At 38.6% G+C, this 72,089-nt stretch overlaps 1 protein-coding gene and 1 long non-coding RNA gene across 2 annotated transcripts; both read right to left on the bottom strand.

Annotated features, from left to right (window-relative positions):
* Positions 1 to 23,046: 23,046 nt before the first annotated feature.
* LOC144371219 (vomeronasal type-1 receptor 90-like) lies at positions 23,047 to 23,964 on the bottom strand. Its single transcript, XM_078033641.1, has one exon. It carries the CDS (start codon positions 23,962 to 23,964, stop codon positions 23,047 to 23,049), a length of 918 nt encoding a protein of 305 aa, XP_077889767.1.
* Positions 23,965 to 35,338: 11,374 nt separating this feature from the next.
* On the bottom strand, positions 35,339 to 41,483 carry LOC144371479 (uncharacterized). Its single transcript, XR_013431460.1, has 2 exons — positions 41,129 to 41,483; positions 35,339 to 38,130 (listed from the first exon to the last, which is right to left on the bottom strand). It is a non-coding gene; the product is annotated as an uncharacterized LOC144371479 (long non-coding RNA).
* Between the last annotated feature and the right edge of the window lie 30,606 nt (positions 41,484 to 72,089).

Raw genomic sequence — 72,089 nt, 5'->3', positions numbered from 1 at the left:
TCTCACTGGATTGCTAGACTATCCATGTAGTTTTAATGTACATTTCTCTAATTGCTAGAGATGTTGATTATCTTTCCATGTTTGCTGACCATTGGTATTTCTTCTCCTGTGAAGTGCCTGTTCAGTTGCCTTGCCCATTTGTTTGGTGTCAAATAGATGAGTTCTTTGCATATCCTGGAGATGAATGTGTCTATTTGAGGGGCAGATGGCAAAGACATTCTCCCATCCTATTGGCTCTCTTTTTACATTCTTGTTTTTTAAAAAATATTTATTTTTAGTTGTACAAAACACCTTTATTTTGTTATTTATTTTTATGTGGTGCTGAGGATTGAACCCAGGGCTTCACATGTGCTAGACGAGTGCTCTACCACTGAGCCACAACCACAGCCCAATATTCTTGATTGTTTCCCATTTATTGATTCTTGATTTTCCTTTTGCTCTTTAGGGATCTTGCTAATGGAGTCTGTTTCTATACCAACATGATATTGAGTTTGGCCTATATTTTCTTCCAGTGGACACAGGGTTTCTGGTCTAATACGTAGGTCCTTGGTCATTTTGAGTTGAGTTTTATGCAGGGTGAGGAGGCATAGAGGTTAAATTTGATTGACTACATATGGATGGCCAGTATTCCCAGCACCATATTTTTTTGAAGAGTTGATCCTGGAGAATTCCTGAACAATGAAAAAAAAATGGCTTATTTTTTTTTTTGCTTCCTTTGCTATCATAATAATGGGTATTTTGTTATTTTTATTGACCTAAAACAGAAGTGAAATCCTGGGGCTGAGCTTAAAAATCCCAGAAGACATATAACCCCAACCACATGGTCAATGTGAGAGTGGACCAAGAAGATGGTCTCCAATTTTAGAGAGAGGACCCCCCCCCCAGAGCCACTTTGAATCCATGGGAGGAGCCAGGAACCACCCGTCCCAGAGTAAAAGTGTTATAATATATGACGTGGGTTAGACCTAACTTGAATATGGGATTTAAAAAAGGAGATAATGCTTGTGGGCTACATGATTGAGAGCCTTCAGATCCCTCACACAGATGTGTCCAGGAATTTAAGAGAAAAGTTGTGAGTTCGATTCTCCCCAGGTTGCTCCTATCTACCAGAGACTAAAGTAAAAGTAAGAGTCAGGCAACATGTTCCCCTGGGGGAAGCTACAGTTCTGGGATCTCCAGTGGGATCTTGTCACCTTCTTGCAGAAGCTAAAATTAAAGACCTAGAGAGAGGTGAGTTAAAGACGTCTTTTCCTTAAAACAGTGCAGGATCCATTAAGGTCCCCTGACTCCCCATGCGATTTGCCCAGGTAAGTGCCTTTCTCTTCCTGAGATGCAGCACCAGTGTGTGAGTGAGCTTCTGTTATTGTAATGAACAATCAGAATAACCAAATTATATGATAGGTTCTAACATAGCTTTAAGTTATGCATCCAGCTCTACACACTCAACAGCTTAGAGGACTGTTTAGAATTCAGAGGAAAGTTTTGTTCTTACTAGATTTTGCCCATTAATTTGGTGATTCATGAAACTTTGTTAATTTTTTAATAAGAAAAAAAACATTTTAAATAAATCATTTTAGGTTTCTATCCATTTTTCAGACTACAGGGAGTTTGATTTGCTTCTCTGTTAGTTTTCAAAGTGCATAATAATAAGGGTCCTGGTTATTTTCTGCTTCAGTATTATGAATCCATATTCCTATTCTCCCAGGAAGAGATAAATGTTAACCCCAGAATTTTTTTAAACACACTGGTTTTTCCTTCTCTTTTTTCAAAAACTCAATCCAAAATACTTTAAGCATTTTCTTCTAATACTGAGATAGTGAGAAATAATAGCATACACCAAAATACATTTTTAATTGATCAGAAAGAAATGATATGGTTTATTTTTTGCAAATATGATACTTATAAAGAAAGTTTATTTTCACGTTTTAGAGAAATAGCAAATAGCATTTTCTTATGCTGATGTATGTTGTCTCCGTTTTGATCTCACAAAAATAAACCAATGGTGCTCTGGCTGCCCGAAGGTTTTGAACTAGAGCAGGGACTAGGGGTGCCGTTGCTTAATATCACAACCAAGGGACAGTAGTGACCACCCTTTCCTGGCTTCCAAAGGTCCCATGGTCTCCTCCCTCCAGGTCATCAAGGAGACAGGATATGATAGTGGAGAGGTGATGGTGAACTTGATCTGTGTGATAACAACAAATGACATCTGCCTTTTCATGTATGGAATGCACATCAGGAAATAAGGATGCAAATCACAGTATTTACAGGTCGGTGTCCATGGGGCACCTGATAAAGCAGCTATGACCCCTCCCTCCCTCCAGTCCGTGTCTCTCCACATCAAGGCCCTAGAAGCCCAAGGTGCTGTGGGTCTGCTTTCCTCACCGCTGAGTGGGGTGCACTAACTTCAGGATTGTTCCCTAGTCTCTGGCCCCTGGGTGATGACATGTATCTCTGTGTTGTCCACGACTTAGACAGGGGCAGAATGTGAAATATTTAAGTGATGGCTCCTTGGTAGGGCAGGAAAGGACTAGATTTCCATTCTTTTTTTTTTCTCCACTTAGGTTTCTCCTCTAAACTGCCCTCTTAGAATTTCCTTGTCCTTTATCACTGGACCCTCCCTCACTGGGACCTGTCCCTAAACTTCTTTTCCAAAGTATTCTCTTTGGCTTTAGGTCATGGTATTCAGAACCTCCAGTCTGAGGAGAGCTTGTTTTCACCAGGGTTTTTAAGCCATGTCCTGGGGCTGGGCCCATCAAGGCTTCCAGGAGCTGCTGCAGCACCTCCCTCCCCAGAGCTGAGAAAGGGGTCTGGGATCATCCTGGTGCTGGACAGGCTTCTGTCTGCACCCTGATCACATGGTCAAACTAGTCTTGGCAGGTGTGAGTGGGGTGAGGCACAGCCAGGAGGGGACAGGCTCAGAGGATTTCTTTTAACTTGCTTTTATAAAATGTCCACATTTTTCAGGATGTTTTCTAACAAAACTGATAAATTAGCACAGAAGTAGCAACATTGCATTCTTTATAAAACATCTACCTGTGAACCATGGAGAGCCCTGAGGGTCTCACTGATACACACGTGTGTGACCTGCAAAGTGTGCAGACAGCTAGCTGCTTCTCTGCCTGCTGTCTCATGGGGCTGCAAAGAGCTAATGCCTGTGGGGGACCTGTGACAGCATCTGACTCTGCCATGTCCCATGATCAGCACTTTACTAAAATGATAAGACTTTCCAGCTGTAACCAGGAAATTTCTTCTATAGAAAAAAGAGTATTTTTTCAGTTGTTTTCAGGCCATGCTCCCCAGAAGACCCAGTTCTCTACCTGGGTTTGCAAGTCCATGGGCCCTCCTTGCTCCAATCCTCCCTCCCATGACAATGCATGCAGGGTGGCCATCCCCCCCCTGGCAGGGCTGAAACCAGAATCATGTGCCCTCCATTCACAGATATATCAGGTAGCCTGTTTCTCCTGTTTTTTTTTTCCAATGTTCTCCATTTTATTTTCTAATCTGCATTTAACTGAATTGAAGACAAACCTGTATTTCATAAAATGATAGAAGGAAATCATCATTATTTCATTTTCTGTAATTTTTTAAAGGCCTCTTCAAGTTTTTAATATCCAGTTTACGTTGCTGTAGAGGTGTTTTGGGGTCAAAATATGAGTGTACATCTTACAACTCACTTCAAGTGTGCACACAGGAATAGGCATCATCTATCCATAGCTACCTGTAGCTCTGTACCTACTAATAACCATATGTGACTCTTCAAATGTGGAGACTCCTAGACAATTATATTACCATTTTTCTTTTTGTTTTTTTTAAGCAGTACAAGGGAAGGAATCTTTTTTACCTGAATGTGTGAGTGAAGAAATAAACAAAACATTTCTTACTAAATAAATCATTTGGAAGAGATTACATTTTTCTAATGTCATGAATTAATTTCCACTATTTACAATGACACTTCTGCAAAGATTTCAAAGCAATCATTTAACTAGGCTAAAACATTTAAATTGTCTGGAATCCTGGTTGTTTTTTCTCACACTTTGTAACTGATGTTATCAAATTATAATTTTCTAGGTAGAAGTGGGAGTGATTGCTAGTCTTACCCACTTGTTTTTTAGATGATAGAATGTGGGGATATGTTGATCACCTTATTGTAAAAGTTACATGCTTCATAGCTATAAAGCAGAATTAAGATGGAAATAAAGAAAATACCTTTATTCTATAGGTAGCTATACCATGAGTTTTTCACCATCAAATTTTCTATTACACTATTTTCTCTCTGTCCTCTGGAGAAATATCATTGCTTACTAAAAGAAGATAAGAAATTTTGTTCTCTTATGTAAACTCCATTATCAGAGTGAGTTTGGATTCCTTTCTTTTAATTAAAACACTAAAAGCTATGACCCCCCAAATACTTGAATTTTCCTGGTGTGTTGGTGCATTGCGTGCCTGTTACCCCAGCAGCTTGGGAAGGTGATGGAGGAGATTTGCAGATTCAAGGCCAGCCTAATAAACTTAGTGAGGACCTGTCTCAAAATAAAAATAAGGGGCTGGGGTTGTGGCTCAGCGGTAGAACACTTGCCTAGCACATTCAAAGTCCTGGGTTCTGTCCTTAGCACCACATAAAAATTTTTAAAAAATAAAGATATTGTGTCCAACTACAACTAAAAAAATAAATCTTAAGAAAATAAAATAGTTAGGGATGTGGCTCAGTGGTTAAGCACCTTTGGGTTTAATTCCTGGTTAAAACACACACACACATAAACATACACACACACACACACACACACACACACACAACACACACACACTTAAATCATGATTACTTTTCCCCATTTCTCTATATGCCTAAAAGTGGGCAGAAAAGAAATTTTGGAATTAAATCCTGCTAAAAATGGATGGTTCTGCCCACTTAGATATTTTTTTCTGGCATAATCAAATATATATAAAATAACATCAGTGGTTATGTAAACCTGGGTTCAATATCTGGTACCAAATATATATATATATATATATATATATATATATATATATATATATATATATATATATATGTATGTATGTATATATATATATAAACAAATTCAAGAAGTCTGCATTCAGAGCTAACATTTTTTATATTTTGTCTCTAAACTGTGATGAGCAATCCAGAACAGAGAACACTAAAAATATAGAACTGTATGGGGCTTCATCCAGCATCCACACTCTTTCCTTGAGAGATCTATGTGGACATTCCAGCCATCTGACCCACTTGAACTCACTTTGGGTGCTACTTACTGAGCTTTTTTATCAGGTTGCTGCACATGCCAAGACAAATTAATCAGGGCCTTACCAATGGAGATAAACAGAAAAGATGTTATGCTTGCATACTGAGAGTTTGCAAAGGGTGCATTGAAAAAGTGCCCACATACTTTTAGGTGGGCCGACTTGGTGGTTGGGGAGGTTGAAGCTGGTAACCACTGTGATGATGAGAATTTTATCTTTATTTGATCCTCAGACATGGACTCTATATGTCTTTTCACCAGAAAAAAAAGAAAATGACCAAGAGCAGCACCCTTTCCATTTTTCTTGCAGTAAGAAATGTCTTTTCTTCCCAAATTGTCTTTGGGGTCACAGCCAATGTCTTCTTCCTCCTCTTCCACATCCTCACGTTCCTTGTTCAGTGCAGGACCAGGCCCATGGACGTGCCCATCTCTCACGTGGCCCTGATTCATCTGCTGATGCTCATAATCAGAGTGTTCCTGGATATAGACATTTTGGGGGTTCAGGATATTTGGAACGATATCTCACGTTAAAGCCACCATCTACCTGTACAGGCTGATGATGAGCCTGTCAGTCAGCACCACCTGCCTGCTGAGTGTCTTTCAGGCCACCACCCTCAGCCCCAGAAGCTCCTTTCTGGCCAAGTTCAAGCACACGTCCCCACAGCACAGTTTGGTACTTTCTCACTCTCTGGGTGTTCAACTTGTTCATTAATATTTGTATTTTAGTCTCTATTGGAGGCCCCTCCAATAACACATAAGATATTTGGATTTCCACTGAATCCTGCAGAGTTTCCCCCACGGGTCACCACTTCAGGATCTTATTTTCCCTGGTAGAAATACTCCAGGATGTCCTCCTTCTCAGGCTCATGGCCCTCTCAATTGGGTACATGCTGGCTCACCTGTGGAGGCATAAGAGGCAGTGCCAGCACCTCCACAGCACCAGGAGAATTGCACAAGCCTCCCAAGAGCAGAAGGCCACTAGGACCATCCTGCTCCTAATGGGTTTCTTTGTGGTCACGTACTTTGTGGACTGCATGATCTCCTCCTCTTATGGAAAAATGCAGAAGAAGGATCCTGTGTGCCTTGTGGTCCAGATGCTGGTGGGCAATGGCTATGCCACCGTCAGTGCTGTGATGCTCATTAGTACCAAAAAACGAACAATCCAGTTCTTCCAATCCACACTGGGGAAAACGAGGACATGTTTACACAGGGTCAGATAACCCCCTCACAGTGTCATCCCATTTTATTTTCTCCTGAGTTTCCAAAAATTAGTTGATGTTGGAAAAAAAATTAAATGAGTATGAGGGAGATGAATCTTTTGTTTTTCTTTGTAAGATCTCTATCACACCAGGTGAGGTGATGCACACCTGTCATGCCACCAACTCAGGAGGCTGAGGCAGGAAGATCTCAAGTTGAAGGCTAGCCTCAGCAACTGTGTGAGTCCCTGAGCATCTTAGTGAGGCCCTGTGTCCAAATTAAAAAAAAATACAAAGTTCTGGGGATGTGGCTCAGAGGTCACATGCACCTGAGTTCAATTCCTAGTTGCAAAAAAGTGTTAAATGATATATGGGCTGTTTTCTTACTGAACTTGCCTAAAGAAGATACCTTTTATTGTCCATAAGTAGACCATGACTGTTAACCCTTTGCTGGAAAACTGTATTTTGGAAGAATAATTTTGTTTAGTCTTAGGAAAAGAAATATCTTTCCTAAGTACAACTCTCTTGAGGTGTCTGAGGAAATAGGTGTTTTATGATTTTTTTTTAAATTTGAGCAACAAACATCAATAAGAATAATGAAATCCCCTCTGTGTTAACTCCAGGTTTTTTCCTAATATACCTATAACATTATTTCTCCATGTATTTTTTTCTGATTTCATTATTTAACTTTTTCAATGTTATTTTATTTTAATCTGAATGCTAAACCAATAGAGTGTTGGAAAAAAGGTGTCAGTATGTGATCAGGAATCAAAGTGCAGGAAAGAGCCCAGATGTCTTGGAAACACACAAATCTAATCCATATTCCCATCTAATTTTTATTGGCCTTGCATCCTTGAAGTAGTGGCCTAGTTCTTTCAGCCTCAGTGTAAAATAATGACTGTATCTGTTTTAGGGTTATCATGTGAATGAGAACAAAAAATAGCACTCCTTTGGCATCATGTGTCCTGAGATTGGAAAGATGCAAAAAATATTACTAGCATGTCCCCCGACCAAAGATGGCATATAATTGATAAATCATGTGTCATTGAAAAAGCAAGAGTAGCAGCTCACCTCTGTGTACACAAACATCCTGTATTAACTCTTAATTTTCATAGTGATGCTCTGAATGCAGTAGTATTACGATCACCCAGTTTAGAGTGAAGAAAATCAAACCCAGATAAACTAGTCAGTAGATTGCAGAGAAAATACATGAGGAAAGACAGGATGTGAACTCTCAAGCCCAGGATTCCAGTCCTGAATCTAACCAATGGTCCGTCTTCCTTACTAGACCAATGATATGCATAGGAAAGTGGCACACAGGGGTCACAGCCAATGATACAGACAACCTGGGACTAAAAGGCCCACCCTTTTTCTGCATTCTTTCAGCCCAGAAACAGCTGGATGGCAGGTGGCTATGGGTTGACCTGAACCAAAGAAGTCAGGCCGCTTGATTGAACCCTAGGAGGCCACTGTGAAAGCTGTTCTATGGTGGAATTTTCAACCCCTGCAGGGGACCCAAGCCATCACCTTTTTTCTGGAGCAGCATATGGAGGATTCCAAATGCACTTCTGGGGGTGCGGTGGGGGGACTCTCAAGGGCATTGGTTGCAAAGGTAGGAAGCTGCTTGTTCTCCTGACCCTTGAAAAGTCTACTTGAACAAGAGGAAGAAGGTTAGGCATGGGGTGAATTTTTTGCCTCCCTTGGTGTAAATTATTAATACTCTGTAGCAGAAAATATTCAAATATTGTCTTTTTTTGCTTCTGAGATGGAGTCTCATTCCATTGCAGGGACTAGTCTTGAACTTCCTGTGCTCAAAAGATCCTCCTGCCTCTGCCTCCTGAATCGCTAGAACAACAGCTGCACAATGTGGTGCCCAGATGAAATATTACAGAAGATAAAATTAGTACTGAGGCTATGACTTTTCCTGTCCCCTCAAGCAGTTCATGGTCAACTAAATCCATTCTCTTTAACATCATCAGGATATGGGAGAAACTGTTGTTCCCTGTTAGGAAAGAGAGTGGATATGTCTGCGTTTGAATCTTGTGTGACCTGTAGGGTCATTTACAAAAGGGACCAGAAAAGATTATTAAGGAAAAACAGCCACCGTGTCTTGCAGTCAGTGTTGGAAATCCTGGGGTTTCACCATAATGATTTTAGCAAACAGACAAATAATCAAAAACACACACAGTTCAAGTCTTCCCGTGCAGGAGGTCAGGAAGGTTTGTAGGTCTCAGATTGGCTCAGAACAGACTTGGGACTGATGGAACTTTTTGTGATATTTATCAGGCCCTCCCAGATCAAAACACTTGCTTCATAACCTACCAGTTTCACTTGACTGTTGGAAGGACGAACATAATATCCATTTTTAGTAACAATAAGAAATGATTGTCTTATCTTTTAAAAGTCCATATATGGCTGTGTTTTGGTTATACTCTCCCACCAGGTGTCTAAGACCAAGTTGGTCAAAGTTGATATTTTTCCTATCTATGCCAGAGTCTGCTGAGATCTTCACAGATTACTCCTGGGAACTGCTGACCCCAGCCCTGCAGCTGTGCCCAGGGGCCCCTCACCCTCCTCTGACTTCCCCTTCCCCTGCCCCTTTTCAGCATCTTCTGAGCTGCATTTCCATGTGGGCAACCTTTATAGCCTTCATACATGAGGCAGGATAGGCAGGGTGTTTTCTAAAAAATAATTTCTATACACCATTAGAAAAAAATTTCTTTTCCAAAATGTGATTATCGGGCAAATATGACAACTTTGTTCTTTCACTCACTCAACATTTTTTGGTCTGCTCCCATGACAAGTGTCAAATGACACTAGAAAGATTTTCCATGAGGGCACATGTGTTTTATGGGTCACAGAAGATCACAGGCACAGAGCCCCATTTTTCTTTGGCATATTTATACATAAAAATTGCATCAGGACTGGGGACATAGCTCAGTTGTAGAGTGCTTGCCTCACATGCACAAGGTCCTGGGTTCAATCCCCAGCACCACACACAAAATTACATATATCTGATCTCATATCCTTGCTTTATTTAAGTTAAATAGATACTGAGGAGCCTTTAAAAATCAACTTATATAACACACTTAGTATCATTTCTGTATGAAATTGTAAAATAAAAATGTAAACGATAGTTCCAAAAGTGTGTCCTTTTCTGCAATTTCTGTAAAATGGAGATTTTGGAGGACATGCACTTCAAGGATTGTTGCTGGCCCTGGCCTTGAGGACAACATGTCTGACATATTTATACACCTGGACATTGTTTTTGGTACTCTTCTATGTGTACATCATCATCAATTTTTTTTTTAAAGCAAGAAAATAAAAACTGTTTGCACATCAATCACAACCTGGATTAGCAAGGCATGTAGACAGTCTCTGTATTTTCATTGAGAAATTCACTCACTCGCCAGGTTGTTATTGACACATATAACAACTTACACTTGTTTTCCTAATAATTTTCTGGTTTAATATCCTTTGTATATTTTTGTATATGCTTTATTCTTTCCTTTCTCTCTTATTGATTATGATTGAGGTTTGTTGGCTTTCTAGAAGGATTAAATTTGATTCTTCCCATTTTTATAACAGTGCAATAATGAGTTACAAAACTTCATGTGCATTTAACTACGTTTGCTAACATGTATAATTGTAGGGGGAGGGACTGAGAATAGGATTTGAGCTTTTCAAAAACCCATTTTCAAACCACTGGAAGGAATCAGCTCTAATATTTTAAGCTCACCACATGACATTGTGTGGCACATTAAAAATTTATCCACTGGGCTGTGGTTGTGGCTCAGCAGTCAAGCACTTGCCTGGCATGGCTGTGGTGCTGGGTTTGATCCACATAAAAAATAAATAAATAAATAAAATAAAAAATATACATATTTCCAAGTATAACTAAAAAATTTTAAGAAAACAGAAATTTATCACTCACTTTTTAATTTAAGAAAATATATTTTCCACCACTGGGTAAAGATGACAAAGTTCCCCCATCCCCATGTCCTGGGGTTGGTGGAATATCATTCTGTTTTTTGTGACTATCAATTTGGGAACTCCAACTTCAACGTCCTTTAAGTACTTTTTATACAATATTGGTTCTTTTGTGACTGAGTTGCTTCACCAAGTAGAGTACCTTGAAGGCTCAGCTATGTGGCATTCTGTGCCAGAATTTTCTTTCATTTTAAGTGTTTATAGCCCAGTGTCTGAATAACATATTGTTTATGTATTCTTATGATTCTGGGTGTTGGGTTCTTTCTACATTTGATTATTTAAAACATGGTTTTATGAGCAATTCTGTGGAAATGACTGTCTGACTCTCTGCATGTACTGTGTGTGTGTGTGTGTGTGTGTGTGTGTGTGTGTGAATGTGCATGTGCACATGTGCACACATGCATGCTCTATGATGTAGTGTTTCATGGAAGCAAATGTTTACATGTCTAGTTTGAAAAAAATGTAGATAACTGAGGCAATACAATTATTGAAAAGCATTGGGACTATTGTACCTAAAAATAGTTTTGAATAGCCCAAGTTATTAAAAGTTGCATTCACCTCAGAGTCCCCACTGGAGGATTCAATGAGAAACATAAAACCCTGGTAATATCTCACAGATAAAGATGGCTTGATTTTCTTTTATGTATTTACCACTTACGTATTCAAATATATGGCTCTAACAGAAGAACTCTATATTGTATTTTAAAAAAAAACAGTATATACACTGAGCTATGGTGCATCATCCCAAAGAAATCACATTTTCTTATTTTAACAGAACTGCATCCATCACTGGTTACTAAAATATTTTCTATGTTCTTCCACATATATCTCAAAATACTAATTATATGTTTTTCAGTAGAAATAAACACCAAAGGACTGAATGAGGCATAGCTATGTGCCATGAAGATCTGGATACAGTAAAATATTTGATCACCCTTCAGTGTGATTCTTGCATAGGAGACAACGCTGTCCAAGATGGACATGACCATGAAGCAACTCATGAGCAGCAGGATTGTCTGTGTGACCCTCAGTTAAGGGGATGACACTGGAGACAGGCTGGTGCTGTGGAGACACCGGGACTGCTTCTTGTGCCTGCACAGGAGAGCCACCATATATCCATTGGAGAGAGCCATTGTTCCTATAATGGAGCCTTTCCTTAAGGTAAGCAGGATAGACAAGCTGTGCCAGAGGAAGAAGGTCATGGGGATAAAGGAGCAGGATTCTGTGACGTACATAAAGTTGTCTGAGGTCTAATTAGGGGTAGCAGCAATGGAAATGAAGAGGTGACTATTGAAGAATGAGTAGATGACTCACAGGAAGAGAAGGAAATACAGGTTGTGACTTGAGGATTTATGTTTGAACTTTGCCAAGCAGGAGCTCCTGGGGCTGAGGGTGATGGCTTGGAGGACACTCAGCAGGCAGGTGGCACAGATGGAGAAGCCCCTCATCAACCTATACAGGTAGATGAGAAATTTTCACATCAGGTCATCCTATCTACTCCTCTGAGGTGTAAAAATGTCCACAGCTATGAAGCCCTTCATGAGCAGCATTATCAGGTAAATTAGGGCCAGGAGGCCAATGAACAGGTCTGTGGGCTTAGGAATGTGCCCAGTAATGTGCAACAAGATGTGGACAAGGAGAAGAAGGACGTTGGCCATGACCCAAACGCCAGTCACGCTGTACATGGTGTTTCTTATGTGAATATTACTGTACAGTCTGTTGGCTTTGTTCATCTTATTGGGCAAAGAATTCTGTGAACACCTTCAAAAAAAGACAAGAAAATGTTGTTTTTGCAAATATGACCTTCATCAATCCCAATGGACAACCTTGCAATCAGGAAAATAAAGAGGATTCATCAAAACATGCCTTTATTCCACATGATGAGTGAATTCTGGTGCTGGGCACAGTGATGCCTGCCTAAACTCACAGTAACTGTGTTCCTGGGTACTTGTGAGGTTGAGGCAGGAGGATCACAATAATGATGCTACCATGGGCGACTTAGTGAGACCCTCTATCAAAATACACAAGGAAAAAGACTGGGTGTAATTGGTGCAGGTGCACTTACCCACCGAGCAATCTCCAGCACATAATAAAGCAAACCAACAAACCCCCTTAATCTGTCTCACACGACCCAAAACCCATGCCCATGCTCTCCCTTGTCCTCACATCTCCCAGTCTCGGCTGGGTTATATGTGCCCCTGGGGCCTCCACAATGTTATACATAATGATACTTATGTTTTCTTGTATATTGATAATTGCCAGCTGGGTTCAGTGTCACACTCCTGAAATCCCAGCTACTTAGAAGGCTGAGGTAGGAGAATTGGAAGTTCAAAGTTTGCCTCAGCAACTTAGGAAGGCCCTAAGTAACTTAGCACAACCCTATCTCTAAATGAAAAGGAAAAAGAGGTGTGTGGTGGTGTATCTCACTGTTCAGCACCCCTGGGGTCAATCCCTAGTCAAAAAAAATTTCATTTATCTTAGAACATTTTTTTCTGCTATAATCTCATGTGTGAGATTTTCTGGTGAAGACAGAGTCACACTTGATTTTCATGTACCCCATCTTGTTGGTCAGGTTCATAATTGTAGCTCTACACTTTTGGGTGAATTGGAGTGTGGCTGATTATAGGAAAGAGGAAATGAGCCCCTCCTAAGCAAAGAGTATCACAGATCCAATATGCACAGTGTTACTGTATGTCTACACCATGTTAATTTTGGCTTATTTTTTGCCACACCAAATATTTACAGTATATAAACAAGAAAGTGTTTGGGTGAAGTCTGCAGTCAGAATGGTAAGTGTGTGTATATGAGCTGCCATTTACAATAGCATTAGCTTAAGTACTCTGTGATGCTGAGGTCCAGTCATCATAGTTATCAACATAAATAGGCAATTTATGTATACACTGGAGGTATTTTGGTATAAAAAATATAGTATGTGTATCAACATTGGAAGTATCTGTGGTACAAAATGAATTCTCTAAAAATGTTGTCTTCTATTTTTATGATCATACATTTTTTAATGCATGTGGCTTAGAAGAAACAATTCAGTTTTTTTTTTAACAGAGAAGCTGTGTTGCTGCCTGAAAAGAGAGGAGAGAAAAATTCTGCTGAGCCTGGTATGCACATGGCTGTAATCCTAGCACTTGGAAGGCTGAGGCAGGAGGATCCTGAGTTCTAAGCCAGTTTTCAGCAAATCATCAATAAAATATTAAATATTTCTCTAAACAAAATATGTATCTAAACAAAATATTAAAAAAACAGTACTTGGGAAGAAGCTCAGTGGTTAAGCATTCCTGAGTTCACTGTCTGGTACAAAAAAATTAGAAATTACCAATATAGTAGCACATTTTCACAGTCTCTTTCAGAGAACTGTTTTGAAATTATAGGTCTGTTCCTGGAATCCTCTGATGTGACTTTACATGTTACTTTTTTATCCTCAATCCGGAATAACTAGCCTCAGGTAGAATATTCCAGAAGTATTACCAATAGCATGGTCCATTTCTAAGTCTTTTCCCAAGATTTAAAATCAGAGTAATAACTAGAACTACAAGAAAAATAGAGTTGTTGTTCCTTTTCAAGGTTTTGATTAAATGACAAGTATCCAGCCCAATCTTGAAAGATGGTTTCCCAGATATTATCTGGATTACAAATTAAAGGTGACATTTCTCCAGACTCAAGAGTCCCAAGCCTGAAATTTATGCTGAAAAATTTGTTGAGTGATCTGTTGGGATAATATTATTTTGTAGAGTTGTGTATTTAATTAAATATCACTCATGTGAGATATACAGTATTGTAAGATATTTCTGCCACGTAATAAAAAAGTGTTATCTGAAAATCAAACATATAAGGGTAATATGTTTTATGGCTACTGGTTTAATAATGTCAGATTCTAAGAGGAAGAAAAATGTTAATCACTTGCAAACATTAGAACCCATTGAAGAATTCAGACCTGAAGCAGGTATTTAGTTCAAACTTTTGGAGTACAGATTTCCTGATACAAAAATTTATAACATTGTTTGAAAAAATGTTCCTGTAATAAGACTCATAGACTTTGTATACAAAATGGTAATAAATTCCTGGTTAAGTAAATTTTACTGCCATATTTCTATTGATTTGTACAATTCTTTATATAAATTATTGCTTTGTTTTCATATTCTTTTTTTCTCAATAAAGAAAAGCCAAAATGAAAAACCAGAGATGATCAAGGAGAAAAAAAAATTCAGATTTTATAAAGTCATGATCGAGTAATGTGACAAATTTCTCCATTCATTTATTCACCTATTTGAGTTGGTTGCACAGTAATCCCAGAAACACAAAGTAAAATATCAAAGTTACACATATCTCTAATCTCTTTTTTTTTCATTGTAGTTGGACACAATATCTTTATTTTATTTATTTATTTTTATGTGGTGCTGAGGATCGAACCCAGGGCCTTGCACATGCTAGGTGAGTTCTTTACCGCTGAGCCACAACCCCAGCCCCACATATCTAATCTTTATTGTTCACAAAAATTATGATTTGAGACCTGTATTTACTGGTAATAATATAAGCATGTTATCGTGTGTAAGATAAAAGGTCCAGTGATAACTTTCAAAGAATAATCCTTATTGGTTTGTTTATTTTGTCATCAGGAATTGAACCGAGGGGTGCTTCACCATTGAGCAATATCCTGATTTTTCTTTAATTTTCTATTTTTGAGACATGGTCTTTCTAAGTTATTTAGGGCCTCACTAAGTTGCTGATGGTGGCCTTGAACTTGCCTCAGGCTCAAAAACTGCTAGGTCAAAGAATAACCTTAAATAGATAAAAATTATCATTGAAGAGCTACCATTGTAAAATAACTTTAGCTCATGTAATTTCTGTGAAATACCATTTATTTTTCATTGAGTTGAAATCATTCTAAAAACCTGCAGTGACACAGCATTCTATTTCATGTCTGTATGAAACTGTAACCACAAATTCCACAGTAACATACAATGATACTGTGTCAATAAACATTAAAATAAAGAATATTAAGTAAACCAAGAAATTCAGCTAGTGAATAAATAAGAATAAAAGCATGAACTGTAGAAATACTTTTCATTACTGAGTTCTTCAAGGAGTACAGTTTAATAACCTACAAAATCAGGGCACTGAATGGGGTTGGCTGCAGAGTTACTTTAGAAACGGTAATCTTGTAAACCTAAACGTTTTAGGACAGGCTGGGGTATAAAGATGGTATGAATTGGCATTACTATTCAGAAAATCATAGCTCCAGTGGAACTTTAAAAATGACTAAAATGTTTTTTGTTTTTTTGTTTTTTTCCTGGAGGTGAAATTCCTTCATAGCATTACGAAAAATGAACCTTCTTTTGAGTGCAGATCAAGAAAATTGGCAATGATATCATGTCATCAAAAGCACCCCCTTAGCTTCTTAGCTTCCTCAAAGTAGAGCCAGGCTAGACGGGAGTGCCCTAGTCACACTCTAAATTCCAAATCACACACACTCATCACTACCAGTGAGCTGTGCATGTCAATAACCTCAGATGGACTTTATCTCAATATTATGCTATAAGTGACTATTTTAAAAATGTATTTAGCTGCACCTGTGCTGATGAGTCATTTCAGTGGAAAAACAGTGTGGTGAGCATGCTCCCTTTATGAAAACAGAAATTATCTAGCATGTCCCCTTATACCTGTGTCTCATCAGGCTCTCACCTGGCTAGTACAGTACAGTCCCGGAGATCAGGGGACACGGCAGGGTCAGCCACCAGCAGAATGCTTTCAAGTTGATAGTGAAGGCTGGAGACCCCTCAGAGGAGGACAACCCAGCCAAGTCTTCTTTATTAGATGGATCAGGGTCTGAACAAATAAGAAATTGTTATAATTTCTCAGTTGCCAAAATTTCATACTAAACCTGCGATACATGATGTCATAAAATAGGTCCCCAAACTAGTAAAGAGGGTTCAGGATGCTGCACCTGAACTTGGGGTCTGGGGGGAATGGGAGCATGGAAAGGAAGGAGAAAAGCTCTTTGTACCCTGCAACATGATCTTGGACATTTTGGTGGACAGATTCCAGCATGAAAAAGGGACCAGTATCTCTTTTCTGAAACCTGAAGTGGTCATGCCTACCTTTTAGGGTGCAGATAAGGTGTAAATAACAGGATTCATAACTGTCACTTAGCACTCCATGTCCACCCCCCCCACACACACACATACAGGAGAGAGCAGAACTTGGTTTGTCATTGTCACCTAGGTGATATTTTTTAACCATAGCTCAAGTTTACCATCATTATCATCTCTATCATTTTCTTCTAGAAATAGTTTTAAAATTTGATCTCTTGGAAAGTAAGACTGAGCTTACTTCAGGCAAGTGACTCAGGAAATATGGATAAAGTGGGCTGCATGATGTATTTTTTTTGGCCCAACTTGAGCTGGGAGAGTAAGAAGATCATTATGAAGAAACAGCTGGTGTGTTGGGGGGAGACAAAGCCCTCATCAGCAAGGTGACAGTGCTGTGTTCAGGCATTCTCTGAAATAAATGACACACAGTGTGCAGTCCTAAAAAACCTGGGATACAGTTGAGCAAATTAATGGAAATTCTATTTATGAGAACAGGGTAAGAGTCTTACAAAATGCTTGGTGAATTGAAAGATTTGTCACCATAGCTTGTGTTGAGAATCTTGACATTACCCAAATTTTAAAATAAATCTTCAGAAATTTTAGGAGAAGAAGAGAGTGTTTATATATATATATTAACAAATGAGGACTGAGCAGAGCCCCGCCAATCTGGTAATCCCAGGAAAATCCTCCAAATCCCAAAATCTAAATTTAAGAACAGAGATATTCTTTTCCCAAGTTCTAGGAATTTGTATTGCTGGGTGTTTTGTAGCCACAAATGGGGAAAAAAACCCACCATCTTTACTTTTTAAATATTTAATGTACTTGCAAACTCAACATCCTGCACCTGTAATTTGAAATTTCCTAAGTGGCTGAGCACAGGGCCAGGGCCCATAATATATATTGTGGCAGGAAATGTTTCATGAGAATTTCCTAGGATACACTTGGCAGTAATGTGGGGTAACCCTCTACCAGATGAGGTTTTAAACATAGGAGATTTTTTTATAAAGACTTTAAAACACAGAACAATAAATTAATTGTTTAATTTTTGCTAATATTTTTTAGATTAATTGTTCTAAAACATGAAAACAATTAAACAGAACACAGAAGTCACTTATATCAACAGTATTTTTTGAGCTGTAATAATGACAGAAACAGGACCTATGTGTATTTATCAAAAAATATAAAATTAAAACATGTCAACTACCTGATCAAACACGTTGAATAAGTAATGTTTAAAATTGGAACATAACATTTCATAGGGAGCTTGCATATTAACAGAGCTAGTCAGTAACTATAGTCTTGTTCATGAAAACCTAAAACTTATTGATGTCCCTATGCAAAAATCGGAGACATCTTTTATCAGTCTGTAAAGTCATGAGTAGACTGGGAAGGAAATGTTCTCATTTTGCTATACAGGGCACGTCCTCTCACCTGAGAGGTACTCATAAAGGCTCAGGTCTCTTGTGCAGATACCAACAACCTCACCAAGAAGCCCAAACTTTCTCCTCCCATAGCCTTCCTAGGACCCCCCTCTGCCTACTGGTTCTGCATCTTACCCAGATGGAGGTAATGGGAAGACTCAGTTCACCTGAGAAGAACCTGGGATGGTTTAGGGAAGAGAGGCCTTTAACACATATCTCTTCAGGGCCTTAATTTTTGTGTCTATAAGAAAGTGACAATGTCTCACTGGAGAGCATCAAACCATCAGGACTCCAATAGGACATTTCATCTGCCCCTCCATGTGACTTTATGCTCAGGTGAATAAAAGCTCTCTAGGGAGAACTGGGCTCCCAACTTTTCTCTTAAGTAAATTGACATGTGTATTGGGGGGTCACAGATATCCCAATTATTCAGAAAGTATCAACTTCTTACATTGTGACATGGGCCAAATTTGTCTAAAATCACCTAACATTTTTTTAGGGCACTTACTGGTCTGAGATCTTCCTGGCAACCCTGTGAGTTGCCAATGGCTGGGTGTCTCAGCTACCATAGATGATGTGCATCTTCTCCCTCAGCCCCTTCTTACTGGGAGGACCTGGTTTCTGGGGAGTGTTGGCTCTGCTCTCCATTTTTCAAAGTTTGAGGATCTGGGTTCAAGGTGTGAGTGCAAATTAAATTTGAATTGAAATGTGTTGAAGTAAATATCAAGAGTGCAGGTGAAGCTGCAGTGGGGGTAAAGGTATTCACAGGCAGGTGAGGCTGGGTGAAGTGACGCTTGTTTCACTTATTCAAATGAAATTGAGCTTCATTTCTTTTATTGACTTAACCAACAAAATCACTTGGAAGTGGCTTCTTTGGAAGTACAATATTTTCTTAACCATTACTTTCCTCAAGTACAATTTTATTCCTTCCAATTTATTTTTTTTCTAATTTATAGTGATCATTAATAAAACTTTTATGAATGCTTGTGTACATTTGAGGGGTAAAGCACAGATTGTGATTGTTGGATCATGTGTGTGACTCTCTGTGAAGGATAAGATATTGCAATGCTCTTTTCAAATAGCCTGTATCATTTGGCATCTGATAAAATGATACAGGCTATTTGAAAATAGCATTGCAATATCTTCATTAAACCTAGTATTCCTGGTTAAATAAGAAAGAAATTGGCATTATTAATCACTCTTTTTCCTGATGTAAAAGACTTTAATGAGTTCATATTTCATGGTATGAACTGTTATCAAGGTTAGTGATTTTCCAGGTTCTGCTTAAATCTGGTATTTTGTCCTAATTTAAAACATTTCATTCAGATAGTTACCCTAAAAAAATTATTTAAGACAATACTGAGATAGATGGGGTGCCCAGACTGAACTCACACCAGAACTTCAATTACTTCTTCATCCAAAAGTTGGAGTGATGGGGGACTTCAGAGGTTCATCATCAAATGACTGTTTGGGATAGGTTTTTATTTATGTTTTATTTTTGGTATCAGCCATTGAACTCAGTATTCTTAACCATTGAGCCACATCCCCACCCATTTTTATATTTTACTCAGAGACACCATCTTACTGATTTGCTTAGGGCCACACTGAGTTGCTGAACTTGATTCTGATCTCGAAATCTTTCTATGTCAGCCTTCCTAGCAAGCAGGATTACAGGCATGCACCACCACAACCAGGTGGTTTGGCACAGTTTTGCTGAAACGTTTTAGATTTGTTGGAAAAAAATATTTTGACACTTTGAAAGTCATTTTACTTTTCTTTGTAAATTCAGAGGATGTTTTTCTCCCAATTGGCTAAAAGTGATTGAAATGTTTTATGGTGATTAAATACACAAAGACCAAATTTCTCATTTAACAATGTTTAAGAGTTCAGTCAGCAGCATTAAGCACATTCAATTTTGTGGATATGTATAATCTCCACCATGTCCAGAAATTTTTCTTCTCCCTAAATGATCTCTATATCCATCAAATAACAATTCCCCTACTGAATCCCCTCCTCAGCTACTGGAAAATGTCATTCTATATTCTGTCTCTATAGATTCCATTACCCAAAGTTCCACATTCTATGTGTGGATTTATACAATGATGATTGTTTTTTTTTTTTTAAGAGAGAGGGGGGGTGAAAGAGAGAGAGAGAGAGAGAGAGAGAGAGAGAGAGAGAGAGAGAGAGAGAGAGAGAGAGGATTTTCAATATTTATTTTTCAGCTTTCAGTGGACACAACATCTTTATTTTACTTTATGTGGTGCTAAGGATTGAACCCAGCACCCTGCACATGCCAGGGGAGTGTGTTACTGCTTGAGCCACATCCCCAGCCCAATGATGATTCTTTTTAGAGTGACATTTTATTGGATATAATGTCTTCAACTTTCCTATGGTACCCTATGGTATATCCAGACCACATTTTTATACATTCCTATGCATGTGGATTTCAGATTGTTTGCACCATTGCCTGTTATAAATAATGGTACCAGGAACAAAGGTGTCCAAGTGACAGTTTTGAGTCCTTGCCTATATTATTTGTTATATTCATAAAAGCACAATTGATAACTCAGATGGCAGTTTATGATGAGAGATGTTTACAAGTTATTAGGCATCAGAGAGACTACAGAGATGATTTACTTATTAAAAGCTACTCCAGTTTCATATATTTATAAATATAGGGACTAATGCAGATAATAAAATTGAGATTTACCTCTCATGGGTCGATCTCACATTTTCAGTCAGAAATACAATGTACTGCAAACCACAGTAAAATTCTTCTGTAATTCCAGCAGATCAGGAAACGGAATCAGGAGGATCATGTGTTTAGGAAGCATCAACCAAAGCGAGGTGCTAAGCAACTCAGTGAAACCCTGTCTCTAAATTAAACACAAGATAGGGCTGAGGATGTGACTCAGTGTTTGATTGTTCCTGATTCAATCATCAGTAGCTCTCCCACCCCCCCAAAATATACTGACTGTCGTTTATCTCAAGGGTGTATGAAAAATATCTAGCATGTATTTCTCATTCACAAGTTTCAAAGTAATCATATAAAAGTCCCCCTTTGTCTATTCATTCAAGACAGAAAGCAGACACACTATGACATGATGAATGCTTGCCCAGTCATGTGGTGGCTCATTATAAAAATTCATCCACCATGCAATGATCCAACATTTACTCTCCTTCCCCCATAAGAATTTCACGAAGTTAAGGCTGTGTTTTTTAGTACAGATAAAAACCAAAGTGCTAGTTTTGGCATACCCATTGACCTCCATCATCTGGATAAAACAATAAACAGGGTCATTTTTCCACATGGTTCTTGAGGAGGAGAAAACACAGTCCAAAGAGTACATAAGCACAAAAATTTCCAGGAACAGCAGGATGGCCCTCTGTTTTGGGGAGGCTTTTGGAGACAGGCTGGTGTGGTAAATGTGCCAGCACTGCCTCTTAGGTCCATACAAGAGGGTCACCATGTAACCACTGGAGAGAGCCATGAGCCCTATAAAGAAGACATCCTATAATGTAGTGCATTTGGATAACAAATGCCTGAGGAAGTAGCTCATAGGTAATTTAGTGCAGGAGTCACTGAGGAATATAAGAGTGTGTGTGAGGTCACAGTGGTGTGGTCAACAGTAGAGATTGAGAAGTGGGCACTAAAGGACATACAGAAGACCCACAGGAAAAGAAGGGATTTCAGGTTTCCAGTAGGGATTTAGGCTTGAACTTTGCCAAACAGGAGCTTGAGAAAAATAATGTATGTCCTAATCATATGGACCATGTCACATTCTGTCACTTTGATCCAAAGTTCAAATTAGCCCATTCCTTACTCCACATGTTTTGATGCCTGAGATTCCGAGATGTTGGGAATTCTAGGTGGGCACCACCATCCTGGGCTACTTGCAATTTTCTTTATAATTTCAGAGAAAGTTTTCTTCACCCCTGATTATTAGGTAGTTGACACATTTTATTATTATTTAAGTACACAAAAGATGATATTTATTATTTACCATTATTAAGAATACTTGTCAGTGTCCTTAATCAAATTCAGGTGTGGGTGCATGGATTCTCTCTACCATCTCCCCAGTTTTTCTTATTCCTAAAATATCTCTGGATTCATTAAATAAAAATTCCTCAGGGCACACCTTCCTCAGCTGCACAAAAACGCCATACTACTACATTCTGTGTTTATGAATTATACGACCCAAACTTCTATCTTTTACAGGTATATTTTATACAAATGTTGATTCTTTTGTGAGTTACAGTCACTTGACCGAATGATTTCAAGATTCATCCATGGCTTCTTATATATCAGCATCACCTTCATATTTAATGCTATGTTTAGTATTTAATGCAATATTCCATCTTTGCATATTATACTACTGAAGATTCCATCCTGCTGTGTGTAGATGTATACAGCTTTGATTCTTATGCCTATGCAAGAGGGTCACCATGTACCCTCTTGACATAATAAATTCAAGAATCATCTATGGCTTCCTGTGCATCAGAATCTTTCTCCTATTTACTGTTGAGTGGAACTCCATGATATATCTAGACCATATCTTCATACATTCATATGCTTGGGCATATGAGACTGTCTCTATCATTGACTATTATAAATATTATATCCTGAGCAATGGTGTTTAAATAATAGTTGTTGTCCTTATATCCAGTTTTTTTGTTGTTATATTCATAAAAGTTCAATGGATAGATGAGATGACAGTTTAGGATAAGGGATGTTTACACTCTATTAGGTATAAAGAAGATTTCTGAGACTCTTGGTTTTTTTAAAACCGCTGCAATATCTCATATACATATAAATATAAGCACTGATTCAGAAAAAAGTGATATTTACTATCTAGGGTTCCTTTCACACATCAATCAGAAATATAAAGCTACTAGCTTCGTTCGAGCCATATGGACAATAATCTGTCATTTTTTTCTCACTTTCATGCTTCAATGTAATCATTTTTAAAAACCACTTTATGCATTGATCCAACATAGAGAGCAAACTAACCATGCCATGATGTGTTGATGCACGGCAATGTGGTGGCTCAGGTTGAGAACTGACGAATCATGCAATGATTCAATGTTGACTGTCCTTCCCCCACGAACATTTCAAACAGGTAATGTTGTGTCTTGCAATGAAGATAATAACCAAAGGACTGATGGTGGCATAGCCATTGGACACCATGATCTGGACAAAACGGCACACAGGGTCATTGTTCCACATGGTTCTTGAGGAGGAGACAATGCAGTCCAAACAGTACATGAGCACAAAAATTTCCATGAGCAGCAGGATGGCCCTGGTTGCCCTCTGTTCTGGGGAGGCTTTTGGAGACAGGCTGGTGCTGTGAAGGTGCTGGCACTGCCTCTTGTGCCTGTGCAAGAGGGTCACCATGTACCCACTAGAGAGGGCCATGAGCCCTATAAGGAAGACATCCCGTAATGCACCCAGGACGGTAAACAAATGCCTGAGGAAGTAGCTCATGGGTAAAATAGTGCAAGAGTCACTGAGGAATATAAGGCTCTGTGAGGTCACAGTGGAGTTGTCAACAGCAGAGATTGAGAAGTGGGCACTGAAGGACATATAGAAGACCCACAGGAAAAGAAGGGACTTCAGGCTGTCCTGTGGGGACTTAGGCTTGAACTTTGCCAAGCAGGAGCTTCTGGGGCTGAGGGTGATGGCCTGCAGGACACTCAGCAGGCAGGTGGCAGAAATGGACAGGCCCCTCATCAACCTGTACAAGTAAGCAACTGATTTACATGTGACATCATCCAAAAGCCCCACCTGAGATGTAAAAGTGTCTGCAGCTATGAACCCCATGGTTAGCAGCATCAGGAGGTGGGTTAGGGCCAAGAGACTGATGATCCAGTCCGTGTTTTTGAGCCTCTTGTCACACAGGAACTTGATGACATGGAACAGAAAGAGGATGATGTTGGCCAAAATCCCAATTCCAACTTCAGAGTAAAAGGTGCTTCTTAAGTTAATAACACCATGCATCATGTGGTTTTTTGTCATCTTTGGGGGTAAGGAATCATGGAGTACATGTCTTAGGAGAAAAGTAAGAAATTGCATTATCACAAATATTAAATTTAATATTTCTCAGCCAACACTGGTACCAGGAGGAAAAGATGTTGGCCCATCCCAATGACCCTTTTCCCCTCTAACTGAAGCTTTGCTGACTCACCCTGGAAACCATTCTTTCCTCTCTCTCTTCCCATCATTTCCCAATCATGGCTGGATTACATTTTATGCAAAGTACAAAGTGATTGCCTGTGCATTAAAAATGATCACATCTGTCATATATTTCTCATTCACAAGCTCCAATGTTATAGAAAATTTTTCCCTGATGCAACCTTGAATTTTTCTTGGTGATATCTGACTAAAAGGGTGAACTACGTGTCTTTCCTGTAGTAAGGACTATGTACTTTTGGTTCAATTGAAATGATAGAGGTTTAATTAGAAAAAAAAACCCTCCTAAGCAAAGAGCCTCAATGTCTTAGGCCATGCATATTAATGTTAGTTTCCTGTTACCTTTATTCTGGTTTGTTCATGAACACATGTAATTTTGTTCATATATTCACAGAGAAAATTCTAAGTATTGCAACCTCTAAAGTTAGGTGGCTTGAATATACCTATATAATCATCCACTTAAAGGATAAGTATTCAACTTTGAGAAGCCCATGAACCTGGGCTCTGGACTAATCTATAAGCTGAACAAAACTTCATCATGTCTGTACCCGAGATATTGTGCATAAAACAGGATAGACCACGTTTTCCATACAGGGAAGGATTGCTGTGCAGAAGGATCTTTTTGGAATTCTTCAAATTTTTAGACTTCTACAGATCCTCACTCATAGAAATCTTTTAATAGTTGATCATCTCTAGAACCAACTCAGAGAGGCTAAAAAATTACCTGAATTACATTGTGTTGAGAATCTCTGTTCAGAGAAAACTGAGTGGATTTTAGGACGATTTGATTCCCCTTCACAGCTACCTATGTAAATTATTTTTGTTATTAAATCACAATTTGACCTATGTGAACCAAGACCAGTATCAAATACCAGCAGAAACACATTTCAATATTTATCTACTTAAACATGGGAAGCCAGGCATGGTGGCACACTCCTGTAATCCAGCAGTTTGGGAGGCTGAGGTTACAGGATTGCAAATTCAGTGCCAGACTAAGCAATTGTGATGCACTCAGCAACTTAGTGAAACCCTGCCTATAAATAAAACACAAAATAGGGCTGGGGATGGAGCTTGCTTGGTCAGTGTCCCCTAGTTCAAGCCCTAGTACCAAATCAAATCCAAACAAAACAAAACCACACAACAACAAAAAAACCACCTTAAATATGTGGGATTATTGTGATAAACAGAACCATAATTAAAATAGATACATATTCACTCCACTTGAGGAATTTATTACAGTGTAAGTATCCAACCTAAATTTTAAATATGTCTTTTTGGAGTTCAAGTTTTCCGTCTTCTTTCAAGAATGCAATGGCATTTCTCCCGACTCAAGGGTTCCACATATAAAATTGATACTTGGGTTTATTATATGATGCCTCCATACTAGATACATTTTCTACTGCTGAAATACATCTCCAGCTCTTATTCTAGAGAATTTTGAAATGATTTTCTGGCAGAATGTTTTCCTGGAAACAAATATATTTAATTAAATTCAAATATCTCCTATAAGTAATCATTAAGATTTAATTTGTGTTTTCACATAATAAAACCTGAAAACAAAGGCTAAATTACTTCATGAGCCAATGGATGTGAAAGGCACTAAGGAAATTCCAGCTACTCAGGAGGAAGGGACAGGAGTCTGTCAAGTTCAAGGCCAGCTAGTAAATTAGTAAGACCCTGTCTCAAAATAATAAATTAAAATTTGGGTAGGGATGTACCTCAATGGTAAGGAGCCCTGGGTTCAGTCCTTGGTACAAAAACCAAAAGTGCCAAGAAAAGCTGACATGTTAAAGATATGTGAACATTGGGTACCACGAGAGAATTCAGTGTGTAAGTACAGGTATTTTTTAAACATTGAAATGCAGATTTTTTTTTAAAAAATTTAACCTTTAGCTGACATAATATCTGGACTTATGGAGTCTCATATTAGAAGTCAATACTTGTATACATTGCTTGCTGAACACATGGGGAAATTAACATTTTGATTTTCTCACATTGTATAATTTCTAAGTGTGAAGAGTCTCAAAACTCTTATTTGGTCACATGTAATCACCTGATGCAGACTCTGGTGACCACATTGAGCTATAGACATGAGAACTGCTGACTGAAGCCCTGCAGCTATGTCCACATACCCCTCACCCCTCCTCTGAATCCTCCTTTCCCTGCCCCTTCCCAGATTCTGCTGAGCTGCAGTACTATGTGGGCAACATGTTTACATTCCCTACATGAGTGAGAACAGGCAGTAATTGACTGAAAAGAAAATTCTATAAACCATTAAGGAAAAAAAAAGTTATTTTGAAATGTAGTGAACAGTAAAATGACAATTTCATTTTTTATTTTGGGATTATAGGCATGCACAACTGTGCCCAGCTTCTGTCCAAAGTTTAGATCACATACTGATTTATTAGTTTATCATATGCATCAGACACATATACCTTATTCACTTAAATATTGTAAAATATGTAAGTATTCTAGAGGTAAGTATAAAGCTATGTCTGTATTAATATCTCCTTTATATTATAAAGCATTCTGGTGATCAGGAGCCCTTCATAATACAAACTAAAATAAATCATCAGGCATGTCCTCTCCCAGCCATAAGTCCTGCCACTTAGCACAGAAGAGTCTAGAGCCTCAGGGACAAGATGAGAACTTCCTACCTGCCTGCAGTGTGTTCAAGGGGCCTCCTCAACTAAGGATCTTAACACAGTGATGGTACTTGGAAACATACTGTTCAAAGCAAAAACAATCATTTTTTTTTAACAAGAGAAATCAAACTATCCTAAGAAATACTGGACAGTCCACAAAGGGGGACATAAATCACAGGAAAAATAACATTAGTTGGGTATGGTGGTGCACATTTTTAATCCCCACAGCTTTAGAGACTGAGGCAAGAGAATTGCATTATTGAGATTATCCTCAGCAACTTAGTGAGGACCTAAGCCTAATAGCAAGACTCTGTCTCTAAATAAAATGTTAAAAAGACTAGGGATATGGCTCAGTGGTTAACTAACCCTGGGTTTAAACGTTGGTACCAGAATAATAATAATAATAATAATAATAATAATAATAATAATAATAATAATAATACAATGATAATTATGATAATAATAACAGCAGCAAAGAAGTATAATTTGTTTTGTCTTTTCCATGTACTTAAACCTCCCCCTGCTTTCATCTCCTACTGTATGTTAAATAAAGATGAACAATTGAGTTCTGGGAGGGGGACTGGTCCTGCTTCATGTGAGTTTGGGACTGAGGGGAAATTGAGAAGCAAGCTGTACTTTGCATCACAGTGCTAGCTGGGAAACTATGCAGAGCACTAGGGAGAATGCGCTTGCATATCAGTGAAGGCACAACCACTACCAGCCACGTGCTATGCTGGGTAAAAAGCCTCTGTGAAATGTACAAGCTACAGGAATATGAAGGAGAAAATCCTGTAGAATATTTTGGTAAATTAATGATGGCGATTCCTATAAAATCTGGTTGATGATCATTTATTGTTTTCATACATTGGAATGATTTCAGTAAACCTCAGGGTTCCCATCTGCAACCAAACAATAACAATAGCTTGAAATCTGTCTTCAGATTAAGTATAAGGAGAGTTACTTTTCTAACAGCAACAAGAAACTCCAAAGGAGCTTCATCACAGACACTAAGCTGTCCTTACTGGGAAACCCATCATACCTGCAGGAGGATCTATTTCCCTGATTAGGTTAATAATGACCTAAGTAAAGTTCAATTTGCTTAAAGAGGAAGAAAATATGATGGGTTCACATTTGTTCTGTAACTGAATTTGCATGAAAATATGAACTTAAAAAATAAATGTGAGCCCAGACACCTGAAGAGAATGAGGATCAATTTTTCCAAATATTCTCCCTAACAAAATGCCTATCAGACACAACCATTATGAGGGGAATGGGAAGGAGGATTTTAAAATGAATAATAAAAAAAGATTAGATAAATGGACCATATATTCTTCCTGATCAACTATTGAAAATTATACTCCCAGACCTTTGTGGGGAAAGGAAAAAGAAACCACTATCAGGTTCAATTGTCTTTTCATATGAAGATGACACACGAACACTGCCCTCTCACTCGGAATTGGCTACTAGGCAGAACACACAATGTGGAGAAGCACCATTCATTTTTAATTTGTGAGATAAAATGTAGGATAAGGAAGATTTCATGAGAAATTACAACACATGGTTGTGGTAATATAGGTCACCCCTGTTACTTTTGAGTTTATACAAAATCACTTTTATAATTTCTCAATATTTAGAATGTCATACATCAATGAGCATTCCATTTTTTTTTCAGGAAGATGAGAGAAGCAACGCTGAGCATACTTAATAAAGAGAATACAGGGAACATGATTACTTCTCTGACTATTTGTATAGGACTAAATAACATAGAAAACAGTAGCTAGCACAGAAGGCATAGGCAATTGTTCAGAGAAAATTAAATAGAAACCTGAAATAGTGGAATTTTCTTATGGAAAACAAGGAGTGATTTTCTAAGTCTCAAAACTAAAGAAATGACACATCCTAGGAAGATTTCCTTAATTGCATCTCACAGAGCAAAGAGTCTGGCTGAGCGCCGTGGTTAATGCTGCATGGCTCTCCTAAAGCTACCAAAACCCTCACTAGGAGACCCAGTTTGCCCCTTCCTCCCTCATGCTAGAAGCCCATGTACTCACTGCCTACATCCGGGGAAACAGAGAAGAGCTTGGCTGGATGGATGCCGGCCACTTGGTGCACCTGAGAATAACCTGAACTCTTTTAAGGAAAGGGTGAGCTCATCTCTCTGTAGCCTGTCATTTGAGTGTCTATAGTTAGATAACAGGATCCCTCTGGGGAGCACAGGATGAATGAATCCCCAGTGAAACATTTCACTTGCCCCTTGATTGGATTCTGTCCTGGATAACAGCCATCTGGGGAGATGGATGCTCAAAATTTCCTCTAAGTTCCTTGGACAAAAAAAAATATGTCTGAGATCCAAATTGTTTACTGAACCTTTTCTCTGGTGGCTTTTAAAATCCTATCTTTATTCGGTATGCTAGGCAATTGCACGATAGTGTGTCTCCGTGTGGTTCTTCTGTAATTTTGTACATTTGGTGTGTCTTTAAGTTTCTTGTATTTGATTTTCCAGTTTGTTCTTCATGTTTGGGAAATATGATATTATTTTATTGGAGAGATTGTGCATTCCTTTGATTTGTATATCTGTGCTATCCTCTATGCCAATAATTCTTAGATTTGATCTTTTCATGATGTCCCATGATTTTGAAGATTCTATTCATGGTTTCTTACCATCTTTCTCATGTGGTCAACTATATTTTCAATATTATATATGTTCTCAGGGCTGGGGTTGTGGCTTAATGGTAAAGTACTTGCCTAGCCCAGGTTAGGCCCTGGATTCCATCCTCAGCACTACACAAAAATAAATAAGTAAAATAAAGGTATTGTATTTAACTACAACTAAAAAGTAAATATATAAAAAAAGATTATATATATATTGTCTACATTGTCTGAGGTTCAGTCTTATAGGTGACGTGTTCTGTTGGTGATAGTATCTATTGATTTTTTTATTTGGTTTATTGTTTCCTTCATTTCAAGAAAATTTTTTGCATCCCTATCTCTTGAAAGAAACTTTTACTACCTGTATTTTCTCTCTTATCTCTTTGTTGGTGTGATCCATTGTTGCCTATATTTGTTCTCTTCTATTATTCTTTGCTTCACAGATCATTTTAATTATGTATATTTGAAACTTCTTCTCTGACATTTCATCTACAGTAATGTGAATGAATTCTGTTATTTTACCATCTTGGTTTGTCTATGGCACTTTATTTCCTTATTTTTTTTCATGTTGACTTTTTGTCTCCCTGTCTAGCAGTGGGGAATCCAAGGTATTAAAGTTTGTATAATACAGTCTTCAAGTGTCCCTGCAGGTCCCCAATACCACACTTTTAAGGAGGAGATCCATGTTTACAGCACCCAATGCAAACAATATTCAGCCTTAAACCAAATAGCTTTTGTTTAGACAATTACAGTTATGTAACAATAAACAGAAAAGATGTGTTCAATTAATGTCTACTAAATATATATATATATATATATATATATATATATATATATATATATATTTGCATAAGAATTTATAGTTTCTGATGGTGGGCAAAGCGGGTGATGTTTGATGTGGGGTTCATGAGGTAGGAGCTGAGAACATAGAGTTATTAGATCATAGGAAAAACAAAGAGGAATCAAGAGAAGTATGCTAGCATGGATACCTCCAGTGTAACCAGACCTGCAGGGACCTTGGTGATAGTCTTGCAGGTCTGATTTGTGTGTAGTAGTTTTATATCCTGCTAATTTGCTGCATTAGTTTGAGTTCTGGGAGCTGTTGAGTGAAGTTTTTATGGGTCTTTAAAATGTGGAATGATGTCATCAGAAAATATGGGTAGTTTTAGCTTTTATTATTCTACTTAGATTTCTTTAGATTCTTTCTTGCTTTTCTTTTTCTTTTTTTAAAATTTCTCCATTCATGACAATGATGAATAATGTCTCAGGTTTCCAAAAGAATGGACTCTGCCTGAGCTTCAAGTATGTTTCATCGGACTTCTATTACCTCAATCTCAACCTCCAGATGTACCATTGTTTTTCCATATTTTTATTTTGCACTTTCAAGTGATGCACAGTTCGAATTCTGAAATTTTCAGCATGGAAACCATAAAGAACATGAGCAGAAATGTCAGAAAACCAGGTGATACACTTGAGAATAGAATCAAGAGGAGGGTGTCAATCATACATTGTAGAGAGAGGACCCTTAGAGACATTGGAGGCACTAATAATTATTACTCCCAGAATTCAGGCATCACACCATGAGGAATGGATACAAAGTTAGAGTAGTTGTGTTTTCTAAATGATGGCTACACATTATTTTTATCAAGGGAACTTAGACTCTAATATTGAGCACCACTCTCTCCAGCTGGCTTATTATCCAGATCAGAATCAAATTAAGAGACAAGGGAAATGTTCCACTGTGGACTTCGTAGTCCTGTGCCCTCAAGTGGGATCTGAGTGTCTTTTCTAAATCTACAGGTCTTCTAGGTCATCTCTCTACAGCCTCTAATTTTAGTGTCTCTAGTAAGGTTTTCTAGTTATTTTTCAGGTTTTGGTGAACACAACATCTTTATTTTTTATAATTTTTATAATTTTTATTTTTATTTATCAAATCCAGCACCCTCTGCATGCCAGGTGAGGACTTGAGGCACATCCCCAGCCCCTCCTGATTTTTTTTTAAATACTGAGTGTTTCTCCCCCCATCTTCCTGAACAAATAAATCTATTATTGATATGTGACTTCTAAATTTTGAGAAATTTAGATCCAACATGGCGGCGGGCACAGAGAGATCAAGTCTCTCACCTCTTCAGCTGTGTGGGCATAGGGAGTCGTAAACAGTCTAAATGCTGTTTGCTCAGGATCACTAGGCAATGCTGAGCTGAGGTGGATCTGGGGCAAACAGTCTGGGCCTCTCAGAACACACACTGAGCCCGGATCGGCTGAATTCAAGCTCCCGTTCACCTGCTTTCCACAGACAAACAGCTGTAACTCAGCACTAATCCATCCGGCTTAAACAACTGGTCAGCCCTTCTGATCCTACAGTGGTAAATGCCAACCAAGCCTTCATAGGTAGTGGCCACAGGTTTGAAACGGGGCTTGGGAGAGACAGTAAGAACCCACCCATTGCATCGGTCACCCGGCAAAGGGAAACGAACTGTCACCATTTGCATGAGATACCACCATGGCAGAGAACTGACGTCACCAGACTGCGGTGGAGGAGATAACTTCATTGAAACCTGCGGCTACAGGTGTGTAATCCTCTAGCCTTCCATCTCCACACATCAAGGAAACCTTAAGGGCCCCTCCCAGCTCTCCTGTAAGAGACCCTCCCAGCGCTCCCATGAGCTCCATAGCCAGACCGAGGGAATCAGAAGTGGCGCGGGATGGGTGGCGCGGGACTCGCGGCGCAGAACTGCCGGCTACTGCTCCCACCAGTGCTAACAACGCTCCCACCAGTGCTGACAACTGAGGTCTCTTGCACCAGGTACCAAGGGCATGGCTACCAGAAGTCAAGTAAAATTCGCTGAGGATTCTCAGCCTCAAGCTCTACAAACTTAGGGTCTGAGGGAATGGCAAACAGGGAGAGTGTGCCCAGTCGTTCATGAAAACAGGGCTCACGGGAGCAGCCAGACCTGGCGTGTAGCCAGTATTGTGGTGAGCATCACCGGTGAGAGGCGCCTGGCTAGAGGAAAAGTGGGGAAGTGACTAGACACAAGAGGAGGCCCTAGGCACTCAGGATTGGAGACTTTCCCAGTGTGGGAGGAGGAGCTGCTGCACAGTGATTGGTTCCCGCGTATTGACAGGAGAAGCTTGGCCTGGTGGGAACAGCTTCACCTACTGAAAGAGAAGTTAATCAAACTCTAAGACTGCATTTATTACTTTTTCTATTTTTTTTAATTTGTTTTTTTTCTCTTTTCATTTTCATTTTTCTTTCTTGTTGTTTTTAAAATTTTTATTATTTTTTAAATTTTTTTCTTCTAATTTTAATTTTAATTTTTATTATTATTATTTCTTAATTTTTTTTCTTTCCTATTTTTTTATTCTTTTTTTCTTTTCATTTCTTTTCAAGTATATTACTCACCCTTCCTTGAATTCTACCTGCTTACTCTCATTCTCTTTAGTGACTTCTTCTTTTCCCTTGAAATACCTTTCCTCCTAAGCATCAAATAAATTTATAGGAGTAAACAGTAACTCAGCAGTCAAACAGAACAAGAAGTAATATGAGCAGCATGAAAAAGCAAGAAAGAAAAGGAGTACAAACAATGCAGGACAGCCTATAGATTCAGGAGGACTTAGAGTCATCAGAAAAATGGTCATATAAAGAACTCAAGGAACACCTTAGGCAGATGGAATGAAACCTTAAAGAGGATATGAGACAGCAAATTCAAACAGTGAAAGAACACACTGAAAACGAATTACATAAACTAATAAAAGAAGAAGTTAAGCATCTTTATCAGGAGATAGAGATTACAAAAAAAATCAAACAATAATTCTAGAAATGAAGGAAACTATAAACCAAATTAAAAACTCAAATGGGAGCATCACTAACAGAGTGGAGCAAGTAGAAGCCAGAACGTCAGATAATGAAGACAAAATATATCATCTTGAAAAGAATCTAGCCAACTCAGAAAGGCAGGTAAAAAAATCACGAGAAAAACATACCAGAGATATGGGATAACATAAAAAAAACAACAAACTTAAGAATCATTGGGATAGAGGAAGGTATAGAGATTCAAACCAAGAGAATAAATAACCTGCTGAATGAAATAATTACAGAAAACTTTCCAGAAATAAAAAAAAAAACGGATATACAAATTGTAGATGCATACAGGACACCGAGCATACAAAATCACAGTAGACCAACGCCAAGACACATAGTTATGAAGATATCCAATATACAGAACAAAGAGAAAATATTGAAAGCTACAAGAGAAAGGAGGCAGATTACATTCAGGGGTAAACCAATAAGGTTAACAACAGATTTTTCATCACAGATGCTGAAAGCAAGAAGGTCATGAAACAATGTATTTCAAACACTGAAAGAAAATGGATGCCAACCAAGAATTCTGTATCCAGCAAAATTAAGCTTCAGGTATGACAACAAAATACAAATCTTTCATTATAAACAAAAGTTAAAAGAATTTTCAGCCAGGAAACCAGCATTGCAAAGCATCTTGAGCAAAACACTACACAAGGAAGATATAAAAAACAATAACCCAAACCATCAGTGGGAAGTGCCTCAGTAAATACAGAGGGTGGGGGGGGGGAAAGAAAATCGTGGAGAAACAAACTAAATTTAAAAAAAAAGATAAATAATCAAACATGGCTGGAAGTATAAACCATATATCAATAGTAACTCTAAGTGTTAATGGCTTAAACTCTCCAATAAAGCGACATAGGCTGGTATCATGGATTAAAAAAAAAACAAATCCAAAAATATGCTGCATCCAGGAGACACATCTGATTGGAAAAGACATACAAAGGCTGAAGGTGAATGGATGGGAAAAAAATATACCACGCACATGGTCCTCGTAAGCAAGCAGGGGTGGCCATCCTCATATCGAATAAAATTGACTTAAAGACTAAGTTAATCAAAAGGGATAAGGAAGGACATTATACACTGTTCAAAGGAACCATTTACCAACAAGACATAACAATTATCAATATTTATGTACCAAATAATGGTGCTGGGACGTTCATAGAAAAATTCTTCTCAAGTACAAGAATCAAATAAACCACAACACAATAATTATGGGTAACTTCAGCACACCTCTTTCACCACTGGACAGATCCTCCAAACAAAAGTTGAATAAAGAAACTACAGAATTCAATACCACAATCAATAACCTAGACTTAACTGACATATATAGAATATATCAACCATCATCAAATGGATATACTTTTTTCTCAGCAGCACATGGATCCTTCTCAAAAATAGACCATATATTATGCCATAGGGCAACCCTAAGTAAATATAAAGGGGTGGAGATAATACCATGCATTTTATCTGATCATAATGGAATGAAACTGGAAATCAATGATAAAAGAAGGAAGAAAAAATCCTACATCACATGGAAAATGAACAATATTTTACTGAATGATCAATGGGTTACAGAAGACATAAAGGAGGAAATGAAAAAATTCTTAGAGATAAATGAAAATACAGAAACATCATATCAGAATCTATGGGACACAATGAAAGCAGTTTTAAGAGGGAAATTCATCGCCTGGAGTTCATTCCTAGAAAAAAGAAAAAAAAAAAACAATAAATGAGCTCACACTTCATCTCAAAGCCCTAGAAAAGGAAGAGCAAAACAACAGCAAATGTAGCAGAAGGCAAGAAATAATTCAAATCGGAGTGGAAATCAATAAAATTGAAACAAAAGAAACTATTGAAAAAATTGACAAAACTAACACACCTAAATCAAAGGCATTCCTGTATATTAGCGACAAATCTTCTGAAATGGAAATCAGAAAAACCACCTTATTCACAATATCTTCATGAAATAAAATAAAATAAAATATGTCGCGACCCCCTTGCCCGCAAGGAAGACGCGACTCAGGAATCTTCTTTCAGCAGTTTATTCAGGCCCTTGATATTCTTCTAATGATTCTTCTACTACCCGGAATAATAATTGGATGCCCCTCCCAGCCTTAATAAAGCACCTCGAACCCCAATGCAAAGCTGCCATGTGTACCCTTCTCACAGGGTGCCAGAAAATGACACGCCAACTTTCTCTGATAAGGAGCTGGGAACACGCCAACTCTCTTTGATATGGAGTTGTCCTTCACAGACCACAACGGAGCCAGCGCCATCATGTAATGGCGACCACAGTCCGCAGGAACGGCTCACCACAGCTCCCCCTTTTTGTTTCACTAAGACAATACAGGCGAGAGTAGAGGTCCTATCCCACTGTGCAAAAGTGGCTGCATAGTATGGGCCAGCCCCAGGGGGTGCCTTCCCCAGACCTGACACCATATCAGCCGACGCCTTTTTTCGTGGGGCGGGGCGGAGACACGTCAAACCCGCATGCAATAGGACATGCTCCCCTTGAGGTCCCTCTTCTCAATGGATCACTCAAGTGCAGTGCCTTGCCTCGCATCCTGTATCGTGACGATGGTGAGTAAGAGGGAATAGCTGAGGTCGAACTGTGGCCATGCAGAGGTACAACTACAAACAAGTTGGCAGCACCCTGAAAGAAAGGCACGGACTTTAAAGTGATAGATAAAGACCAGTGTGGAAACCCTTCTGCGTGCAATGGCAACAAGACCCGCAGAGTGCAAGGGCTTTCCAGCACTAAGAGAAAGACAAAAGAAGGACATGTCGTACCCAGTGCAATGTTATAATAACTTGGGGTGCAACGACCATGTCAAAGGCACTAGTGTAGAAACCCATCTGCGTGCAATGGTAGCAAGACCAGCAGAGTGCAAGGGCTTTCTGACACTAAGAGAATAACGAGGAAAGACATGTCAATCCCAGTGCAATGTTATAATAACTTGGGGTGCAATGACCATGTCAAAAGTTTAGTGCTTAAGATGCGCAAGCCAGACCTGTGGCGAGTTGCCAGTTTCTAAAGCAGCAAGAGCTTGTATGATCATAGCCTTATCTTGAGCACTACGAGCCTTAAGGCGACAGAGAAACCACAAACGGAGGAACATACCAAAGCAACACAGTGCACCAAAAATGCCTACTCCCACCCACTCTTTAAAAAAGGAAAAAGCAGAAGATATCCAATTGGTGAATTGACCCAGAGTCACGGGATCGACACGGGTACTATTCAAGACAGCTATCTGGGTTAGTTGAGACTGGATCATGTCTTCTGCTTCCATGGACCAATTCCCGGCCAGATATCCACCAATGATGTGGGAAGCATTCCTGGAATCATTAAATCTGACAGAGGTTATACATAAATGTGCACGTTGGTCAATGCAGCCTAAAAGTACTAGGTCAGCCAATTTTTCTACCTGAGCTTGAAGAAAATCTATTCTTTGGTTGGTAGCTAAGATCCCCGACAAAATATGTTGATTAATCGCATTTTGTGATTCAAGTATAGTGGACGTTTGTTGAACAACTTGATTAATAGTGGCAGCAGTTTGTACTTGACTGGCCATGGCTACTCCGGCCGTAACTGCTGCAGCAGCAGATGCCGCCACGGCTGTCACTATGGCTGCTGTGATTCCAAAATCTCTGCGGACTCTAAGTAGCTCTACAATAGGAAATTTATCTGGATCCGCAGTGACTGGGATTGGGACAAAAGTTGGAATTTTCATAATTACTGCTACAGTCCAAGAACCATTCCAACACTCAGATAAGAAACAGGTAATAATAGAACAATCCAGCATCCCCGATGAGGTGTGATTAGCTAAAAGGAACAGGAACGGGGATTGGATACAGACCATTGCAGGAGGCAATGTGGCATAACGTAACAGAGAGTTGAACGAAACAGATGTAAGCCTATTACCTCGTTCACTCTCCTTAGTAGTGCCAGAAACATTAGCCAGCCAACTTTTGGCTCCTAGTAATTGAGCCAATGCGGAAATATCGGCTGAAGCCCCCTTCTCATTGGAAATGAGCCATTGAAACCAGGACCAACCTGTTCCTGTAGAGGAGTTGGCATTGTTGTTAAAGTTATAAACATATCTCTTTAGAGGGGGGGAAAAGGAGAAACCTTTAGCAACTTGATGTTTCTCCCAAGAATGATCCTGACAAGGCGTAAATGTCGGGGGAAAACCAAAATTAGGGGTACAGTAAGGAGAGGCCTTGAAATGAGTGGCATAGCAAGTACTATTAGAAGAAGGAGGCATTGGGATCAATACCTCGGAGATAATAGCTAAAGTAGTTATGTTTAAAACAGAGCTAGTTGCAGGGGTCCCTGAGCCTGATTGCTTCCCTGAAACTACTTGGCTCAATACAGCACTGAGAATACTCCCTGAGACTCGACTGGACCGCAATGGGTCCTCCCAGTTAGTCAAATTTTTGGTCTTAAGGCTAATACAATTAGTGTTCCCAAGGCTGAAACAAAAAACTCCTGTGAGATTAACTTGAGACTGATTAAAAATATTTTCCATGTCCCCTCTAGGAGAGGTACAAGGAGCAGACATCTCACATGAGGTAGAAAAAAGAGTGGGGAGGACACTAGAATTACTATGAACTGGCATTGGCATTGGCCATGCCCGTGCCACTGCCCACCACTGCATTGGTGCCATCTGTACCGTTGGCACCAGCATCAGAGCCAGAGCACTCATCAGAATGAAGCTCCTCATCATGGGGCTGTTGTGGCACCTCCTGCTGCTGGTTAGTAGATCTCGAGACTCTTCTTGTCAGGCGTTCAGGGATCCACAGCGGCTCCGTGCGATCCTGGGGAAAAACACATATAGATCCTCGTGCCCATGTCAGCACGGGGTCAGGGCCGTTCCATTGGCCCGTAAGAACATCCTTCCACTTAACATAGCCAGTCACAGAGGGCTGAGGGGACACATGTCTATCAGCCGCAGAGCGGCCATGAATATCCAAATTCAAAAAATTAATGGTAAAAAGAGCTAAGGACAGGCGTTCTTTAGGAGTGTGGTCAACTCCTATTCCCCCTTTTTGTTTTTCTAAGGTTTCTTTTAAGGTGCGGTGGGCACGTTCAACAATGCCTTGCCCTTGAGGATTGTAAGGCAACCCATGAGCAAGTTGTACTCCCATAGTAGAACAAAAGGATGTAAACTGTCTGTCCGTATAAGCAGGTCCATTATCAGTCTTAAGGGATGCAGGTGCACCCCATGCTGCCCATGCCTCTAAGCAATGAGTAATAACATTACGTGCCTTTTCTCCCGATAAAGCAGAAGCATGAATAATTCCAGAGTATGTGTCAATAGAAACATGTACATATTTGAGGTTACCAAAGTCAGGCACGTGAGTTACGTCCATTTGCCAGACAACCAATGGCTTCAATCCTCGTGGGTTTACACCATAAGTAGGAGGATGAAGAAATGTGACACAATGGGGACATTGTAATACTATCTGACGAGCATCTGCTCTGGAGATGGAAAAACGTCTACGCAGTGTCATAGCATTGACATGAAAGTTGTGGTGAAACAATTTAGCTTCTTCTAAGGAGGAGGCCAAGCATACCAGCTGGCTTCTAGTTGCCGAGTCAGCACAGGCATTACCCTGTGATAACGGGCCAGGAAGAGAGGTGTGAGCCCGAATGTGCATTGGATACAAAGGGGCAGTATGGCTACGGATAAGCTGTTGAAGCTGATTAAAGTAAGCAGATACATTATGGGTGTCACTAATAGCTCCTACAGCCTCAAGAATTTTGAGCGCCTGCACCACATAGATGGAGTCCGAAATGAGATTGAAAGGAAAAGAACACTGTTTAAAAACTTCAATGACAATTTGTAGTTCTACCCATTGTGGATTTCCAGGAGCAAATTGATGCTGGACAGGGGGAGAGTCATTAATCACATAAGCTCCCATTCCAGACTTAGAGCCATCAGTAAAAATGTTAACAGCCCCTGGAATTGGAGTGGGTGAAGTTACTTTAGGGAAAATGATGGGATGCTCTTTAACAAAATGGAGTAATGGATGAGAAGGGTAATGATTATCAATATCCCCTTGAAACGAGCAACATAGAATAGCCCAGTTGTCTAGAGTAGCACACAAAACATTAAGTTGAACTTTAGAATAGGGTATGATAAGAGAAGAAGGTGCTTGTCCAAAAAATTGAATGCTCTGTTGAATCCCTCTAAGTGCTAACGCTGCAACAGCATCAGGATAGTATTCTAAAGATTTTCCTGGGGATACATGTGGGTGGATCCATAGTAAAGGCCCATCTTGCCACAGTACTCCAGTAGGCTGCCGCATAGTGGCAAGCACACATAACTGGAAAGGTTTATCACTCTGGAGCCTGCATAGAGTAGCATGTTGTATAGCTTCTTCTACTTTTATAAGGGCCGCTCTGGCCTCCTTAGTGAGGGTACGAGGGGAAGTAAGATCTGGATCACCCTTAAGAATAGCATACAAAGGCTGGAGCACGATATTAGGAATATGTAAATAACCTCTTATCCAATTAATATCTCCCAACAGTTTTTGAAAATCATTTAAAGTTTGGAGATCTTGAGTTCTTATAGTAACTTTTTGTGGTTTTAACATGTCATATCCAATCGTCGCTCCCAAATACTGAATAGAATCCCCTGTTTGAACCTTCTCAGGTGCAATATGTAATCCATACTGAGCTAACAACTTCACCAAGTCTTTATAGGCCTCATAAACTGACTGTTGTAATTTGGCTGCCAATAATACATCATCCATATAATGAATAATCTTAATGGAAGGATATTGTTGTCTGAGAGGTGCGAGTGCCTTCCCTACATACATCTGGCAAATCGTAGGACTGTTAGACATTCCCTGTGGTAAAACGACCCACTCAAACCTTTGATCTGGTTCCTCGTGATTACACAAGGGAAGGGTGAAGGCAAAACGCTGTGAGTCTTTAGGATGCAAAGGAATAGAAAAGAAACAGTCTTTAATGTCAATAGCAATGATATGCCAGCCCTGAGGAACAGAGGAAAGCAGAGGCAGCCTGAAACACCCCCGCCATACGGAGGCGGATCGGGAGGCCGCCCGTTCTTGAGCCCTTGCTTATCTCTGTTCCCTGTACCTAAACTCCCTAGCTGCCGGGACAGCGTTCTTATCTCCTCCTCCTCAGCGTCTTCTGCCTCTGACCCACTTTCGCATGGGGGCGTGCGCAGCACACTGAGATCTGGATACAGTCTCCTCCCGTTCTCCACGCCCCGCACACTCCCCTCTTCCTGAGACACTTCACTCTCTGTTGTTTCTGATTTTTCCTCATGTAATTGTTCTAAAACCTCCTGCCCTTTAACAAGCGCTTCTTGGCATCTGCCATCCGTAAGACAACTACGGACCATCTTCCAGAGGGGTATCACCCCGCCCTCTAGCATGCCCTGCTCACGAGCAAAGTCAAGGTCTTTGCCTAATTTATCCCAGCTGGGTGTAGTGAGGCTGCCTGAAAATGCAAACCACGGTGCAGCTGTATCCACCCTCTGTAAAAATTTCTCCAAGGTACTGCGTTTCACCTCCAGTCCCTTGGAACGTAAAAAGCCATCGAGGGCTAGAAGGAGTGGACTTGAAGTCACAGCACCCATAACGCAACACAAGAAAACACAGAAATCGAAAGTGAAAGTACACAAAACAAAACGAACATACACAGAAAACAAAAACGAAAATACAGAGTGCAATTGCTATGAGATGTAACGCCCTCTCTTTTTACAGAGGAGCAGGTACCTTTTAATGCTCCCTCTTTATGTATAGAGGAGCCTCCGCTTTTTAACAGCGGGTCCCACCTTACCTGGGACTTACCGGCGCGCCTCCCTGACTGCTGAAAGTTCTGGTTCCTGGGTGTTTCTTTGTTTCTTTTCTCCCGGGTCTCGGCACCACTTGTCACGACCCCCTTGCCCGCAAGGAAGACGCGACTCAGGAATCTTCTTTCAGCAGTTTATTCAGGCCCTTGATATTCTTCTAATGATTCTTCTACTACCCGGAATAATAATTGGATGCCCCTCCCAGCCTTAATAAAGCACCTCGAACCCCAATGCAAAGCTGCCATGTGTACCCTTCTCACAGGGTGCCAGAAAATGACACGCCAACTTTCTCTGATAAGGAGCTGGGAACACGCCAACTCTCTTTGATATGGAGTTGTCCTTCACAGACCACAACGGAGCCAGCGCCATCATGTAATGGCGACCACAGTCCGCAGGAACGGCTCACCACAGCAAAATACTTTGGAATCAACCTAACAAAAGAGGTGAAAGATTTATACAATGAAAACTACAGAACCCTAAAGAGAGAAGTAGAGGAGGATCTTAGAAGATGGAAAAATATACCTTGTTCATGGATAGGCGGAACTAACATCATCAAAATGGTGATATTACCAAAAGTTCTCTATAGGTTTAATGCAATGCCAATCAAATCCCAACGGCATTTCTTGTAGAAATAGATAAAGCAATCATGAAATTCATATGGAAAAATAAAAGACCCAGAATAGCAAAAGCAATTCTAAGCAGGAAGTGTGAATCAGGCGGTATAGCGATACAAGATTTCAAACTATATTACAGAGCAATAGTAACAAAAACAGCATGGTACTGGTACCAAAACAGGTGGGTGGACGAATGGTATAGAATAGAGGACACAGAGACTAATCCACAAAGTTACAACTATCTTATATTTTTAAAGGGGCTAAAAGCATGCAATAGAGAAAAGATAGTATCTTCAACAAATGGTGTTGGGAAAATTGGAAATCCATATGCATCAAAATGAAACTGAATCCCTTTCTCTCGCCATGCACAAAAGTTAACTCAAAATGGATCAAAGAGCTTGATATCAAATCAGAGACTTTATGTCTGATAAAAGAAAAACTTGTCTTCGATCTACATATTGTGGGGTCAGGCTCCAAATTTTTTAATAGGACACTCATAGCAAAACAGTTAATAACAAGAATCAACAAATGGGACTTACTCAAACTAAAAAGCTTTTTCTCAGCAAGAGGAAAAATAATAGATGTAAATAGGGAGTCTGCATCATGGGAACAAATTTTTACTCCTCACACTTTAGATAGAGCCCTAATATCCAGAGTATACAAAGAACTCAAAAAACTGACAATAATACAACAAATAGCCCAATCAACAAATGAGCCAAGGACCTGAACTGACACTTTTCAGAGGAGGAAATACAATCAATCAGCAAGTACATGAAAAAATGCTCACCATCTCTAGCAGTCAGAGAAATGCAAATCAAAACCACCCTAAGATACCATCTTATTCCAGTAAGATTGGCAGCCACTTTGAAGTCAAACAACAAGTGCTGGCGAGCATGTGGAGAAAAGGGTACACTTGTACATTGCTGGTGGGACTGAAAATTGGTGCAGCCAATTTGGAAAGCAGTATGGAGATTCCTGGGAAAGCTGGGAATGGAACCACCATTTGACCCAGCTATTGCCCTTCTCGGACTATTCCCTGAAGACCTTGAAAGAGCATACTACAGGGATACCGCAACATCGATGTTCATAGCAGCACAATTCACAATAGCTAGATGGTGGAACCAACCTAGATGCCCTTCAATAGATAAATAAATTTAAAAATGTGGCATTTAAACACAATGGAATATTATGAAGCACTAAAAATGACAAAATCATAGAATTTACAGGGAAATGGATGGCACTAGAGCAGATTTTGCTTAGTGAAGCTAGCCAATCCCTAAAACAACAAATACCAAATGTCTTCTTTGATATAATGAGAGCAACTATGAACAGAGCAGGGAGGAAGAGAAGGAAGAAAAGATTAACATTAAACAGAGACATGAGATGGGAGAAAAAGGGAGAGAAAAGGGAAATTGCATGGAAATGAAGGGAGATCCTCATTGCTATACAAAATTATATATAAGAGGTTATTAGGGGAATGGGAAAACAAACAAGGAGAGAAATGAATTACAGTAGATGGGGTAGAAAGAGAAGATGTGAGAGAAGGGGAGGGGGGATAGTAGGGGATAGGAAAGGTAGAAAAATACAACAGTTACTAATAGGGCATTATGTAAAATTTTGGATGTGTAACCGATGTGATTCTGTAATCTGCATTTGGGGTAAAAATTGGGAGTTCATAACCCATTTCAATCTAATGTATGAAATATGATATGTCAAGAGCTTTGTAATGTTGTGAACAACCAATAAAAAAAACTTAGAAAATTAAATCTTGAGACATTAAAAACTAATTTGACACATTCCATAAGGTACGAGGGTGAATTTACATTGCTGCAAGCATCTATTTTATGTTCTCATAAAACCTTTCTTGTCCTACATTTAACAATTTGAAAATTAATGATGCCCCTCCAAACCCATTACCAAATTTTCTGGAAGAAGCCTGTGATCCTGATATCACCTTCACATGAAATATTAAAAAGATAAGTGATCTTGATTTTAGATACATTTTCCTTGCTCCAAAAGACCCTTGTTCATAATTTGCAATCACTGCGTAGAAAGAATATTTATGTTCACTATTTTTTTCTTTTAATTATTCATTTAATAATTCACTTTGCCAATTTCCTAATAATGAACATGTCTGAAAGGCATTCTGTCCTGTGTGGATGACAATGAAATAAATCACATGGATATGATATGGAAATAAATAGAGGTTTATAAAGAGCTGCATTTACAGAGAATAGATTCAATCAGAGGATGTTGCACATGTGTATGAAGATGTTACACTGAACCTCATCACTGCACATGGTGAAAACACGTTAGCAAAATAGTTTAACAGCACATGAAACTGAATAAATTATTTGTGTTGTATTACACAAATGAGGGCAAAAGAGGCAAACTTAATCTCTCTACAAAAACAAACAACCTCAATAATAAACAATAAGAGAGAAAGAAAGAGAAAAAACACATACCAAAATATACAAAGGATGAAAAACCAGAAAAATAATTAGGACAACAAATGTAATTTCTTATCCATACCAATAATTCCTCAATGAAAACACAGACTGTAACTACTGTCTAATAGACTGTCGTCTATACATTGCTAATCCCAATTAGGATTGATTTGCAAACAGTTTTTATTTTCTTGCTTTTAAAAAAATTTGATGATATAGTACATATAGAAAAGTACCAAAAAAAGTATACAGGCATATGAATAGGTCAGACAAGTTTTTATTGAGGCAGGGCTTGCGACAATATTCAAAGCCCTGATCTCCATTTTACAGGAAAGGAATAAAATAACACAAATTAAGAAAGATGGTGGCAAATGGAGTGCATCACCCCCGTGTACCACATTACTGCATGGCTGAATGATGAGTTAGAATGGCCAAAAGCTATCTTGTTAGGAATTTTCAGCAAAATTGGGGTGCACTGAAACCTACAGGAAGAATTTCCATCGCATGAGGATTGGTTACTGGGGCTCAACCATGAGTGATTTGTTTGCACTGAGATTCAAGCTGTTTATTTAGTGGCTTGCCTCGTTGCTAGAGACTGTGGCGTGCTCTGGGAAACGGCATCCATACAAATGGCTAGCTACCAACGCAGAGAAACGGCACTGTTGATTCTGTGGGTTCCTGCCAGTTGTGCCCTCACTGTGCTTAGTGCTGAATTTTGGGTTTGAGACGGGGAAAGAAATCGGTCTATTTCAGTCCTCCACACTGGTCAGACCACCGAGGAAGCCAGCAGTCAGCATCTTGAAGAGCTGATGTCACCATCGCCAGTTTTCAACTGATCACAGCTCATTTAGCAATAGAACAGGTCTGTGACATTTAGACTATCTCCCATACAGTGGGGAAATCACATAAAATATCTCCCCAGCTTTCTGCGGGCCTGATTAACAGAGTGAGCCTGAGTAGAGGTGTGGGGGAAAGGTAAAGGCACCTGACCTCCAACTCCTCCCTCCCACCAGTGGTGAAAACAAAACCTGTTTTGCCAGCTCTAGGAGGAGGGGCTAGTGGAGGGAATCAAAACAATAAGGTTCCGGTTCCCAAAAGCCGTGCTCCAGGTCCAGAAAACTGCAGGAACAGAGTGAAGTTTGAACTGCAAAGAGGTATTACACTGGGAAAGGCCTGGCTGACAGGAGGAGCCAGGGGACTAGAAACCAGGAATAAACCTAAGCTAACAGATTTTGAGAGACACAAGTGGGGGAAGGAGGGAGTGTCCTCACACGGATTGTTTCCTACAGCTGGAGGGCAAATTCTTGGCCTGGAAGTCACAGCACCACCTACTGGAAGTGAAGAAAATAGAAGCCTTACAATGTCCCTTTTTTCTTTTAATTTTTTTTTAATTTTTTAATTTTATTTTTTTCTTTTCTACAATTATACTATTATATTTTAAATGTAATTTTTATTTTACTTCATTTTATTATTATTTTTATTATCATTTCCTATTCTTTTCTATTCGTTTCTCTTTTTTTCCTCTCTCTCTCTCTCTTTCTTGGTTTGCTTTCTTACCTTTTCTCCATCTTTCCTCTTAAGCATGACCACCCAGATTATGTACAACCTACTAAATGCAAATAGATGAATACTACAAATTGGTACATAGTCCGCCTAAGCCCTTAACTACCCCCAAGTACATCTGTCTATTCTCTTGTTAATATCTGCCTGCATTTGAGCAACCCCCCAAAGAAGCTAACAGATACTAACCTCCATATCATCAAAGCGTCTGACCTCAACATAAAATCCTAAGTTCAGACCTCAATTCTACACATGCCATCAAATTCTGTAGGCCTCTAATGAAACTAATGAATTTACCTTAAATCACAATTAAATTCAACATGTCTAAACATTGTCTCCCAACACAAAGAAGATATATTAAAACTATAAAAACCAAAACAAATTTAAAGAAGAAAAGAGAAACACAGCAGTCAAACAGAGTTGGACAGCAACGTGAGCACCATGAAAAAAACAAGGGAAAAAAGGATTACAAACAATGCAGGACAAGTTAAATTCACAGGAGAACATAGACGCTTCAGAAAAATGGACAGAGAAAGAACTCAAGGCATACCTAACTCTGATGGAACAGAATCTTAGAGAAGACACTAGACAGCAAGTCCAAACAATGAGAGTATACTTTGAAAACGAATTAAATAGGCAAATTCAAATAGCAAAGAATAAGCTAAATCAGGAGATAGAGATTTTTAAAAAATCAAACAGTAATCCTACAAATGCAGGAATCCATAAACAAAATTAAATACTCAAATGAAAATATTACAAATAGACTACATCAAATAGAAGTCAGAACATCAGATAATAAAGATAAAGTGTATCAACTTGAAAAGAATATAGTCAACACAGAAATGATGCTAAGAAATCACTAGAAATCTATCCAAGAGATATGGGATGTTATAAAAAGAACAAACTTGAGAGTCATCGGCATAGAAGAAGGTATAGAGGTTCAAACCAAAGGAATGAACAATCTATTGAATGAAATAATCCTAGAAAACTTCCTAGATATGAAAGATGGAATGGATTTAAAAATCCTGAAAGCCTACAGGTCCCCAAACATACAAAACTGTAATAGACCAACTCCAAGTCACATAATTATGAAGATATCTAACATACAGAACAAAGAGAGAATATTAAAAGCTATGAGAGAAAGAAGGCAGATTATATTCAGGGGTAAACCAATCAGGTTAACTGGTGATTTTTCATCACAGACGTTGAAAGCAAGAAGATCCTGGAACAATGGATTTCATACCCTGAAAAATAATGGATTCCAACCAAGAATACTGTATCCAGCAAAACTAAGCTTCAGATTTGACAATGAAATTAAAATATTTCAAGATAAACTAAAGCTAAAAGAATTCGCAGACAGAAAACCAGCACTGCAAGGTATCTTGAGCAAAACACTACAAGATAAGGAATTGAAAAACAGCACCCAAAACTAACATTGGGAGGTAACTCAGTAAAGGGAAGAACAAAAAAAATATATAACCAAAAAGGAAAAACAAGCCATATTAAAATAAATAAATAAATAAGCATGACTGGAAGTACAAACAATATATCAATAATAACCTTAAATATTAATTGCTTAAATTCAACAATCAAGAGACAAAGACTAGTAACCTGATTTTAAAAAAACAAATCCAACAATATGCTACCTTCAGGAGACTCATATGATAGAAAAAAGACATACACAGGTTGAAAGTGAAAGGCTGGGAAAAATCATACCACTTACATGGTCCTGCGAAGCAAGCAGTAGTGGTCATACTCATATCAAATAAAATCAACTTCAAGCCTAAGTTAATCAAAAGGGATAAAGGAGGCCACTATAGACTGTTATACCATAGGGCAACTCTTAGTAAACATTACGGTGTGGAGATAATACCATGCATCTTATCATAATGTAATGAAACTGGAAATCAATGATAAAAGAAGGAAGAAAAAATCCTGCATCATCTGGAAAATGAACAATATGTTACTGAATGATCAATGTGTTACAGAAGACATAAAGGAGGAAATAAAAAAAATTCTTAGAGATAAATGAACATACAGATATAACATATCAGAATCTATGGGACACAATGAAAGCAGTTTTAAGAGGGAAATATATTGCCTGGAGTTTATTCCTAAATAAAAGAAAAAACCAACAAATAAATGAACTCACACTTCATCTCAAAACTCTAAAAAAGGAAGAGGAAGGCAACAGAAAATGTAGAAGAAGGCAAGAAATAATTAAAATCAGAGTGGAAATCAATGAAATTGAAACAAAATAAACATTGAAAAAATTGATAAAACTAAAAGTTGGTTCTTTGAAAAAATAAATAAGATTGACAGACCCTTAGCCATGCTAACGAAGAGAAGAAGAGAGAGAACTCAAATTACCAACATATGGGTTGTAAAAGGCAATATCACAACGGACACTATAAAAATACAAAAGATAATTACAAATTATTTTGAAATCCTATATTCCAATAAAATAGAAGATAGTGAAGATATCAATACATTTCTTAAGTCATATGATTTGCTAAGATTGAGTCAGGAAGATACACACAATTTAAACAAACCAATAACAAAAGAGGAAATAGAAGAAGCCATCAAAAGACTACCAAACAAGGGCTGGGGATGTGGCTCAAGCGGTAGCATGCTCGCCTGGCATGCGTGCGTGCATCCCAGGTTCGATCCTCAGCACCACATACCAACAAAGATGTTGTGTCTGCCGAGAACTAAAAAATAAATATTAAAAATTCTCTCTCTCTCTCTCTCTCTCTCTCTCTCTCTCTCTCTCTCTCTCTCCTCTTTCAATCTCTCTATAAAAAAAAAGACTACCAACCAAGAAAATTCCTGGACCAGATGGATATACATGGAGTTTTACAAAATCTTCAAAGAAGAATTAATACCAACACTTCTCAAGTTACCTCAAGGAATAGAAAAAAAAGGAGATCTTCCAAATTCATTCTATGAGGCCAACATCACCCTGATCCCGAAACCAGGCAAAGACACTCAAAAAAAGAAAACTTCAGACCAATATCTATAATGAACATAGATGCAAAAATCCTCAATGAAATCCTGGTGAGTCTAATACTTAAGCACATCAAAAAAAAAAATAGTGCACCATGATCAAGTAGGATTTATCCCTGGGATGCAAGGCTTGTTCAATATATGGAAATCAATAAATGTTATTCACCACATCAATATACTTAAAGAAAAGATCCACATGATCATCTCAATAGATGCAGAGAAAGCATTCAACAAAGTACAACATCTCATTATGTTCAAAATACTAGAAAAACTACGGATAACAGGATCTTACCTCTACATCGTAAAAGCTATATATGCTATGCCTCAGGCTAGCATTATTCTGAATGCAGAAAAACTGAAGGCATTCTCTCTAAAATCTGGAACAAGACAGAGATGCCCTCTCTCACCACTTCTATTCAATTTAGTTCTTGAAATACTAGCCAAAGCAATTAGACAGACAAAAGAAATTAAAGACCTAAAAATAGGAAAAGAAGAACTTAAATTATCACTATTTTCGGATGATATGATACTATATCTAACAGACCAAAAAGGGTCTACAAAGAAATTACTAGAGTTAATAAATGAATTCAGCAAAGTGGCAGGATATAAAATCAACACACCTAAATCAAAAGCATTCCTGTATATTAGCGACAAATCTTCTGAAATGGAATCAGGACAACCACCCCATTCACAATATCCTCAAAAAATAAAATAAAATACTTTGGAATCAACCTAACAAAAGAGGTGAAAGATTTATACAATAAAAAGTACAGAACCCTAAAGAGAGAAATAGAGGAAGACCTTAGAAGATGGAAAAATATACCCTGTTCATGGATAGGAAGAACTAACATCATCAAAATGGCGATATTACCCAAAGTTCTCTATGGGTTTAATGCAATGCCAATCAAAATCTCAAGGGCATTTCTTGTGGAAATAGATAAAGCAATTATGAACTTCATATGGAAAGATAAAATACTCAGAATAGCAAAAGCAATTCTAAGCAGGAAGTGTGAATCAGGCGGTATAGTGATACCAGATTTTGAACTGTACTCAAGAGCAATAGTAACAAAAACAGCATGGTACTGGTACCAAAACAGGTGGGTGGACCAATGGTACAAAATAGAGGACAGAAAGACCAATCCACAAAATTACAACTTTCTTATATTTGATAAAGGGGCTAAAAGCATGCAATGGAGGAAAGATAGTATCTTCAACAAATGGTGCTGGGAAAACTGGAAATTCATATGCAACAAAATGAAACTGAATCCCTTTCTCTCAGCATGCACAAAAGTTAACTCAAAATGGATCAAAGAGCTTGATACCACATCCGAGACTCTGTGCCTGATAGAAGAAAAACTTGTCTCCGGTCTACATATTGTTGGGTCGGGCTCCAAATTACTTAATAGAAAATCCATAGCACAAGAGATAATATCTAGAATCAACAAATAGGACTTACTCAAACTAAAAAGTTTTTTCTCAGCAAAAGAAACAATAAGAGAGGTAAGTAGGGAGCGTACATCTAGGGAACAAATTTTTACTCCTCACACTTTAGATAGAGCCTTAACATCCAGAGTATACTACTCAGAACTAAAAAATATATAATTAAACAATAAAAAAACAAATAACCCCATCAACAAATGGGCCAAAGACCTGAACAGACACTTCTCAGAGGAGGAAATACAATCAATCAGCAAGTACATGAAAAAATGCTCACCATCTCTAGCAGTCAGAGAAATGCAAATCAAAACCACCCTAAGATACCATCTTATTCCAGTAAGATTGGCAGCCACTTTGAAGTCAAACAACAAGTGCTGGCGAGCATGTGGAGAAAAGGGTACACTTGTACATTGCTGGTGGGACTGAAAATTGGTGCAGCCAATTTGGAAAGCAGTATGGAGATTCCTGGGAAAGCTGGGAATGGAACCACCATTTGACCCAGCTATTGCCCTTCTCGGACTATTCCCTGAAGACCTTGAAAGAGCATACTACAGGGATACCGCAACATCGATGTTCATAGCAGCACAATTCACAATAGCTAGATGGTGGAACCAACCTAGATGCCCTTCAATAGATAAATAAATTTAAAAAATGTGGCATTTATACACAATGGAACATTATGCAGCACTAAAAATGACAAAATCATGGAATTTGCAGGGAAATGGATGGCACTAGAGCAGATTTTGCTTAGTGAAGCTAGCCAATCCCTAAAACAACAAATACCAAATGTCTTCTTTGATATAATGAGAGCAACTAAGAACAGAGCAGGGAGGAAGAGCAGGAGGAAAAGACTAATATTAAACAGAGACATGAGGTGTGAGGGAAAGGGAGAGAAAAGGAAAATTGCATGGAAATGAAAGGAGAACCTCATTGTTACACAAAATTACATACAAGAGGTTGTGAGGGGAATGGGGAAAAACAAGGAGAGAAATAAATTGTAGAAGATGGGGTAGAGAGAGAAGATGGGAAGGGAGGGGGGGAATAATAGAGGATAGGAAATGTAGAAGAATACAACAGTCACTAATATGGCATCATGTAAATATGTGGATGTGTAACCGATGTGATTCTGCAATCTGTAATTGGGGTAAAAAATGGGAGTTTATAATTTACTTGAATCTAATGAAATATGATATGTCAAGAGCTTTATAATGTTTTGTAATGTATGAAATATGATATGTCAAGAGCTTTGTAATGTTTTGAACAACCAATAAAAAATTTGATGATACAGTACATATAGAAAAGTACAAAAAAAAAATTATACAGGCATATGAATAGGTTTGACAAGTTTTCATTGAGGCAGGGCTTGCAACAATACTCAAAGCCCTAACCTCAATTTTACTGGAAAGGTGTAAAAGAACACAATTTAATAGTTAGCATTTATGTTTTTATTTTTACAATTTTCTACACAAATGATAAAATTTGTATTACATAAATTTATTTCTTAAACCTTCCTTGGTGTATATTTTACCTTAAATAAATCAAATATAGAAGAACAGACCTGTGTCATTTTTAATGTAAAAAAAATGTCAGAGGATAACAGGGCTCAGTGCATCTGATCTTCAATGACCCATAAAATATGAAACAGATGTGTCCTCATGGAAAAACTATCTAGTCATTCCCAGGCTTGTCCTAGGAGCAGACACAAAAAGGCGGAGTGCGTAAAAGTATGAAATTGTCATTTTTCCTGATGATCACATTTTGAAAAAGATGACATTTTTTTCTAATGGTGTATAGAATTTTCTTTTTAGAAAGAAACTGCCTATCCTCACTCATGTATGAAAACTAAAAATATTGACTACATAGACATGCATCTCACAGAGGCTGTGAAGGGTCAGGGGAAGGAGCAGTCAGAGGAGAGTTGAGAGTCCCTTGGGCACAGCTGCAGGGATGGGGTCAGCAGTTCTCATGTCTATAGCTAATGTGGTCACCAGAGTCTTCATCAAGTGATTATATATAACCAAAGAATAAAGAAGAAGAGTTTTGGGAGTCCTCAAACTTCAAAAATGCTGAAATTTGAGGAAATATAAAATTTAAGCGTGCTAATGAGATCAACAAACTCTGTGAACATGTCTAGAATTGTAATATTGTATTCCAATTTGATTTCCAAACACTATATCAAATAAGCTCAAAATAATGAACAAATCTGCATTTCAATTCTCTAACCAAACATCCACTGAAGGTCTTAATTTATAAATGTTACCCTATGTTCACAAACCTTTAGCCTGTCATCTTTTCTCGGCATTTTTTTTTGTTCATATGTATGTTTGGTGCCATGGATTGAACCATGGGAACTATACCACTGAGCTACATCCCCAGGCATTTTAAAAAATATTTTATTTTGAGACAGAGTCTCACTAAGTTACTTAGAGCTCATGCTAATTTGCTCAATGTGGGCTCAATTGGTAATACTCGTGTCTCAGCTTCCAAAGTTTTCACAAATGCAGAGATCAGGTTCAAAAAATAATTTGCATTAGCTAGCATTTGCCACAAGCCCCCGCTAACCTGAGATAAGTCTCTGCCTCTCACCTTACTGTAAGTTAGCATGGCTCCCACGTAGACCAGAAGTAAGTAAAATTCATGTACTTACTACAGGACAAATAGAATATAAAAGTGACTTCCAGTTCAAGCATATTGAACGAGTCACTATAAAATTATACACCCTGAAGTTACAGCTCAGGACTCATATTACAACACTAATGAAACTGACCTGTCCGATGTTTCAAATGAAATCCTGGGCACCAAAGTTAAGGACATAAAAGGGTCAAGGTAAAAAAAGCCAATGCTGTATTCTTTACCCTTTAAGGTCAGCTCAGATACAGAAAATAATAGTGCCCCTCTAAGGTCCCCATGACACTGGTGAGGCACCTAAAAGCCCCATGAGAAAGATTGAAAGGGATTGAAAGGACCCAAGAAAACAGAAATCCAACCAGAGCACATCCTACAAAGAGGAGGGTCACTGGACAGGGAAACAGTTCAGATATATCTAAGAGAAGCAAAAATCATTCAACACGATGCTGACCCAACCTGTCATATGGCACAACTGGTAAATAAAAAGTTAAAAAGAAACCAAGAGGCTTCTCAAAAGTTCCCAAGAGTAATCTCTGAAAATCTCAGCTGACTCTAACCATAGTTAGGAAAAGGATCCATTTTGACCAACTTGGTTTTGATACCTGGCAGGAAGTGTATGACTGAAACACAGTCAGGCTTGAGCATTGGAAAGAGAACACAATCGTTCTTTATTGTTCCTGGAGATGAACATTATGTCATTCCTTCCAAAAGTTAAGTGAAACTGGTAGGTTATATAGGAAGCATCTTCCAGAATCACAAGACTGTTCTGAGTCAATTTGTGACCTACAATTTTCCTGAGCTCCTTCCTAGGCAGATTTGGTGGGGGGACATCTGTAAGTTACATGAGGGTCTTATCCTGGTATGGAAGCCAGGGAAATTTAGGTTTGGCATTGTGAACTACCCAGGGCAATAGATTGTCCAATGCATGTGACCTTTGTCTCTGGTCTACTAGGAAGATACTTCATAGTAGCTCTGGAGATGGGAGTAACCTGTTGGGAACTAGACAGGCCACCCTTAATTGCCACAGGCATATAAAAAAATGGTAGTTGTGCAAGATATTTCTCTTCCAAGGACTAAACAAAATTATTCTTCCAAAATGCATTCTCCAGACAAAGGGTTACCAGTCATGGTCCATTTATGGATAGGGAAGTTATCCTCTTTAACAAGCACAGTATGAAAACAACCCATGTATCAGTAAACACCTTTTTTTAACTAGGAACTGAACCCAGGGGCATTTAACTACTGAGCCACATCCCCAATACTTTGTATTTTTTTTTTAAATTTAAAACAGGGTTGCACTAAGATGCTTAGGGACACACACAGTTGCTGAGGCTAGCATTCAGCTTGAGATCTTCCTGCCTTAGCCTCCTGAGCTGCTGGCATGACAGATGTGCACTACCTCACCTGGTGTGATAAAGATCTTACAAAGAACAACAGAAGTTTTATTTCCCTCATCCCCATTTAGGTTTTTTTCCAACATCAACTAATTTTTGGAAACTCAGGAGGAAATAACGTGGGATGACACTGTAAGGGGTTATCTGGCCCTGTGTAAACATGTCCTCGTCTTCCCCAGTGTGTATTGGAAGAACTGGATTATTCATTTTTCAGTACTAATGAGCATCACAGCACTGAAGGTGGCGTAGCCGTTGCCCACCGTCATCTGGAAAAAAAGGCAAACTGGATCTTTCTTCTGCATTTTCCCATAAGAGGAGGAGATCATGCAGTCTACAAAGTATAGACCACAAAGGAACCCATGAGGAGCAGGATGGTCCTAGTGGCCCTCTGCTCTGGGGAGGCTTGTGGAATACTGTTGGTTGTGTGGAGGTGCTGGCACTGCCTCTTATGGCTCCACAGGAGAGCCACCATATACCCACTGGAGAGGGCATTGAGCCCAAGAAGGAAGACGTCCTGGAGTATTCCTACAAGGGAAAATAAGATCCTGTAATAGTAACCTGTGGGGGAATCCCTACAGGATTCAGTGGAAAACAAAACATCTAAGTTGTTATTTGTGGGGCCTTCAATAGAGACTAAAATACAAATACTAATGAACATGTTGAACACCCAGAGAATGAGAAAGTACCACAGACTGTGCTATAGGGACGTGTGCTTGAACTTGGCCAGAAAGGAGCTTCTCGGGGTGAGCGTCGTGGCCTGAAAGACACTCAGCAGGCAGGTGGTGCTGACTGACATGCTCCTCATCAGCCTGTACAGGTAGATGATGGTTTTATATGATATTTCATTCCAAATATATTGAACCCCAAAAATGTCTATATCCAGGAACATCCTGATTATGAGCATCAGCAGGTGAATCAAGGCCAGGTGAGTGATAATGAAATCAGCGGGTCTGATCCTGCCCTGGAGAAGGCATGTGAGGACATGGAAGAAGAGCAGGAAGACGTTGGCTGTGATCCCAAAAATAATTTAGGAAGAAAAGACATTTTCTATGGCAGTAAAAATGTGAAGTGTGCTGCTCTTCGTTATTTTGTCTTGTTGTGAAAAGATGGTACAGAATCCATGTCTGAGGATAAAATGAGGATAAATTCTCATCATGACAATTGTTATCAGCTTCAATCTTGCCAACTACCAAGTCTGCCCACCTCAAAGTATGTTCATACTTTTTGATTAACTTTTTTTTTGGAGAGAGAGAGAATAAATCTTTTATTTTGTAGATGGACACAACACAATACTTTATTTTTATGTGGTCCTGAGAATCAAACCCGTGTCCCGCCATTGCTAGGTGAGCACTCTAATACTGAGCCACAATCCCAGCCCAATTATTAACTTTTAATATGTCCTTTCCAAACTCTCAATCCTGAAGCATACCATCTTCAGTTATTGTTTCTCCTGGGTAGGTTCATGATTAATTTGTCTTTGTATGCACAGAAACCTGCTAAAAAAAAGCTCAGTAGGTAACATTTGAAGTGGATTCAAGTGAGGCAAGTTGCAGGAATATCCACATAGAACTCTCAACAGAAGAATTACAGAAAATGAAAAAAATAGGATTACCTTCTGTCATGTTATAAAATACAGGTTTGTCTTCAATTCAGCCTAATGCAGTTTTTTTTAGAGAGGAGAGAGAGAGATAGAGAGAGAGAATTTTTAATATTTATTTATTTTTTTAGTTCTCAGCAGACACAACATCATTGTTGGTATGTGGTGTTGAGGATCGAACCCGGGCCGCACGCATGCCAGGCGAGCGCGCTACCGCTTGAGCCACATCCCCAGACCTCAGCCTAATGCCGTTTAAGAAAATAAAATGGAGAGTACTGAAAAAGAGGAGAAGCAGTCTGTCTGAGTTATCTGTGGACAGAGGGCACAGGACTCTGGTTTCAGCCCTTCCAGGGGGATGGCCACCCTGCATGCATTGTCATGGGAGGGAGGCATGAAGCCAGGAGGGGCCTTGGACTTGTAAACACAGGAAGAGACCTGAGTTTTCTGGGGAGCACTGCCTGAACAAGTAGAACAGTATTTTTTTTCTATAGAAGAAATTTCCTAGTTACACCTGGAAAACATTATCGTTTTAGTAAACTGCTAATCATGGGAAGTGGCAGAGTTGGATGCTGTCACGGGTCCCCCACAGGCATTAGCTCCCTTCAGCTCCAGCACACAGCATGCAGAGAAGCAGCTGGCCATCTGCATACTGCAGGTAACACATGTGTGATTTAGTGAGAGCCACAGTGCCCTTCATGATTCACAGGTAGATATTTTAAAAAGAATGTGATGTTGCTACTTCTGTGTTAATTTATCAGTCTTGTTAAAAAACATCCTCAATATGTGAACATTTCATAAAAGCAAGTTAAAAGGAATCCTCTGAGACTGTCCCCTCCCAGTTGTGAATCACCGCACTGACACCTGCCAGGACTTGTCAAACCACGAGATCAGGGTGCATACAGAAGGCCTGTTCATCACCAAAATTGCCCCAGAATCTCTCCTCAGAGCTCTGGGGAGAGAGATGCTGCAGCAACTTCTGGCGGCCCTGATGGGCCAAGCCCCCAGCTCATACTCTAAATATGGAAAAAACAAGCCATCCTCAGACTGGAGGTTCTAAATATGATGACATAATTTCAAATAAAATGATGTGGAAAAGAAGTTCAGAAATAGGTCCCAGTCAAAAAAGATACAGTGGGGAGAAAATAAGGAAAGTCTAAGTGGGCAGATTCGAGGATAAAACAAAAGTGGAGAATAAAATGGAAATGTAATGCTGTTTTGTTTTAAAAAATATAGCCAGGGTCCTAAGAGCTGTCAGTGTTAGGTCCTTTTCTGGGAAATGTAACCCAGTGCATTATTCCTTTCCTGTTTTGACCAAGCAAGCCATCAGTTAAGTATTTTGCATTCTGCCATTGTCCAAATCACTGAAATATATGTTGTCCCCCAATGGGCCAGAAACTAGTGAAGAATGCTGAGGTCAGTGAACCCCAGTCAGTGGTGAGAAAAGTAGATCCCAACAGTATCTTGGGCTTTTAGGGCTTGTGTGTTGAGAGACATAGGCTAGAGATAGGGAGGAAGACATATCTGCTTTCTCAGCATGGACACAACTATGTAAATTCTGTAATTTGTGTCCTCATTTAATGAGGTGCTTTAGATTCATGAAAGGGCATTTTTCATTTGTTGTTATTGCACAGATCACCATTACCTCTCCACTAACATCCCCTATCTTTTTGGAGAGAGGACAACATTGGACCTTTGGAAGTCAGGAAGGGGCAATTAATACTGTCACTTTGTTTGTAAAATTAAGCCACTACAACCCCTGGTCCAAGCTCTAGTTAGAAATCTTCAGGGAGCCAGAGCACCATTGCTGTACTTTTGTGAGATCAAAACTGAGAAAAATACATGAGCGTAAAAAAAATGCTATTTGCTATTTGTTAAATATTTGAAGATAAACTTTATTTATATGTATCATATTTGAAAACAAACAATATCATTTTCTTCTGATTAGCTAAAAAAAGTATCTTGGTATATATAATTATTTCTCATTATCTCAGCTATAGAAGGAAATGCTTAAATGAATTTAAATTGAGATTTTTGAAAGAAGATAAAGAAAACCAAGTGTGTTTAATAAAATTCTGGGCTAAAATTTTATCTCTTCTGTAGTGAATAGGGATACAAATTAGTAATGTAAAAGCAGAAATAACCAGAATACTTAAAAGTATGTAGTTTGAGGACTGATAGAGCAAAATAGCAAATCAAACTTACTGCAATCTGAGAAATAGATGGAAACCTAAAATGATTTATTTAAAATATTTTTTTCTTATTAAAAATTTAATAAGGGGCTTAGGTTGTAGCTCAGTGGCAGAGTACTGGCCTAGCAAATATGAGGCACTTGGTTTGATGGTCAGCACCACATTTAAAAATAAAGAAATAAATTAGAAAAAAAATTAATAAATGTTCAAGAGTAACCAAATTAAAAGGCAAAAGATAGTAAGAAGAAAATTTTCTTTAATCCTCGAAGCTGTTGAGTGTGGGTAGACCTGGATGCATAATTTAGAGCTACCAAAGAACCTAACATATAATTTGGCTATTTTGATTTTTTGATTCTTCATCACAATCACAGAAGCCCACTCACACGCTGGTGCTGCATCTCAGGAAGAGAGAGGCACTTACCTGGGAAGGTCACATGGGGAGTCAGGGGAGCTGAGCTGATCCTGCATGGTTTAAGGAAAGGAGGTCTTTAACTCACCTCTCTGTAGGGCTTTATATTTAGAATCTGTTAGGAGGTGGAAGGTTCCTACTGGAGAATGCAAAACTGTGGCTTCCCCCAGTGGAACATGTCACCTGTCTCTTACCTGTACTTTAGTCTCTGCTGGATAGTAGAAACCTGGGGAGAATCGAACTCAAATATTTTCCCTTAATTCCTTGGACACATCTGTGTGAGGGATGTGAAGGGTCCCAATCACATAGACCACAAACATTCTCTTCCTTTTAAAATCTACATTCAAATTAGTCTCAAACCACATCCTATCCTATAATGCTTCTACTCTGGGATGAGTGGATCATGGCTCCTCTCATGAATTCCAAGTGGCTCTGGGGGTCCACTCTCTAAAATGTGAGATCATGTTTCTTGGTCAATTATCATGCTGACCACGTGGTTGGGGTAATATGTCTTGTAGGATTTCCAAACTCTGCTTGAGGTTTTCAGTTCTTTTTCAGTTTAAGGAAGTTACCACTACATCCATTCTGACCATAGCAAAAAAAAAAAAAAAAAAAAAAAAAAAAAGCCAAAAACATCATTTGAAGCTAATTTCTTTTCATTCTCCAGGAATTCTTCAGGATCAACTCTTCAAAAAATGGCTCTGGGAATATTGAACATTCATGTGTAGTATAATAAAATTTATCTCTCACCCTGCCTAAAACTCAACTCAAACTGAGCAAGGACCTAAGTATTAGACTAGAAACCCTGTGTCCATGAGAAGAAAAATATAGGCCCATCTCAATATCATGTTGTTTGTAGGAATAGACTCCCTTAGCAAGATTCCTAAAGAGCAAAAGGAAAATCAAGAATTAACAAATGGGATGCTATCAAACTAAAAATGTTTTTTTTTCATGGCAAGGGAAACAATCAAGAATGTGAAGAGAGAGACTGAGAATGGGAGAACATATTTGTCTCTCAGATACACAATTAACCTCTATGATATACAAAAGACTCATATATTTTGCACACACACACACACAAACACACACACACACAAAAGAACAAATGGGCAAAGTAACTGAACAGGCACTTCACAGACGAAATACCAATGGCAAGCAAACTGGAAAGATGATCAACATGTCCAGCAATTAGGGAAATGCAAATTGAAAGTACCCTAAGATCCCATCTCAATCCAGTCCAAATGGCAAATATCAATGTTGGCAAGGATATGTGTGTGTGTGTGTGTGTGTGTGTGTGTGTGTGTGTGTGTGTGTGTAGGGGGAAGTTTCACTCAAACATTGCTGGTGGATCTGCAAGTTTTTGTGACTACTATAGAAATCTGTATGGAGATTCTTTAGAAAATGTAGAATAGAACCATCATTTTAATAAGTCATCCCACTTCTCAGTATATCCCCAAAGGACTCAAACTCAATATACTACAGTAAGGCAGCCACATAAATATTTGTATCAGCTCATTTCACTATATCTAAGCTATGGAATAAACCTAGGCGTTGGAATAGTACTCAGTCACAATAAAGAATAAAATTATGCCATTTTCTGGTAAATGAATGAAATTAGGGACTATTATGCAAAGTAAAATAAGCCAATCCCCAAATCCCAAACGCTAAATATTCTCTCTGATGTGTAGATGGTAACACATAATAAGGGATTGGGGAAGGAGCAATAGAAGTTTATTGGATTAGCTAAAGGCAGAATAGCAATAGAGAGTGGGATGGGAATAGGAAGGGCAGTAGAATGAAAAAGACATACCTTTCCTTTGTTAAAAGATAAGTACACAACAAGAGCAACTCCACATCATATTTATCCAAAAAATTGGGATCCTAATAGGAATAAGGTATACTCTGGGTATGAACAATATGCCGAAATACTGTATAAGTAGAAAGAACAAATATCAACAACCAATGAGATTGATCAATGCTGGGCTAAGATGACCCAAAGGAAGACAGTGAAGACCCAAATCAACAAATGAGACATTAAAAAATGAACTATCACCACAGACTCTTGTGAAATCAAGTGGGTAAACAAAAGACATTTGCAAAATTTACACACCCTAAACCTCAAAAATCTAGAAAATATTGGCTGACTTCTAGATATATGCAAATTGCCTAAAGTGAAACAGGAATATGTAGAGTGTCAAAAGAGAAATGCCAAATTATTAAACAGAAACAGTGATTAAAAGTCTCAGAAAATGAACTGGGGTTGTAGTTCAGGAGTAGCATGTCTGCCTAGCATGTTTGAGGCACTGGGATTGATTTTAAGCACAGCATACACATAAATAAAAAAATAAAGGCCCCTTGAAATATCTATCTATCTATCTATCTATTTATCTATCTATTTATCTATCTATTTATCTATGTATCTATCTACTTATTTTTAAAAAAGCCTACCTACAAAGAAATCCAAGACTAGAGGGGTTTTAAAGAGAGTTATACCTGACCTTCAAAGAAGAAATAATACCAGTATTTCTTAAATTATTTCATGAAATTAAAAAAGAATTAATGCTCCCAAACACATTCTATGAGTTTAGTATAACTGTTATTCCCAAATCAGACTAACAATCTAAAAAGGAAAAACACACACCAACATTGATGAACACAAATGCAAAACCCCTTAATTTTAGTAAACAGCATTCAAAAACATATTAGGGAGATAATACATCATTATCAAGTAGGCTTGATCCCAGGGATGCATGTCTAGTTCAAAAAACACAAATTAATAAATATAAATCACCACCTTAATAGAATTAAGAACAAGAATTTTATGATCATCTCAATAGTAGCAGAAAAGGCCTTTGATCAAATACAGCAAATATTCATTTTAAAAACACTAGAGAAACTAGGGATTCAAGAAACTTAACATTATACAAACTTTATAGGACAAACCCATAGCCAACATCATACATCATGGAAAAAAACTGAAAGTATTTCTTCCAAAATCAAGAACAAGATGAGACTTTCCACTCTCACCACTTCCGTTCAATATAGGTCTTAAGACTCTAGCCAGGGCGATCAGGCATGAGAAAGAAATTAGGAACATACAATTTGGAAAAGAAGCCAACTATCACGGTCTGCTAATGACACAATACTATATCTGGAACTTCCTCTCATAATTCCACCAGGAAACTTCCAGAGCTAATAAATGAATTTAGCAAAATAGATGGATACAAGGCCAATACTCAAAAATCTATAGCTTTTCTGAGAAAAAAATCAGGAAAGCCACCCCCCCTTCACATATCTTCAAAAAATTCTTGGTAATTAATTTAACCAAAGGTTGAAAGATTGCTGCTATGAAAATTAGAATACTGAAGAAAGACATTAAAGAGAAAATCAAAAGATCAAAGAACCTCTCTTGTTCTTGATTGGCAGAATTAATAGTCAAATGGTCATACAACCAAAAATAATATACACATTGAAATCAATTTCCATCAAAATACTAATGCCAATTCTCCATAGAACTAAAAAAAATCTTAAAATTTATTTAGAGGCATAAAATCCCACTGTAGTCAAAACAGTCTGAGCATGGAAACTCCTACAGAAGGCATTGCAATATCCAGTCTCAAATTATAACTAGAGAACTATGGTAGCAAAACCATCATGGTATTAGAATCAAAGAAGACCCAAAAATCAATGGTATAGAAGGTGCAGACAAACCCCATACTTCCAGCCTTTTGATACTTGACAAAAGTATCAATTATAAATGTTAGAGAAAAGTTTTTGAATAAATTGTGCTGGGACAACTGGAATATCCATACATAGAAGAATAAACATAGATCCCTATATTTTAACCTGCACAAAGTCAAAATCAAAATAGATCAAAAATTTAAAAGATTTCACTGGAAAAATTTCACAGAAACTGCTGGATGAAGACATAGAGTCAACATTCCCATCACATAGGCACAGGCACCAGCTTCCCAACCAAACACTTAAGCTCATGAAATAAAGCATTAACATTAAATTGCACCAAATAACAATGTTTCTGCACATCGGATAAAATAATGATAGATGAGAACAGAGTATATACAGAATGGGAGAAAAGCTTTGCCAGTTACTCCACCAACAGGGAAATAATGTCCAGAATATATCAATAACTCAAAGTATTTAACCCTAACAAAACAAATTACCCAATCCATCAAATAAGAAATATGGATCGGCAACAAAAATATTTTTTAAATGTCTAACGTCTCTAGAAATAAGGAAAATGCAAATTAAAATGTTACTGAGATCTCACCTCACTCCAGTGAGAATGGCACTTAAATGTTGGTGGGGATATGTGAAAATGTTACATGCTTACATTTTTTAGTGAATCAAGGGAAGACACAAACATTGGTCTCAGCCATCCCACTACACAGTATTTATCCAAGAAAATGAACATCAGCATACTGTACTCTTACAGCCAGATCAATAATTATATCAGTGCAATTCACAATATCACATTAAGGAATCAACCCAGATGGCTGTCAATGGATGAATGGATTAAGAAAATATGATTAGTCTCTAGGCCACCACCTTTAGCAATGGCTAATTAGGAAGGGTATTTACTTAAGCTCTTCTCTAATAATTCCAACATCATTGATCCTGAGTTATCTATCGAGGAGGTGACCGTACCCTGGAATGCCAGCATTTCCACATCAGCTCTGCCCATTTTTTTTCTCCATAGTAGGTAATGAAATCTACAATCCAGGCAGTCCCCTCTGTTTTACTATTGCCCATGAAACAGTTGTAGATAACTATAATCAGGCATATGTTGGGCTATCTCTCACTGACCTTAGAGTTATAGTTAGTGCTACCTATAGCCATAGACTTTCCCATGGCAAATGTAAGAAATCCTTGCTGCCAATATACCCAACAAGGCTTTTTAAAAAGCCCCCCTCAGATAATGATGGCATCCCATAGATACAACGTGTCACTGCCATACCTCATCTTCTTGATAAGAGGAACTTCTCTGGGGAAGAACAACATCTGTGCACCTGGGTGGGTGCAGCTCTCTGGAATGTAACTGATGTGCCCCCAAAACATATGGGCCACTGCAGTACCTGCTTCATGGGACAAGCTGTTACCAACTGTTATGCAGGAAATCAGTATGGCATAATGGGTATCACACGTATATTGCTAGCTGCTAGCTCCATCAAATGGACAGCAGCCGGCTGGATGAATGGGTCTATAGTGAGTCCAGACTCTGACCATGGATTTGCCTTGTGCCAAATTACACCCATATTCACAATGCACAAGGTTGTGTACACCACCCTTTGCCATGCTAATAATCAATGATACTGATGACATAAATATCAATCATACAGAGATCTCTTGTGCAGACAATACATCCTTCTGGTTTACAAATTGTCTAATTCCTGCTATGAAAACTAAAAATTATATTTATCCTTAGAGTGTCCCCAGCAATCTGGCTTCCAGTGAAACTGTCCAGAGAGTGGAGGGGTCTTTGGCACATGGAGATGAAGAACCTTCTGAATGAGACCCTGCACTGTACAAGGCATGCAATTAGACTCATCATTACTGGGATTATTGTCCTGGTAGCCACCATTGCCACCACAGCTACTGTCACTGCTTTGCTCACTTTGAGTGTCCAGATGGCTCAGACTATGAACAAGGTGTCTACTGCCATGGCAGAAGCCCTTGCCATTCAAAATGACCTAAATAAACTGTCCTGAGTAGCTATTTTAGTCATTCATCAAGAACTAGACCTCCACCAGGAACAACTAGATATTCTATTTATGTTGCATATCTCACTTGTGACCCTGAATTTCATAGCATTTGTGTCACACAATATTCTGTTTCTGAAAAACGTAACCTTACACCTCTCTCATTTTTCTCAGTATATTAAGGGGGCTTGGGATGCTGACTATGTTATGACCATGCATAACCTTACCATGACAATTGTCAAAACCAATGAGACAAAGGTGTCTATCTTGACAACTTCCTCTTTCTTCCAGGGATTGACTGAACATGGGAAAAACCGGATAGTCAAATTAACTAAGCTGTATAATGCTATCACCCTGGCCGTACTGTTTATAATAGTGATAATATTTTCTTGTGTTGTGTGACACTTATGTAATCCTATGAAGGCTGGGGAATGGAAAACAGCAATGCTGGATGAAATCCTTGCAGCAAAGTCAGAGGGGGGAGATGTGGGGACAAGTTCATGGAGTACTACATACATGGCATATGTTAAGGGCATCTGAGTGGCAGGCCACTCCCCCGTGCTAGGCAAGTGAGCGGCAAACCCCATATCCCCATAGGCATAGCACTGGGTGTGAGGGCATATGTTGCATCCTTGCACTTGCTCCATGGCCCAATCCTTGATTGGTCTCTGCAAGGACAGTTGGCCTGAAATTGTATTGGCTGCCTATAATCTGCTAAATTACTGCCTGAATACACACACACACACACACACACACACATGCACACACACACACACACACAGTAACTGTGCAATAAAATCAGACCTGCTTTCTGCTTGGTCTCTGGAGGTCTTAATTAGATACCCTGCAGGCATACTCTCCTCTACAACCTGTTCCGTGGACCTCCACTGTGGACGAGAGCGACCATGCATTCAAAGATGTTTCATCTCCTACTATGACTTTAGCTCACAATCTTCAGCTCTGTTTCTGTTTTTCCATTTCCTTTCAAGTGCACTTTCATGAGATGCTACAGCTTGGATCCTGAAATCGTCAGTATGCAAGTCCTGGTGCACATGATCAATAACGTAAAAATCTCAGGTGATAAACGTGAGAATGGAGTGAGGAAGAGGTTGACTATCAGACATTGTAGAGAGAGGATCTTCAGAGCCACAAGTGACACGAGCAGACTCTCCCCAGAATCCAGGCATCATGACATGTGAATGGGTATGGGCTAATTTGAACTTTGGATGGAAGTGAAAGAACATGGGGTTTTCACATGATTGGGAAAGACTTTTTGTTTTGTTTTGTTAAAGGAACTTGGAGAAAATTTTTAGCACACCTTTTCCCAGATGGCTGTTATCTAGGAAATAATCCTATCAAGGGGCAATTGAAGCATTCCACTAGGGACTCCATTATCCTGGGATCCCCAGGGAGATCCTGTCTTCTAACTATAGACACTCATATGACAGGCTACATAGAGATGAGCTCAACACACCCTTTCCTTAAAAGTGTTCAAGTTATTGTCAGGTGCACCAAGTGGCCAGCACCTATTCAGCCCTGGATGTAGGCAGTGAGTACAGGGGCTTCTAGGATGAGGGAGGAAGGGGCAAACTGGGTCTCCTAGTGAGGTTATTGGTAGCTTTAGAAGAACCACCTAGCATTAACCACGGTTCTCAGGCAGAAAATGGTGCTCTGTAAGATGCAATGAAGGAAATCTTCCTAGGATGTGTCATTCTTTAGTTCTGAGACTTAGAAAATTACTCCTTTTTTTCCATAAGAAATTTCCACTATTTAAGATTCCTATTTGATTTTCTCTGGACAGTTGCATATGAAATCTGTTCTAGCTCCTGTTTTCTATGTTATTTAGTCCTATACAAATAATCAGAGAAGTAATCATGTTCCCTGTCTCCTCTTTATTAAATATACTCAGCTTGGCTTCTCTCGTGTTCCTGAAAACAAATGGAATGCTCATTGATATGTGACTTTCTAAATTTTCAGGAATTAAAAAGTAATTTTACATAAACCCAAAAGTAACAGGGGTGACCGTCTATTACCACAACCATGTGTTGTAATTTCTCATGAAATCTTCCTTGTCCTACAATTCATCTCACAAATTAAAAATGAATGATGCCTCTCCAGATTGGGTGTTCTGCTCAGTAGCCAATTTGAGTGAGAAGGCAGTGGTCCTGTGTCACTTTCACATGAAAAGACAAGTGACCCTGATAGTGGTTTCCTTTTCCTTTCCCCCCAAAGATCTGGGAATATAATTTTCAATAGTTGAGCAGGAAGAACATATTGTCCATCAATCTGTTCTGTTTTTATTATTCATATTAAAATCTTTCTTCCCATTTCCCTAATAATGCTTGTGTCTGATAGGCATCTTGTTAGGGAGAATATTTGGAAAAGTTAATCCTCATGATTTTCAGGTGTCTGGGCTCACATTTACTTTTAAGTTCATATTTTCATGCAAATGCAGTTACACAACAAATGTAAACCTAACGCCTTTTCTTCTTTTTTAAGCAAATTGAAATTGACTCAGGTCATTATTGACCTCATCAGGGAAACAGATCCTCCTGCAGGTACGTTGGGTTTCCCAGTAAAGACAGCTTAGTGTGTGTGATGTAGCTCCTTTGGAGTTTATTGTTTCTGTTAGAAAAGTAACTTTCCTTATACTGAACCTGAAGAAAGATTTAAAAGTATTGTTATTGTGTAGTCACAGCTGGGAACTCTGAGCTTTACTTAAATCTTTCCAATTGATGAAACAATGAATGCTCATCAACCATATTTTTCAGGAATAGCCATCACTCATTTACCCAAATATTCTACAGGCTTCTATCCTTCATATTCCTGTAGCTTGTACATTTCACAGTGGCTTTTCACACAACATAGCACCTGGCTGGTAGTGGTTGTGCCCTCCCTGATATGCAAGCTGTTTCTCCCTAGTGCTCTTCATATTTCCCAGCTAGCACTGTGATGCAAAGTACAGCTGGCTGCCCAATTTCCCCTCAGTCTCAAAGTGACATGAAGCAGGAGAAGCCCCCCTTCCAGAGCTCAATTGTTCATCTTTATTTAACATACAGTAGGTGATGGGAGCAGGGGGAGGTTTAAGTACATGGAAAAGACAAAACAAATTATGCTCCTTTGCTGCTGCTGCTGCTGCTGTTGTTGTTGTTATTATTATTATTATTATTATTATTATTATTATCATCATCATCATCATTATTATTTTGGTACCAAGGTTTTTACCTAGGAGTGCTTAACAACGGAGCCATATCCCTAGTCTTTCCAACATTTTATTTAGAGACAGGGTCTTGCTATTAGGCTTAGGTCTTCACTAATTTTCTGAGGCTAGTCTCAAAAATGAAATTCTCTTGTCTCAGACTCCCACGCTGTGGGGATTACAGATGTGCACCACCATGCCCAACCCATGTTACTTTCCCTGTGATTTATGTCCCCCTTTGTGGACTGTCCAGCATTTTTTAGAATAGTTGGCTTTCTCTTGTTTAAAAAAAATGTTTATGCTTAAAACAGTATGTTTTCAAGTACCATCACCAAGTTAAGTGCCTTAGTTAAGGAGGCTCCTTGAACACATTGCAGGGGGGTAGGAAGTTCTCATCTTGTTCCTGAGGCTCTAGACTCTTCTGTGCTGAGTGGCAATTCTCATGGCTGGGAGAGGACATGCCTGGTGATTTACTTTAGCTTGTATTATAAAGGGCTCCTGATCACTAGATTGCTTTATAATATAAAGGAGATATTAACACAGACATAGCTGTATACTTACCTTTAGAACACTTACATATCTTATAATATTTAAGTGAATCAGGCCTATGTGTCTGATGCATGTGATATACAAATACATCAGTATGTGATCTAAACTTTGGACAGAAGCTGGCATAGTCGTGCATGCCTATAATTCCAGGGGAAATGTTGAGGCAGAAGCATAATTTCAAAGCCAGCCTCAGAAGTCTAGAAAGGCCCTAAGCATCTTAGCAAAACCCTCTCTCTAAATTTTAAAAAGTGGTGGAGTGGACTGAAAATGTTGGTCAGTGATCAGGTACCCCTAGGTACAAACCCTGGAACCAGAAAAAAATATGTACACACCTGGATAAATCTAGAAACACATGATCTCTCCTTCTTCTGCACAGTTAGTTGTTGCAGTTAGGGTGCTCACTTACTCTCATATGCATTGGTGAAAGTAGATTTCTTTTTGTTGCTACTATGCCAGAATTTCACTTTCAGAAAAAATAAGAATTTCTGGTCATTTAAAAGCAACAATGAACTGAGGTTATAATTTCTGCATGGTACTGGAAATTCATGGCTTCTTCTCATCCATGCTTTCTCCAAAATGTCTACCTTTGCACGAATAGATTTTTAAATAACATTGAAAATAATTTTATCTAATTCTCAGATGTACAGGTGATTAAAATTTTACTATAAATTTTATTATGGTAAGTGTTTGAGTGGCCCCATGTTTTAAAATCAATCAATTAAAGTCTCCATTTTCCAGAAATGCCATAAAAGCATGCAAATTCAGCACTATCATTTTAAATTTTTTATTTTAGAATGTTGTAAATAAATGATTTTATATGTATAGATATATACAGGTAGATGGATGATAGTTAGACATACAGATAGATAGATAGAACCCTGGAAATCCTGAGTTTTACATAAATCTTTTCAATTCACAAAAAATGGATAATATACATATTGTATAGACATTCTGTATATCTTCACCTGTATATATATTACCTTAAAATTAACAGGTATATAAGAAGAGATGTGTGTCAGTTTTATGTACAAGAAAATCATAGAATAGCAGGGCCACGCACCTGTGATCATCTGTGATCTGTAAAACATCTAACAGATGTGTCCTTATGTAAATTACTTCTAGTGTCTTTTTCAAGCTTGTCCAGGAAACAGACCAAATATGCTAATGAGTGAAAAAATAAAATTGTCATTTTGCCTGTTCACCCCACTTCAGAAAAATTGAACTTTTTACCCTAATTTTATATAGAATTGTCTTTTCAGTCAATTAATGCATGTCCTCACTCATGTAGGGAATGTAAACCTGTTGCCCACATAGCAGTGTACCTAGAAGAATCTGGGAAGGGGCAGAATAAGGAGCAGACTGAGGAGGGGTGAGGGACACCTGGGCACTGCTGCAGGGCTGGGGTCAGCAGGTCTCATACCTATAACTCAATGTGGTCTCCAGAGTCTGCATCAGGTAATTACATGTGACCAAATAAGGGTTTTGAGACTCGGCACACTTAGAAATCATACAATTTGAGAAAATCAAAATGCTAATTCCTGCATGTGTTCAGCAAGCAATGTAAACATGTATTGATTTCTATTACGAGACTCCTAAGTCCAGATATTATGTCAGCTAAAAGTTAAAATAAAAAAAAATAGATCTGAATTTCAATGTTTAAAGGAAACCTGTACATTACACTCTGCATTCTCACGTGGCACCAAAAATGTTCACACATCTTTAAGATGTCTGCTTTCTTTAGCACTTCTGGTTCTTGTACCAGAGATTGAACCCAGGGCTCTTTACCAATGAGGTACATCACTAGCCCAATTTTAATTTATTATTTTTAGACAGGGTCTCACCAATTTTCTGGCTGGCCTTGAACTTGACATTCCCTTGTCTCTGCCTTCTGAGTAGCTGTGATTTTCTTAGTGCATTTTACATCCATAGGCCCATGAACTAATTTAGCTTGAAGACTTTTTATTCAGGTGTTATTATGGCTCAGTATATAAAAACACAAATTAAATATTATTTAGTACTTATAGGAGATTCTTGGGTTAAAGTAAATATATATGTTTTCCAGGAAAATATTCTACCAGTAAGTCATTATAAAATTTTCTAGAATCAGAGCTGGAGATGTAGTTCAGTAGTAGAAAATGTATCTGGTGTGTGTGAGACATCAATATAATAAACTCAAGTATCAATTTTGCATGAGGACCCCTTGAGTCAAGAGAAATGCAATTGCATTTTTGAAGGAAGACAGAAAACTTGGACTCCAAAAAGACTCCTATTTCAAAGTTAGGTTGAATACTTACACTGTAATAAATTCCTCAAGTGGAGTGAATCTGTATCCATTTTAATTGTGGTTCTGTTTACTACAATGATTCCACATATATTTTTTGTTTGTTTTGTTTTTGTTTTGTTTTGTTTTGTTCTGTCTTGTTTTGTTTTGCTGTCATTGTTGTTTTGTTTGATTTGGTACTGGGGCTTGAACTCAGGGACAGTGAATAAGCATGTCCCATTCCCAGCCCTATTTTGTGTTTTATATATAGACAGGGTCTCACTGAGTTGCTAAGTGCATCACATTGCTGAGGCTGGCACTGACCTCACAATCCTGTTGCCTCAGCCTCCAAACCTGCTGGATTACAGGAGTATGCCAGCATGCCTGGCTACACATATTTAAGTAGAAAAATATTGAAATGTATTTCTGCTAGTATTTGATACTGGACTTGGATCACATAGGTCAAATTGTGATTTGATAACAAAAATAATTAACATAGGTAGCTGAGTAGAGGAATCAAATCGTCCTAAAATTCACTCATTTTTCTCTAAACAGGGATTCCCAACAGATTGTAATTCTGGTATTTTTTTAGCTGCTCTGAGTTGGTAATAGAGATGATCAACTATTAAAAGATTTCTATGAATAATGATCTGCAGAATTCTAAAAAATTAAAAAATTCCACAGAGATCCTTCTGCAGAGCAAGCCTTCCCTGTATGGAAAACATGCTTCATCCTGTTTCATGCACGGTATCTCATGTGCAGACTTGATGAGGTTTTGTTCAGCATATAGATGAGAGGAGCCCAGAGCCCAGGTTCATGGGCTTCTCAAAATTGAATACTTACACTTAAATGGAAGATTATATGGGTATATTCAAGCCATCTGACTTCAGAGGTTGCAATACTTATCATTTTCTCTGTGAATATATGAACAAAATTCATGTGTTCATGAACAAAGCAGAATAAAGGTAACAGGAAGCTAATGTTAATATGCATGGCCTAAGACATTGAGTCTCTTTGTTTAGGAGGGTTTTCTTTCAGATTAAACCCCCATAATTTCAATTGACCCAAAAGTACATAGTCCTTACTACAGGAAGGACACACACTCCACACTTGCAGTAAGATATCACCAAGAAAAATTCAAAGCTGCATTCAGGAAAGATTTTCTATAACATTGGAGCTTGTGAATGAGATATATATAACGGATGTGATCATTTTTAATGGGAAATGCACAGGAAATCCTTTTGTACTTTGCATAAAATGTAACGCAGCCATGATTGGGAAATGATGGGAAGAGAGGGAGGAAAGAATGGTTTCCAGGGTGTGTCAGCAAAACTTCAGTTAGAGGGGAAAGGGGGCATTGGGATGGGCCAACAAATTTTTCTTCTGGCAACAATGTTGGCTGAGAGTAATTCAATTTAATATTTGTTATAATGAATTTTCTTACTTTTCCCCTAAGACATGTACTCCATGATTCATTACCCCAAAATATGACAAAAAAACCACATGATGCATGGCATTATTAACTTAAGAAGCATCTTTTACTCTGAAGTTGGAATTGGGATCTTGGCCAACACCATCCTCTTTCTGTTCCATGTCATCAAGTTCCTGTGTGAAAAGAGGCTCAAGGACACAGACTGGATCATCAGTCTCTTGGCCCTAGCCCCATGCTGCTCACCATGGGGTTCATAGCTGCAGACACTTTTACATCTCAAATGGGGCTTTGGGGTGATGTCACATGTAAATCAGTTGCCTACTTGTACAGGTTGATGAGGGGCCTGTCCATTTTTTCCACCTGCCTGCTGAGTGTCCTGCAGGCCATTACCCACATGCCCAGAAGCTTCTGCTTGGCAAAGTTCAAGCCTAAGTCTCCACAGGACAGCATGAGGTCCCTTCTCTTCCTGTGGGTCTTATATATGTCCTTCAGTGCCCACTTCTCAATCTC

This window comes from Ictidomys tridecemlineatus, chromosome 16, assembly GCF_052094955.1.
Source record: "Ictidomys tridecemlineatus isolate mIctTri1 chromosome 16, mIctTri1.hap1, whole genome shotgun sequence".
Lineage (NCBI taxonomy): Eukaryota > Metazoa > Chordata > Mammalia > Rodentia > Sciuridae > Ictidomys > Ictidomys tridecemlineatus.
Note: the sequence above shows the minus strand (reverse complement) of the source record. Positions and strands in the feature narration are given on the sequence as shown.

Bases quoted from the DNA above. Each gene is read 5' to 3' on its own strand.
- LOC144371219 (XM_078033641.1), bottom strand. From the start codon at position 23,964: ATGCATGGTGTTATTAACTTAAGAAGCACCTTTTACTCTGAAGTTGGA.